This window comes from Amblyomma maculatum, chromosome 11 (genome assembly GCF_055883805.1).
Source record: "Amblyomma maculatum isolate TAMU_Amacu chromosome 11, ASM5588380v1, whole genome shotgun sequence".
Lineage (NCBI taxonomy): Eukaryota > Metazoa > Arthropoda > Arachnida > Ixodida > Ixodidae > Amblyomma > Amblyomma maculatum.
Window position 1 is genome coordinate 27,331,028 of NC_139354.1, and position 71,349 is coordinate 27,402,376.

The 71,349-nt window shown below is 46.0% G+C and overlaps 3 protein-coding genes across 3 annotated transcripts; 1 reads left to right on the forward strand and 2 right to left on the reverse strand.

Annotated features, from left to right (window-relative positions):
• Window positions 1-409: 409 nt before the first annotated feature.
• LOC146173226 (uncharacterized) lies at window positions 410-12,813 on the reverse strand. Its single transcript, XM_084585156.1, has 8 exons — window positions 12,595-12,813; window positions 10,884-11,171; window positions 10,361-10,469; window positions 9,113-9,151; window positions 6,882-7,151; window positions 4,145-4,297; window positions 2,381-2,560; window positions 410-514 (listed from the first exon to the last, which is right to left on the reverse strand). The coding sequence occupies exons 1-8, from the start codon at window positions 12,762-12,764 to the stop codon at window positions 410-412; spliced, it is 1,314 nt and encodes a 437-aa protein (XP_084441282.1). The 5' UTR covers window positions 12,765-12,813.
• Window positions 12,814-15,997: 3,184 nt separating this feature from the next.
• On the forward strand, window positions 15,998-37,316 carry LOC146173227 (transmembrane protein 62-like). Its single transcript, XM_084583515.1, has 14 exons — window positions 15,998-16,495; window positions 17,014-17,125; window positions 17,253-17,390; window positions 17,853-17,898; window positions 18,082-18,229; window positions 19,775-19,893; window positions 23,046-23,168; window positions 24,121-24,276; window positions 24,837-24,986; window positions 26,705-26,828; window positions 27,906-27,987; window positions 30,137-30,262; window positions 30,948-31,066; window positions 32,199-37,316. The coding sequence occupies exons 1-14, from the start codon at window positions 16,319-16,321 to the stop codon at window positions 32,541-32,543; spliced, it is 1,965 nt and encodes a 654-aa protein (XP_084439641.1). The 5' UTR covers window positions 15,998-16,318; the 3' UTR covers window positions 32,544-37,316.
• A 153-nt stretch (window positions 37,317-37,469) lies between these two features.
• Window positions 37,470-56,611, reverse strand: mRRF2 (mitochondrial ribosome recycling factor 2). The gene is made up of 10 exons (XM_084583514.1): window positions 56,107-56,611; window positions 55,389-55,759; window positions 52,689-52,962; window positions 51,776-52,019; window positions 48,282-48,448; window positions 47,287-47,379; window positions 46,339-46,479; window positions 41,656-41,913; window positions 39,132-39,242; window positions 37,470-38,688 (listed from the first exon to the last, which is right to left on the reverse strand). The coding sequence occupies exons 1-10, from the start codon at window positions 56,476-56,478 to the stop codon at window positions 38,530-38,532; spliced, it is 2,190 nt and encodes a 729-aa protein (XP_084439640.1). The 5' UTR covers window positions 56,479-56,611; the 3' UTR covers window positions 37,470-38,529.
• Window positions 56,612-71,349: the final 14,738 nt, after the last annotated feature.

Here is a 71,349-nt window from a genome sequence, read left to right on the forward strand (position 1 = left end):
TCCCAAAGCAACTCAGGCTATGAGAGACGCCGTAGTGGAGGACTCCGGAAGAAGTAAATGGAAAATGGAAGAAGTAAAAGCGAGTGAGCGCCACCGGCTCTTCGCGCCACATGTGCGAAGACGCGCGTCACATGGTTATGAAATATACGCCGACCAAACTGCGTAATAACGTAGCAAAGCCTTCGCTTAAAAAAAAACAACATAAAAGAGTGCTAAACTGAGCGGTTGTACAGCTTGATCATCGCGTTGAAGCCGCACTCTCTCTCAGTAGCCAGTCATGAAAACGTTTACGGGAATGGTGGCATACTATTCGGCGGGATGCATGTTAAGAGGATCAACTTTATAGTTGGATCGTGTGGCCGACGTACAGCCGGCCGCGAGAACGAGTACAGGCGACATAAATTCGTGGTCACGTTCGCGCTATGGTCCGGTTGAGGCGCTTCCTGCAGCACTTGCAGCGGAAGTAGCACAGGTCGAAGAAGTTGCACCCTTCGTCCACCCGCCACTCGGAGTCCTGCAATGAGGGCGCCGCGAACAGTTAACTTTGTCATCGCTGGAGAAATTGTTTAAATGCGATGGATCAGTAGTCCGTCGTGATGCCTTAAATAGTTTGGTTTGTGGGGTTTAACGTTCCAAAGCGACTCAGGCTATGAGAGACACCGTAGCGGAAGGCTCCGGAAATTTCCACCATCTGGGGTTCTTTAAAGTGTGCCGACATCGCACAGCGCACTAGCGCCTTACTTTTCGCCTCCATCGGAGAGTCGACAGCGGCTGCGATTCGATCCCGGGTGCTCGGCTACGTGCTGAGCCAAAGTACGCGGGTTCGATCCCGACCAAGGTGACAGAGTTTCAAATTAGATAAACACCAAAATAGCGCCAGTGTACTGTGCAATGTCGGTGCACATTAAAGATACCCGGATGATTGAATTTAATCCTGTAATACTGATAATCCATGCACATGTACCTCACAATGCAAATAAAGATGAAAGATGAAGAGTGCCAACTATAGGGCTAGACAGCGCCTCCTCCCACTGCTCATGCACACGGCTGGTGTGTCATTTCCGTTCGTGTTTTCTTTTAGGACTTTAGATCTACTGCTAGCATTCTTCAAGGTTACGTTTTTCAGCGGTGTATGCCCTTCTGGGCGGACACCTGAACCGCCCCGTAAGGGAAGGGGTGAAAGCAGGAGTTTAAGAAGTGAAAGAAGTCACATAGTGGAGGCCAAAGGCTCCCTGGGAATCTTGCAAGGAACGTGCAATAACATTCCACAGCATAAGGACACTTTTGCGATTTTCGATCTAAACGCGACCACAACGCTCTGGTTCGAATGTGTGTGCTGACGACGTGATGCCAGTGTAGGCCAAATATCTTCAGGTGATCGAAATTATTCCGAAACCCTCCACTACGGCACCTCTTTCTACTTTCACTCCCTTCTTCTTCCCTTTTGATTACGGCGCGTTGTCCACCCAAAAGTGTTTGGTTTGGTTTGTGGGGTTTAACGTCCCGAAGCGACTCCGGCTATGAGAGACGCCGTAGTGGAGAGTTCCGGTAATTTCGACCACCTGGTGTTCTATAACGTGCACTGACATCGCACAGCACACGGGCGCCTTGCTTTTCGCGTCCATCGAAAAGCGGCCATCACGGTCAGAATTCGATACGTATACTGCACCTCATCGCGGTGGCACTGCGGTTAAGATGCCCGACTACTATGCCGGAGTACTAGGGTGTGAACCCGACCGCCGGCGGCTTCGTTTCGATGGGGGCGAAACGAAGAGGCATTCGTGTGCTGTGCGATGTCAGTGCACGTTAAAAATCAATAGGTGGTCGACATTACTCCATAGCCGTTCACTACGGCAGCTGTTTCTCTCTTTCCACTTTAACTCCCACCTTCCCCTTTTGCTTTCAGTGCGGTTCAGGTGTCCAACGAAAAAGTGTGACCGATGCTGCGCCCTTCCGTTCCTATAAGCATATTTTTTTTATGCTGCGCTTTGCTTCGACAGGGCCTATGCACTGAGTGCGCTCCTGCTATTGGCTTGGTTTGGTTTGGTTTGGGGCGTTTAACGTCCCAAAGCGTCTCAAGCTATGAGAGACGCCGTAGTGGAGGACTCCGGAAATTTCGACCACCTGGGGTTCTTTAACGTGCACTGACATTGCACAGCACACGGACGCCTTGCTTTTCGCCTCCATCGAAAAGCGGCCGCCGAGGCCGGGATTCGCTCCCGCATCCTTGGGAACAGTAGTCGAGCGCCGTAAACACTGCGCCACCCCAGCCTTCAAGCACAATATGTGGTGCATTCGGAGCCGCACCACTAACACTTGCTGACAGCGAGCACACTATAATATAATTCATAGCCTGAGGGAAGGCCAGGGAGCTGGGGACCTCCACTTCGGTGTCGGCGTCCTCCCAGATGCTGCAGTAGGCCTGGTGCAGAAAGGTGACGTCAGTGATGTAACCCTCGCTGTGCGACCGCTTCACCACGGGCGGTTTGAGCAGGCTGAAGGAGACGCGCAGCTTGGTGCGGATCACATACTCCTTGCGCAGGATGAACGGAAGGTACACCTGCACGTTAAGTGGAGAGAGAAATTTAGGAAAAACTGAAGCTTCGCCTTAAGGGTTTGAACATAACAGCAGAATATGTGGCCTCGTCTAATTAAACACATACTCATTAGCGTAAAGTCGTATAAGATGTCACTTTTTGTGAAATACCACAGGACATATAAAACTTGTTCTCAAGCCGTACAACTGTGTATTGCTTGGCCCGATTCGTACTGTGAACTAGCTCGCAAGCATAACGTCCTGGGTTCAAATCCTGTGAAATCGATTTCTTTCTTTATTGAGTTAAATAGTTAAATATTTTTATTCATGCGGCGACATTTATTTTGCATGACATGTGCTTCATTCATTTTCATTCCACTCGTGGCATGATTAATTGGCTATGTTGCCTTAATGACGTAGCATAATGACTAGCCATATTAGCAAGGAATCAAAGCCATAGCCAAGAATCTCGCCTAGAATCCGCATAACAAGCCAATACCGAACCTAGTTATGATTAATTGGCTATGATGTCTTAATGATTGTGCATGACTTGCTACACTAGTGAAATCTGGAATCCAAGTCATAGCCAACAATGCAACCCAGAATCCCCATAACAAGGCAAGACCCAAGACGCCCTTGCGTGCTTTCGCATGACCACACGTAACGAGACTATGTGCACCCCTTTGTTTTTTTTTTTATTTTATACCAACGATAACCATGTCGCAGTAGTGTACGTGTGCCAGTGGAACATGCAGCAAGGCGAACATTATTTCCATGTAGAGCGCAATGATTAAACGAATTAACTGAATTAACTCACCTCAACTTTCAACCTCAACTAAACCAACGTTTTCTCTATTTAAAGAGCAACGTAAATGGCAGGTCATCGAAGCAACTTTTTAGATATTATTAACCGGCCAAGTTGTTCCAAATATCGAATGCCAAAGATACGTATTTCAAAGCTAGTTGAGTTTACTTGGCCAAACCAAAAAAAAAATGTCGTGTCCTACCGCAACCAGCGATGAGAGCCGGAAGACGTACTCGCAGGTGCAGTAACTAAACCGAAGCAAATAACGCAAAGGAAACGCAATTGACAACTCGAATCATATCAAATGCTACTGGCCTTAAAGTTTTTAGCTGACCACTATAACAGCGCCATGTCAGTTTTTAGAGTTTCGGTAACACTGTCAGCCTTGGCCCTGCTACTCAAAGAAAATAAAAATTTTGCCCACCATGTCGAAACCCGCGTGCCCGAGGAACTTGCAGAGTGCAACGCCCAAGCATGCACCATGCAGTCCACGCCACTAGGCGTCACGTGATAAGAGCAGCAGTAAGGTGCGGAGGTACAGCGTGCGCGGACGACACGAACAACGATGACGACCACAAGATTTCAATAAATGTCATCCCTCATAAAGCTATCGTTTTGGAACAGCACGAAGACAGAACAGCACAGCGCTGAACATCTCTATATGTTTCGGGATGCCTATGAGAGTCACTAGTGCATGCTTGTTGGATACGTTGTCGCATTCAGCGGGAACTGCTGATGACTATCGCATTGCTTAGTTTCCTCGCATTGACTGCACGATATAGATTGGCGGTGCGATTCTGTACCGTGTCGTCGGTCTGCAGGATGAGGCGGTTCCGCAGGAACTCTGGTGCAGCCGCCTCCTGGCGGAGGTCGGGCAGGGACCGGGTCCGTGTCAGGCGGAACTTGCGCTGGTCCATCATGGGCGCCTGGCTGGAGGACGCCACTGGTGGCTCCAGCTGAGAGACCGTCAAGTGTGTTAAACACAATCAGCGTGTATAGGTGGAGGCGGTCGCTATCCTACAGAAGTGAATAGGATTGGGCGTGTTGGTTAGACATCGTAACTCAAAAAGCATATCGCAGGAAAATAAGACGGGGACGACGACGAGACAGGACAAGCGCTAACAAGCGCCTAAACATGGATGAACTTTCAGAGTTAGCGCTTTCAGACTTTCAAAGTTGAAATTTAGCGCTTGTCTTGTTTCAACGTTGAAAGTTAGCGCTTGTCCTGTCTCGTCGTCATCCCTGTCTTATTTTCCTGCACTATGTTTTTTTAGTTACGATGACTGTAGTTAACATACCGCCCTACCAAAATAATTTTTCCGCTAAATACTTTGCAATATATATTGAAACATATTTAGTTTTTTCCTCTACAGCAAAGAAATAGGGACGCAGGACGACCTCCAGCAGATACAAGCGCCCTCTGTATATCACCCCATGCTCTGTTTGTCTGCTGTGACAGTACCTCCATCCCCCTCTTCCATAAAATAATATAAAGTGATGATGAAGGATACCGTGACGAAGGAGTCTGCTAATTCTCCTGTGCGTTGTTCTTCCTTCTTGCAAGCATGAAAGGCGGAATATATAGAGCACTTTACCCGAGTAGGTTTGCGCTAAACTAATTACCTTTACTTCGATTACGAATGCATGATTCTTCGCACGACTTTATTGTCATCGTTATCGAAATATATTGTGCGTTGGAGCTGTAATAAAGGGCTGAGCTCGGCAGATGATAAAGGTCGGGTTATACCGCATGCGCAGAAAACAGCGTGGAACCAAGCATGCTTGCTCGTAATATGTCAGCATTAATTTTAGAATTCGGCATCTAAGCCAGTGACCCATCTAAATATTTGCTGTCCACTTTCGTGTTGCACTTAGCCCCGTTTTTCTGCCGTTTTTATAAATTTGTGGTTTATCATTAAGGTTTTGTGTTTTCTTTCTACCTATCTATTAGTGCATACAATGTTTCGCGCTTTCTTCAGTTTGGTACATTTCTCAAACTATCATTCAAATTGTACTTCTGGTAGTACATTATATGCCTTTATAACTTGTTCGTCATTCAATGTTTTATTTCGCCCCTCCCCTCTATAAATTTTTTTTCCATAACTGTACTGTAAATAAATAAATAAATAAATAGTGGCCAATTATTCATCATCATCAGCCTGACTATACCCACTGCAGGGCGAAGGCTTCTCCAATATTTCTCCAATTAACCCGGTTCTGTGCTAGGTGCATCCACTTGACCCCTGCGAACTTCTTAACCTCATCCGCCCACCTAACTTTCTGCCGCCCCCTGCTACGCTTTCCTTCCCTTGGAATCCAGTTTGTTACCCTAAGTGACCATCGGTTATCCTCTATTCGCACTACATGTCCTGCCCATGTCCATTTCATTTTCTCAATTTCCACTAGGATGTCAGTAACGAGTTATTTCTCTGACCCAATCTGCAGGCTTCCGATCTCTTAATGTTACACCTACCATTTTTCGCTCCATAGCCCTCTGCGTTGTCCTCAACTTAAGTAGAACCCTCTTGGTTAGCCTCCACGTTTCAGCCCCATAGGTGAGTACAGGTAAGATGAAACTGTTGTATACTGTTGCAACTGTTGTTGTATTATTCGCCTCACCCTAAATTAGTACCGCTTGCTGACTGGGAGTAGTGTTTGCTGTCCACCGGAGATTTACGAACATTGTGTTCGATGGGGGTGCTACCGTGTCGCATTAAATTAAAGGCTGTATTGGCAATGGCGTGAAAAATGGCTAAATGCGATAAAAGTCAATCCGAAAGCATATAGCTAGAAAAGGCAAAAGCATTGCTCCAACAGACAAACTTGAAACTAGGAAATCGTGCATGGAAAAGCAATTCGAAGCGCCCATCAAAGTCCAAGTTTAAGTCAGTGCATAGTAATAGCTCACTGTTACCAAATTTTGATTATCCCGCGCTGTACTTACGAGAGCAATTAATAGCTGGCTATTACGAAGCGCTGACATATTTTCTGTCCCCAGAGCTAGCGAAAATATGGAGAAGGCGTGCGAGAAAGTGCGGCCATTGCTTCGATTTTATTCATACAAAATTAGGGTTTAGGAGAGAAGCGGCAAATACTTTTCAAAGCAGATCCTCCAGTCAAGTCGCAAGGAACAAAACCGCAGAAACAACAGGACAAAGAAGTGACGACAACACTTGGCGGTACTGAGAACAACTGTTGTGTTGTCGCCTTGCCTATCTGTCTGTCGCTTCTGCAGTTTTGTTCCTTATGATGTCCCCCCAACTGGCCTATACAACGACGCTCTATTAACCTCCAGCCAAGGACGTCGGCCTATAGACATGGCATGACCGTCAACGGCGTCAACCATATGGTACGTTCCAACCACCTGCTGTGTCCTACTATATATATATACCATGTAGTCATGACAATATTTCGAGGCCGTTGGTTCGCGGGTCTGAGAGGCGTTTGTCGCTTTGCTCTTGACTCGCATCTGACAGTAGTGTCATTGCTGTGTTTATAAATCGTACGTGGTGGTGAAGGACGAGCGAAAGTGCTTCTCACCAGGAATCCCGTTCCGACGGCAGGGGGCAGCGCGAACGGACACTCGGTCATCTCAGAGGGACTGGGCCTGGGCGGCGGCGGCGATGCGAGCAGGTCGTGGCGCGGGATGGGTGCGGGCGACGAGGTCAGGTCCAGGCTGCCCGCCAGGCGCCTCAGGTCGGCCTGCGGGGAGCGCCTACCCGCCAGCCTGGGCGGGGTGCCCTGGAAGTTGCTGGTCGGAGGCGAGCGCTGCTGCTGCGGGTTGCAGCCCCCGCCCGGCGACGGGCGGCTCTGCGACCAAGGAACGCGTGTCAATGGTTCATTCTTTTTGATGCTTTATTTTGCGGGGTGCCCTGGAAGTTGCTGGTCGGAGGCGAGCGCTGCTGCTGCGGGTTGCAGCCCCCGCCCGGCGACGGGCGGCTCTGCGACCAAGGAACGCGTGTCAATGGTTCATTCTTTTTGATGCTTTATTTTGCTTTATGAGCTTTCAGGTCGCAATGCGGTTCAGGCTATGGGGTGTCGTAGTGAATGGTTCCGGGAAATTTTGACTACCTTGGGTTCTTAACTTGCGCTGACATCGTACACTACAAATACCCCTTTAATTTCTCCTCTATTGTAAACCGACCACCATGGCCGAGAACAATCCAGGGTCCTGTGGTTGAGTGGTCGAGAGCCGCAACCGTCCACTGAGCCACAACGGATCGAGAGACTATCCTGACACCAACTTTCACAAAACGGGGACTCATATTAGTGCCTACCAACACAAAAACCGCTCAGCTTCCAAACCTCGCATTGCATTTATGATGTGCAAATTAATATTTTTGCATCTGCTTCATCCCGTGATCGACAGCTTCTGTCACATGAGACTCGCGAACTTAATTCATGCGTTCCCCTTTACTACACGCAGATTGTCTCCCGGAAATGCAGAAATATATGCAAAGGCGCCCGCCGAACTTTTTATTGAGGCGAGGGGGGGGGGGGGGGGGAGAGACAGTTGACAGCCACTAAAAAAAGCACTATCTACGTTGTGAACTGCACATTATGAAAACTTTCGGTTTCATTTAAGCACTTTGGGCCAAAATAACTATGGCGTGCTTTTAATTCTTCTGAAATGGCCCACATAATAAGAATATGCAATAGGTCTGTCTTTGATCTGCAATGCAATACACACTCGGTCTTTGTGAGCTGGGGATTCATGGGGCGAGCGTCGGTGCTTGGGAATGAGATAGTTGAAATTTCATCCAGGAGAGGAAGGTGGCAAGCGGTGGCTGCAAGGAGATGTGAGCCTACTCGGGTCCTGGATGCGTTATGCTCTCCGAAGTTATCCAATGTCAATATTTTCTGCCAAATGTAGCCGGCATGTTAGTACTCCAAATAGCAAGTTCTTGAGGAAGACTGTAAACATTCTAGAATTCAGAAAAAGAAAAAGCTAATTTGCTCAGAATCGCTGGCGCTATCGTTAGCCAGAGCAGCCAGTATGTATTTCAAAGCCGTAACATAACCGACGATTAGATTGCATATAATGCCTGAAGTGAAAAGATGCCTCGGAATATATTAGGACCTTTCCTACGTACGTGCGCGACTATGCGAGATTTGGTTTTGCTAACCAAGCTGTGCAGCTTCCTGCTAGTACATTCACACAGACGTCACTATCACCATCGTAACCACCACCGGCCACCACCATCATAAAAGCTCAAGTTTGTAACATGAGGTTTACGTAGTGGACGAATAGAGGGGGTTGGTTGCGCAGTTCTGTAGCTGTATCGCGAGAATGGAAGAATGCCCGACACGAGTGTCACAAGGCAATGTGGGGGGAGGGTATGAGAGAAAGCCGCGGTGGCGAATAACAGGAAGGTGGAACCGTAAGGTTGAAACTGGAGGAAAGAGTAAGGCAACGGCGGGGAGCGGGGTTACGCTCGATTTACGCTGTGTAATGCGTAATGTACCGCGATGAAATATGAAAGCAGTAGAGAAACATGCCCCGAGGTCGACGAGGCGCTGCGACTCCTCCTACTGCTGCGACGACTTCACGTAACTCACTGATAGACTTCGATTTTCGGAACGCGGCTATGGTCAGGCACCTGAAAAACACCTGTATCGTAATTTTCAAATCGCTCACCTCCTTCATTACTATCAAGAAGTGGAAAAGGAGTATCAGCTGAAAGATGATTACTTACGGGACACTAAGATGAGTAGTGTTTAGTGCACGCATATAGACCTTTGCAACAAGGGATCCCTGGTCGCTACCGTACCGTTCGCTGGACTGTCGTGCCCACCATGGGCTGTGGAAGCTGCAGCAGAAATGGTTTCCGACAGTCCAGACAGGACTTTCGGCAACTCTGTCACCCGATGTAAAGGTATATATGCATGCCTCTCAAATTCGTTACCTCAGCATATGGCAAAACAAAATTCCTTGAACAACACGCCGTGGTGGTGCAGCGGTTAGGGTACTCGACTACTGTGCCCAAGGATGCGGTATCGAATCCCGGCCGCGGCGGCCGCTATTCGAAGGAGGCGAAAAGCAAGGGGCCCGTGTGCTGTGCGCGCAGTGCACATTAAAAATCTCCAGGTTGCCGAAATTTCCTGAGCCCTCCACTACGCGTCGTCTCTCGTAGTCTGAGATGCTTTGGGAGATTAAACCCCCAAAGCCGAACCAAACCGAACCAAAATTCCTTGAACAGGTGCGCTCAAATTTCGCATTGCCGAGTATCGTAATCTGCCAAATCCTTTAAAGGCGCATATATATAATGTAGGAACTTGGTGCGTAGGAACTTCAGTGTCACCTGCAGTAGAATCATAAGGCGCACGCATATATAGTTGGATCTGCGAAGAATGTGCGCAAGATATCCGCCCTGAAAATATTACCCGGATGTTTACCCTCCCTGCAAAGTGAATTTCAGTGATGGCTGATGGGGCGCGAAATTCCGATGCCTGTCGGAGTATAATAGAGAGATTTAGCTTACCGTGATCCGCGATCCGCCACCGTGACTCCCTACCGCGCGTGGGCGGGGCGCTCAAGCTGATTGGTCCCGACGCGGCAGGTCTGTGGGCCGACATTCAGTATGTGGCAGCATCTATCGGCGTCAAGGGGGGTCTGGGCATGCGCAGTGGAACGCGCGGTGGCGGATCACGTTAGTGGATCGCGGATCACTGTAAGCTATAACTCTCTAATGTTTCGCAATTCTGACGTCGGCTGTTTCCGTGCCACTATACTCCTGCATTAAGCACCATGGGCAAGAGGCTGTGGCTGCTTCATGACGTCGCCGTGTTCGGACCATATTAAGTGCCATTCTGGATAACTACCGCAGATTCGTTTAATGGCATCATACGCAACGTCAATCCACTCCGGCTAGCCAGCGAGACGTGTTGGACCAGGTGCGTGTTACGCCACCAATGGCATGGATGCTGCGTTAACTACTTGTGTCTTCGGAGACGGATCAAATGGCGAAACCATGATGCCGCATTACGGGCTGTGTTGTGCCTCTCTTGGCATCACTCACCGTGGTATCTCTTCGGAATGGACTCCGCCGCTTCCAGAGCTGGTCGATGGTTTGCAGTTCCTCAGTGCCCTGTTGCCTGGCGAGGCCTGCCGCTGCTTTAGATGACTCGCTGTGCGCGCGCGATAGAACAAGGCAGTTGACAATGGGGTCAGAGAAGCTAGCTTAACGCTGAAGATACATCAAGCTTTCAGGTTAATTTCGTGTCGTGTTTCTCCATGGCTGTTGAAGGCGCGCAAGACTTTACAAACGACTGATCATGCAGTATATGCCATAACGGGCTTTAATAAATTGTTAGGCACTGTTTCCGTTTGTTTCCATGGGTACTTGAATACAACATTGTCATAGGCCATCTGCCGGAAGTATTTCTTTGGATAAAAACGGCGTGAACATTTCCATTGAAATGGCTGTGCCACAGAGTTCGCCTCGTTATACTCGAAATCCATGGATTGCGGGTTAATTATAAGCTAGGGCAGTTTATTCGCTTTAAATCAACAGGAAAGTACACTTTGCACTGTATTCTCACTTGCGTTGATCAGCACGATCGGGTGTGCGGACCGCGGGCGACGGCTGGCCGGTCTCGGCGGGCTGCCCTGAGGCTCCGCCTCCTGACTGGAGGCTCATGGTTCCCGGTGACGCGGGGTCAAGGCCCGCTGTCATGGCATGCGCTGAAGGCGACCGATGTGGCTTGCGGTTCTTGCGCTTGTGTTTGTGCCGAGGTGTCGTCGATGTTTCGGACACACCGGTGGGTGCTCGAGGCGACAGTGGCTGCGCGTCCGGTGACGGTTTGAGAGGCGAAAGTCCTTCAGATGGTCTGTAAATACGCACGGCTAAATTTTACACTTCGGTTTCAGCTTTTTTCTTTTACAGTGGAAGAAGTTATAGCCAATGGGCACCCCGAGAAACCCTGCAATGTTGTGCGGGAGTACATATTTTGCACTGCCGTGGGTTAGTATCGCAGTATCATGATACAGTCAAACACGAAAATGAAGTACAGACTGTCAAAAAGCTTAGAGCTCGGAGGGTCGGTTTCTGAGCAGTGTAGTGGCGCTGATTTAGCATTAGAGTAGGTGCTTCCGTCGGAGATGGTAGGGCAAAAAAAGTCTTACCATACACTGGAAATGCATTACAAGCAGTGTCTCAGAAGCAAACCCCCTGAACTCTACACTTTTGACAAAGACTGTACATGTGGTTAAGAGCACTTTCTGTCTCATCTGTCCGCGATAAAGAAAAATATAGTTTTTTTTTTTGCATTCAATGCATATTGCTTTAAGTCGAATCACGCGCAGTGTTGAATTCTCAAACGTATGAATTGTCGAATCTACGAAACGTACGAACACGCCTCGATCATTTATCCCCCGCAAGCTGCGTGCAACAACCAAGGCCTGACAAACTGACCGCGTGCATCGCGGCTGCCACTACGAGCAGCGTAGCGTTGCAGCGGGAATTTTGAAGTTTGTTTTTCGAAGGCATTTCACAAATTCGTTATATAGGCAGCGAAAATAGAGAGAACAGGCATTCATTACGAACATATCCGCGCATTTTCTCATCGCCTAATCTGAAGGTTGTTTAATAAAAGTGATATCACCACCACCCCTACCATTACGAATATTCGAAGCGTACGTGTTAATACATGTTGAGAAGATTGCTACCGCAGTTATTTTGGCATTTTTGTATAGATAGGGGGTTGAAAGAAATGCGAAGCTCCTTTAGAGCACTATTATGCATATAGAGATTGGGATGAGTACCGAACACATTTGCCTATGTATCCGAATAGAACGACCCCCACCGTGGTGACTCGGTGCTTAGGGCGCTTGAGCATGGATCGCGTTTCGGTACCGGTACAAAGTAAGGAGCCGGTGCGATGCTAGTGTACCTCTACGTGCATTATAGAAATTGATCCAGAGCCCTCCACTACAATATTACTCATAAATACGTTTCTTTGCAACGTTAAGCCTCTTATAACATACAGTACTATATTGTGCATACCTTACCGTACCAAACATGTCCTGCCATCCCATCCCATCCCATCCCAAACCATACCGCCTATACCATCCTATAGCATGCTGGTATGTGATGGTATGGGATGGTAACCAAACCATAGCATGCCATCTCATGACATCCTATACCATATACCATATATATCGGACTCTGCAACACCATTCGGAGCACTATTCGCAGTTAAGTAAACGTTTTGTATTCTATTCGATGTGCTCGCTTGAGAACATGGTGCCCACCTTCGCACGTCCCCTTCATCGTCGGTGTCCTCGACGGTGTGCCTTCCGCGCGGAGACTTGTGCACTCCGGGAAAATTGAGCTGGCCGACCAGAAGGAGTTCGGGCATCGATGACAGCGGCGTCGGCTGCTGGGGCGACGAAGAACGCTTGCGGCGTCCATCCTGGTCCATTTCCGGAGGAGGGCCGACAGTGACGACGGCGACCGGCGACACTCGACACTTCTTCATTGTCGCACACTGCGCGGGAAGCTCGTGCCGGCACGTGCCCTAGTGAAAAAATCCGCATGAGTCACAATAACCTCATACAGATTTCTTATACTACTCTCACACTAAACTCATACAAATATCATTCAACGTATAAGAAATATATGAAAATGTATGACATTTATATGAGTTTGTATGAGAAATATGTATGGTGCGGGCAGATTTTTTCGTAATGATGCTGGCTAAAGGGGACCTTTTCATCGATGCTGTCCTGCAGTGGTCCAGCCGCCTATCTCACATGAAGCAGTTTGTTGTTTTAATTAGCCAGGTTTATTTCCGCAGTTTTTAAAAACGCGAAATTAATGACGAGTATATGAAAGTCGTCGCTTATTTTTTGTCCTGACCAATCTTCCACATTCATCATCATCGTCAGCCGCGGTTGGCGTTGCGATCTCCCCGTTAAGAAGGATACAGCCATACATACTGTAGTGCAAATATATCTCACATACATACTTCCAATTAGCCCGGTCATGCGCTAGCTGCATTCATCTGACCCCTGAAAACTTATTGACCTCATCCGCCCACCTAACTTTCTGCCGCCCCCTGGTACGCTTTCAATCCCTTTGGAATCCAATTTTTTATCCTTAGCGACCATCGATTATCATCCCTTATAGGCACTGCCCATGCCCATTGATTTCGACTATAATATCAGTAGTTCGCGTTTATTATTTGACCCACTCTGCACGCTTGATGTCTTTTACGCACAGATAGTTTTTCTTTTCACGGCGTTCGGCGAGTGTACGCAAAAACATTTTCGTTAGCTTCCACGTTTCTTCCCTATATATAGATGAGTACCGATAACATGCAGTTATTGTATATTTCCCTCTTGAGGGATAGCGGATAAACTGCTATTCATTATCTGAGAGGGCTTGCGAAATGCGTTCTAATCTTAACCTTTATAGTTATTTCCTTTTCGTGATCCGGATCTGCGGTTAATATATACCTGTCCAAGTAGAAGCATTTCATCACCCCTTTCAATGCTTATAGCTATCCTATTGTGAACTGCTGTTACTCTCTGAGCTGTTGAACATTACTTTATTCCCCTGCATATTAACGTTTAGGCCTACCGTACTGCTATGCATGGCTAGACAATTTATCTTTCTTTTCAATTTGTCCCCTGAATTACCTAGCAAGACAATGTCGTCAGCAAATTGCAGATTACTGAAGTATTCTCAATCAGTTCTTATCCCTAACATTTTCAATTTGAGACCTTTGAATACTTCCTCTAAGCATTAACGTTGTAGAGATCGCGCCTGTTTGCCTAACACCTTTATAGGATATTTCTTTCTTTCCTTGAATACTACAGTTGTTGTGCAGCCACTAGATTTATCTTTCAGTACTTTTAAATATTATTCTTCTGCGTCTTTGATTAAGCAATGCGGGTATTGCTGCTGAGGTATCGATCGAGTCAAATGCTTTATCGTAATCTATGAATGCTATAGGTGTAGGGGTTTGTTAGATTCCGAGCATTTTCTATCGCCTAGCTGGTTCGTAGTTTGCATATGATCAAGCGTTTACAAAATCCTGCTGAATCATTTGGTTAATTGAAGTCTAAGGTAGATATAGTCCTATTAATCGGTGCCATAGTAAATTACCTTGTAGGTACCTGATAGCAGCGTGACCGGTCTGTAAGTTTTGGAACCCCTAACGTCCCCTAGCGTTCTTCGAAGATTCCGGTACTCTCAAGGTCAAGAGGCATTGCGTCTACAGGATAGCCATTTTTTCTAGCATGATCTCTCCACCCTCAAAATTAGCAGTTACCTGATCATCACCAGCTGCTTTCTCCTTTTTAATTGCTTCCAATGCTTTCTTTTCATCGTTCTTTGTTACCAACGGAACATGTGAGTGTCCATGCGTCCTGGTTCGGCTACTCTACAGATCGGTGAACTTCTCTGGTACTTATACTATCGATTCTATCCATATTGTTAATGACATTTCCCGCCTCGTCTCTTAGCGCATACATATTGTCACGTGCGTGTTAATTGAGGTTCGGAAGCGAAGAGGAGGAGAAAGAGGTGGAAGAAGTAGAAGCTGGTGAACTTTGGACTCTGTTTCCCCAACTGAGAACAAACGCTGATTTTTGCTCACATGCCCAGTTTTCTCTTGACTTCTTTCAGGCTATACCACCGTGCTGTAGAGCGCCTGGCATTTCTCATTTACCACTTTAGCACGACAGCAAGTCGGACGTACAGCAGTAAATTCTGAGCTTGATGTGGCCACTTGTTTAATTCGCGTTGACGACCTGGTTGATACAATATGTGACGATGCGGGTAAAAAAAAAAGCTCTCGATTTACCATGGGTAAGCCAAGTGGGACTCGTGCAGGTGCTCTAGTAGTACGGTTTGCTGTTCCTTGACCAAGCAGGGCGTTCAACATCAGAGTCAATGGAAGCACTAGCCTCATTTATAATTTACCTATTGCAGCACAGTACCTTAGCTCAAGTTTACGCTTTCCTCCTGCTCTTTCTCCCGACGCCACTGAACGCCGTACAGCGGGGAGGGGAACACCTCCCTAACCAACGCGTAAAACCCCTTCCCCAATAAAAATTTCCTCCTCCTCAGTTGATGATGATAAACGAAACTACAATAGGTGGTACCTCATCTCTCCATCCTGCTTTTCTCTCTTGATACGTGCTGCTCGAAGTTACGTTATCCGTGGTTCTACACATTATGCATGTTAGAATAAACGGGATATCTTCCCCAATTCCCGGAGATAAGGCTGCAACTTCCCCAATCCGGCGATGCCTCTGCTGCGCTGTTATTTGTTTATCGACTATGCATGCATGGGCAGCACGAAAAATATGCATGGAAAATACATGTTGTCTAATATGGAGGCACCCCGGCCATGCAACAGAGAGGAGGACGCAATAGAAAAGAAGCATAAGAAGCGGATTCGGAATATGTTATCCTTAAGGGAATTCTACAGTGTTGACTAGCTTGCAATAATTGGGAGTAATTACTCATTCGCACCTATAAAAGCGCTGCCATAAGGCTCATCATCAAATAAATAGCGTATACGAAACCCGAACCGAAACTAACTGTTTGCCAAATTATGACGTCAGCTAATGTATGGAAAACAAAAACAAAATAGCTGCCGTTGGTGAATGCGGCGCTTGGTTATATACTTGCTGGATTTTCTTTTTTTGCCCTCTTATTGTTGCTTCTCGTGACTTCCACGCCTGACTGCGATGCTTGACGGTGCAGAACGCAAGCAAGTTTGTCACTTGCGTCATGTGCCGCAGTTGACGCGCTGCCAGTGCTGCCCGCAGCGCGAGCCGCCGACGACGATGAGAGGCGTACGCTAGATTCGCTCGTGCGGGGCCCGGCTGGGTCCCCCAAAAAACGGTCCATTTCGAACGGCCCGACCTGCCCTTGCCGGAGGAGCAATAGGGCGGTATTCATTCAATGATTCATGCTGATTCGCTTGATAAGCCGGCGCACTAGCGACCAGAGTCGCAGAAGATGGCGTGCTTCAAGCAAGCGCTCGCAATCCTCATGTTCTTCGTCCTTGTGACGCTGTACGTGGCGAGCATCGACAACTCGGTGCAACCGGAACAACTCTGGCCTGATCAGTCTGACGACACCACCGCGGGCGTCGCACCCAACGACGAGCATCGCCACCTGATGTACTTTGTTCAGGTCGGTACTTGCAGGCTGATCGAACGTGTACCCCGGAACCGGCCCACTAGCTCTCCGTTGATAAAGCTTTATTAACGCTTGTAGAGAAATACATGGCTTCTGCTGAGAAACTAGCGTGTTGTCTTTGCCTTCCATGCATGCGCTATCTCTGTTATCTGTGCGCAGTAACGATCTGCACGTATCATATGTATTGCATAATCCCATTGGTAAATGGCATCCTGAAAAGAACTATGACAGAGGCAGTACAGGACCTTGTTGTTTTGAGCTGATCGTTGATGGAATCTATAGTGAAGAAATTTTTCCATGTCAGTACTTTTGCTGAATGTTCCGCACGTTGCTCGTCGCACTGTTGCCAATCTGAAATGATAATAAACCCAGCCCTTTAATGGGAAAGTGTTGCTTTGACTGTCGTTCTGTCATGTGCAAATTCATTATAAATTCTGATTGAGCTTCGAGATGTCATGACGGAGCCTTTGGATGCTCTCGGAATGTAATTACATAACCTCTTCTGTTTGCAGGTCAGTGACACACACCTTAGTGCTGCTGTACCAGAGCGTTCGGCACATTTCAAGGAGTTCATTTCCGAAACCATCATGAAAATCATCAAGCCACCTGTCATCGTAATGACAGGTTAGCCCACTTCAACATACTTGGCCATGCCATAAATGAATGAATAACTGCAGATTTTATGCCCTTTCATGCATTGTTAAAGTCTCGTACACTGAATTCAGGCCGACTACATGGGCTCTCTCCGCAGGTGACATTGCCGACTCCCTTGGTGCTCGATTCTTGGACTCTGGACAGATGCGTGAGGAATGGCAACAGTACTGGAGAGCTATCTACGAAACTGGCGTCACGCGGAAGCATATCTGGCTAGACATTCGGGGGAATCACGGTATGCAGTACACGCATTGCGACTCGATTATTTTACAAGTGTGCGGTTTCATCTCTTAGAAGCATGCGGTATCAAATCCCATTTGAAAGTGCTTAAATTCCTCTGATGTACACAACCTGCACTAATTGATCACATGTCACGTTCGCAGTGTATCTATATTGGCCTCTGTTCAGTTGGCCTACTTATCCGAATATGGGGGCTGTCAAATTTTTTCATTGTTGAATGTGACTTTTCGTCTTGTTCCTTCTATCTAGCTTTTGTGTGTCTGAAGCTGGAGATCATGCACTTTTTAAATTGAACATTTTATATATTTGTGGGCCATAGCTACCATAACATATTGACCAAAGTGCAGCGTGTTCCCCTTGGAGTGCTAGTTCGGAAGGTACTTACTCTTTCAATCCTCTATTAACGCTGATGTACAATATGATATTGAAGTTTGCCTGCTCGCGTCTTGTCTTTCAGATAATCTGAATCTCGCTTCTGTCGAGCATGAGCACAATTTCTACAGGTGAGTTGTCATTACACAACCGCTGCATGTTAGCAAATATGTCATGACTTCACGTTGTTGGATCTTTATTGCTGACTAGTATGCTGCAGCACTGCTGCATTTAATTGTCATTTGAAAAGTGTGGTTGCTCCTTGCATGTTTTGTTGAAGTAGTGATAGAGTGGAGGTGTCGATGTCTACGCAGAGTGTACTCTGTACAAGGACGACACCATTTGCATTCGTATTCCTACACCTATCGCGATGGTGGCGATCGCTACACATTTATCGGCATTGATACCTGCACTGATCCCGGTGTCAAGCGACCATTCAACTTTGTCGGCTCTCTGCCTAAGGTGAGGGAGCTTTTTGTCTTATCATGGAGGTTTCGGGCAGCTGGGAAACAACAGCACAGAGAACAGATGTGCGCCCGACATGAAGTTTAAGGGCCAAGAACAATTAATCCCGTTTGCAGCTTCATAACAGAGATAAGTACTAATAGAATATGGCAGCATGTAGGCTATAAAATGCATGTATAGCAACCACACATTAATAAAACGTCCTTTTCTAGTAATAGTAATTGCCATAGGACACATAAAAACAAGCACGGTACCACTGAATTGGCTGGATTACCAGTTTTAACATTGCACGTCAAAATCTTTGTGGTTCATAGTCCTTGCTGAAAAAAGGCTTTATGTCAGTATACCTTACAGGCAAGGCTGCACTACTGACTTGCATGAAAAAGCCGTAACTGTTCATGACTACTTAAACTAAGCTAGGCTGTGAGGCTGGACTAAAGCAGTGTAATTGCGCAAACTGCTTCAGTGTATTAAGAATCTTGTCAGGGAAGATTTTTGCTACTGATTGTCTGTTTACAGAGTGTGCTGCTTGCGTGTATTTTGATCATAAGGGGCAGCTTGTTGACCGCTCTGTTCAGTTGTAATTTGATGGGCTGATGATACAGCTAGCCTCATGTTTATTCTCTTACTAGGAACAAGGAAACATCTTCATGCATGACAAACTGTGTGCAGCCGACTGCATATGACAGATTGCCTGTGATATCATTTCCATTATGCATTTCTGTCTTAATGCAGTCGAAGCCATCTCTGCTCGGTGGAAAACTAAGCGAGAAAAGCAGAATGTTGAGCCCGCTTTATCATTTCTTGCTAAAGTTGGCATTGTTCCTTCATTTAATGTATCGTTTTCTTCTTAGAAAATAGTTATATCTGCCTTGAAAACTGCCAACCGAGATGAGTCTATTCAGCATATTTCTCGAAGTTTATGAATGTGGTGACTTGCATTTTTTGCGATAGACAGTTTGGGCAGTGCAATTGTGCTGAAGAGGTGAGAATGACAACAATGACTTTATTGTTGACTTTTTCTTCTTTAAATCATCTCCACTGTCTTTATTGCTTTCTTATTAGTGGTTTGAGATGGTTTCATCACTAATAGGGAACGGCATAAAAGCTTCTCTTGCCTAGAATATGCATCCGTGATGGAGCAGAACTGTAGGATTTATTCCAAACTTCTCTTTCATCTGTTAAAGGGGCACTTTGCACATCCCTTTCACACTTTCTAGAGATGGCTGAATACAATGCAAAGACTGTGAAATGATGCCTGCTTGGTGATCTGCACAAGCCGACGCAAGACGCCCCTGTGGGCTTTTGCATTACTGCACATAAGGATAACGCCTTAATAGCAATGCATAATGACTTGTGACATTAGTCATAGCCTAATCCAAGTCGTAGTCAACAGTACAATCCAGAATCCACATAACAAGCTGACGCAAGACGCCCCTGTGGGCTCTCGCATTACTGCACATAAGGAGTGCACCCCTCAAAATATTTATTCTCAAGCCCTTCACTGTGCTGTCTTCTCATAGCACTCTGGACCCTTTGCAGGCTGAGCTTAGCAGCGTGCAGCGGATTCGGGAGGAGACCCAGGGGAGCAACCTGACCATCTGGTTTGGCCACCACCCGACCCGCAGTGTGGCCTCCGATGAACTGCAGGAGCTACTCAGGTGAGGGCAGGTGAAGTGAGAGATGGTGAAAAGGGGGGCAGGAAAGTGTCAACTACCAGCTAACATCATTGAGGTGTGCGTTTGTATGTAAACCTGCCAGGCAGAATTAGAAGGAAGTAGGTGCTCATAAAGAGCAAGCGAATGAAGAAAGCAACGCGCAAGCAGGAGATGCAATAGACCCTCTTAGAAGGAGCTGTTGTGCTTAGCTGCGCTCAAGAGGGCTGTTCTATTCTTTTTTTTGCAATGATTAATTGGCTTTATCATTCATCTGCTTCATTAGTGGGACTTCCCACTCTTTTTCACATTCAGCGGTCACTATCTTTGCTTTAAGATGAGCACTGTTTAATAATAATCAGTGATGAGTTTTGCTGATCATCGAATTGCACCACAGAAGACGTACAAATATGCTTAGCCCATTTCCAGCTAATTTAATTACCATTCTGGTGACTGGCATACTCTTTTTGTTGGTGTTTGCAATGGCAATGGCTCTGAAGTGCTGCTTCCAATTGAACGCTTTGGGTTTGCGTTTGCCATTTTAGTCTGTTTCGGATAGTTCAGTAACCAGCGTAATTTTCCTTTTTCATGTGGTTGGACGGCTTTTTCATTAAAGGGGTCCTGCAACATAATTTTAGTGCATAGTTTTGCTTGCTTGTTGCAATTGTTGAGTTATGGCGATTAAGAAAAATTTATTATGTCGTGAAATGTTTAATTTACTCAAAAGTACGGCAAAACGAGTAACTCAGAAAGCACCAACAGAGGTGCTGGTTACTACTTCGCATCAAATAGCTTCAGCCAAAGTTAGGCGGGAAAGAATTCAATAACCTCGCGACCTTGCTAGTCTCTTGTTAGTCGCTCCTCACTATTGTAGGATGTGTGCAGATAGAAAGAAAGGTGCGGTCAAGGAGCAGGCTCACGAAAAGAACGCAAGAGTTGGAGGTGCATGGTGACAAAGGAATGTTCCTTTCTCTGTCTGCTCCTGGTATGTTCCTGATTTTATTTTTGCGAGGCGCCCACGCAGCTTTTAGCCATGCAAGAGAGGTCGTCAAATTTAGCAAAAACATGTTGCAGTGAACAGGAAACCATGAGAAGCCATCTTCCGCGCCGTTATAGTGACCTGCTCATGTAGGCTGTTTCAATTAGTCACGCACGTGTTGTCATTGGGCGAGTGAAATGAGAAAGGGAAAGACCAGGAAAGTAGAGTTGAGGGCAACTTTTGGTTTGCTTGTATTTTGAAAATTCATTCCTTAATAACTCTGGTTGTAGTGCACCGTTTCCTGTAATTCTTTTTGATTCGGCTTCTGTGTGACATAAATAATTCATATAAAGCATAGCGGACAAGTTGTTGCTGGGCCCCTTTAATGACTGTGCAATGTTTCAACAGGTAAATTCTGTTTCTGCTGAACTGGAGTTATTAATGATGTGAGCCTCCTCCTTCTAAAGCCATACTAGGAGCTGTCGTGAGTACTGTTGCTTAGGAAGGGTATGTTTTACTTCACCACTCTTTTTTTTTTCACCCCGCCGGGGTGGCCCAGTGGTTAGGGCGCTCGACTACTGTGCCCAAGGATGCAGGGTCGAATCTTGGCCTCGGCAGCCGCTTTTCGGTGGAGGCAGTCAGTGCACGCGATGTCAGTGCACGTGAAAGAACCCCAGGTGGTCAAAATTTCTGGAGTCCTCCACTACAGCGTCTCTCATAGCCTGAGTCACTTTGGGATGTTCAACCTCCCAAACCAAACCTAACCATGCTTCTTTTGCATTGGTCATGGCAGTTCGAATGTGGGCAATGCGTTAACTGTGCTGGTAACTGCAGTGCAACTGTAATGTGCCTTTTAAATGATAACTGCAATCTATCTCTAATGGTAATCCATGACAGAGTCCAAACAAAGCAAGCACTCACGTTAAAATGCTGGCTTGCTTACTAAAGCTCCTCCCGTAAAGTTAATTCAGTGCGATTGTCAATGGTAATGTTGATTGCAGTGGTAGCATCCACATTGCGTCCAAGTCTTGTTGTGGGTGCCTGTTTGTTGGCCCTTGTTGGTTAGTGTACTTGTTTGTGTCGACTGTTAGAGAAAGTTAGATTTAAACGGCTAGCCACATATGTATTGGCATCACTGTGTCAGGATGTAAATCAAGATACAGGCAACACATAATCATCACAGCTCTGTGTTGTCAAGAAATTGTGGATTTTTTGTTGAGTATATGGGTTCGTACCGACTTGGACAGTGTGACAGGATGGAGCTGTCTCATCACTTCACTGTAGCTCGTCCTGTAGTGGTAAAATATGCTTGAGTTAAGAGGGAACAGGGCTCTCGGAACATTTTTTTTTACTTTGACTAAATGCAGTAAATTCACTATCTTAATCAGTTGTTTATGCTGGTTTCAAATATGTAATCACTTTTCTGATATGTCAGTTTTCAACATACTCCATCGTTTACAGAAACAATAGAGAAAAAAAAAACGCTAATCAGAAAACTATTAACATGTGACTAGATAGTATACAGTATACTGAATACAATGTAGGATTTACTTTTTTGATTAAAACAATATTAGTCATTTTGCAAATTGTTGAATTTCAATCTAGGGACAAGTGATTTATGAGCAATCTAAATTAGAGTTTGCGAAAAATTACCGAGCATAAAATGAGAAATTTGTTGCCATCATTGTATAGTTTAATCACCTAGGAGATTGCTGCCATAAATATTATGCCTTTATCTGCTCTAGATGTGAAGGCATCCTTCTTGTAAATTATGAAGCCATCGAAGATTTGTGTTTTGAGAAGACGAGAAAAAAAAATGAACTGAGATGGGATTTATTCGGCTCGTTTGTAGCTTACAAAGTGCAATGAATGACTCAGGGAATGAATAAATTTGTAGATGTGTAGAATATTGGCCTGTAGGTTTCCACTATGCCATTTTCAAGAAGTTTCAAAATGGCTCATCGACAACAATAAGAGCAGGAGCCTTCTCCAGTTCCTTGCGGAAAATAATTTACACAGGTTTTTATAATATGCCTTTGGCAAGCTTGCGTAATTAAAGAAAGAAAAGTTTTTACGATTTTTGGCTCTTCAAGAGCCCTGTGACTGCTGCTACTGTGATGCTAGGTCGACACCATTGCAGTGCTTTCCGTACCTGCTCAGACGGGGCTTGTGCGTGCAGGTATGGAGGTCCTTACCTGTGCGGCCACTACCACAGCCTGCTGGGCTTCTTCCGTGGCATGTACGTGCTGCAGCCGACGGGCTTCCTCGAACTCGAGCTGGCCGATTGGAAGACTGGACGCCTGTGAGTGTCATGCCTTCTTCTTCTCCCAGGTGAACCTGTTGTAGTGCTCCACTTCACTTTTTCATTTTTCTTGAAAATCCCCATGTGACAATTATGCAGGAAGAATGAAAATCAGATTTTTCTCGCTAATACCCGCTTTGGAAGAAGTGCAGATATGCTCTTGGTGTGAATCTAGGCCTCTTGCAATTATGCTTGGTTCGATGACTCAGCGCTTTATCCTAAAATCCTTATATTCTTGTTAGTCAGAACCCTGGTGTTAGGACTTTAGAGAGGCACCAACAACATCTAACTTCTTGGTAAAGATTAGTTCTGTGACTCTGTCTGTCTTTGTCGAAGTTCGTCTTGAAGTAAAGCTAAGAATTGGATTGAAGTAAAGAAATTGGATTGGCGTAAAAATTGCAAATGAGTCTGTGACCACTGTTTGGAAGTGAATGGCAGCATTGTCAAACCTGTGAGATCCACGCAGAGGAAATTTTGCCGATGCGTTGCAGTTTGTGAAAATGGCTAGGCGGGAGACGGGGGACAAGAATAGACAAGAAGGAGAAAACCCTACTTTGTAGAAGGATGTTGTAGTTCTCTATTACGAGCTGACAGCGCACAGTGCATATGTCCACTTGTCACCACTTGGCTATAGCTCTGCTAAAAAATCTTATAGTAGTTGTAGTTCACATCATAGTGTGACACTAGAAAATCGTATCTTCTTGCTCTTCACCAGTTACGTGCAGTTATTCAGATATCTGAATGTGCTCGCAGCTGCTCATTATTCTTCAATGCTCACCTGCCTGTTGACCATGCTCTAGCATGATTGATGTGGCGACCAAAAGTTTTTGTAATGATAGCTGGTCACAGAGACCCTTGAAGCCCTCGGTGAGGAAAGCGCTTTAACTGTGAAGAGCAGTGGCTCCTAAGACAGACCCCTGTAAGAGAAGCACCCCTCTTTGTCTTTGTTCAGGTTCCGGGTGGCCGCTGTGGACCATGGTCTGTTCAGCTTTGTGGACGTGCGCTTTCACGAGTGGCCCATCATCCTGGTGACCAACCCCAAGAGCGCCGTCATGGCCATGCCCGGCGTCGAGCCCCTGCGTCGCATATCCCACTCTACACACATTAGGTTGGCCGCATATTCATGTTCAAGTTGCTTGCTGGAGAATGTGTGGGGGAAAAAAATTGTTAGATTGTTGATGGACTAGAAAACTAAACGGAAAAAGGAAGCCAATTTCATTAGCTTTAATGTTAAAGGTAAAAAAAAAATCAGTTGAATAATGAAAGAATGAGAAAAAATGACTGCTCGTTGTCGTACCTGTGTGGTTTACAATGAAAATTATGCTAGTTGGCATAACACGCAGTGGCGTCCTCTATGTGCAGGTGCACAAACTATGCAGCAGTTAGTTTCATTGCTGTGCACAGAGGACGCAGCTCCTGTTTTCTCGCTTGTCCACTGTGTTGCGTCAAGGTTAAGGCCACCACCGAAGCACAACTTAAGGCCTTTAACAGCTTTTGCTGTAAAAGTTAGCTTTATCGTACACGTATGAATAGCAAAAAGGATAAGAGTTCACTGAGTGTTGATGGTAGCGCGTGAGCTAAAGCATGAGTTTTCTTAAAGAACAAAGATTCTATTTAATGTTCTGTCTGTAGAGTGAGCAGCAACTTACTTTTCGCTTGTTTGTGTAGAGTCCTGGTGTTCTCGCCGGTCCCAGTGTTGGAGGTGCGATGCAGTGTGGACGACGGCTACTGGCGGCCTCTGAAGAAGGTCGCTGACGGCCCCCTGTGGGTTGCCCCCTGGAATACCCAGCAGATTTCGCCTGGCACACACACCCTCCTGTGAGACCATCCTTTTCTCAGGGCACACACTAGTGGCCGACAGCTTATTGTCAGACTGCTTTTTCTACTGACTTGCATCGATAAAAAGAAATTAACTCGAGTTAATGACATTTTATCAGAAATCAAGAAGAAATGGGCATGGGCAGACAGGTAGTGCGTAAGAGGATAATCAATGGTCGCTAAGGGTAACAGATTCGATTCCAAGGGAAGAAAAGTGTAGCAGGGGGTGGGTGGATGAGGTTAAAAAGTTCGCAGAGGTTAAGTGGATGTATCCGGCTTAACTTTCTATGCTCAGTGTTGTCCAAGTAATTTGAGGCATTTGGAACCGGCTGCACTTTCCCTAGAGGTATAATAAATTATGCTGACGATGGGGGAAAAAACAAAATTTGTGCGCAGTATTGTTCCTTCTTTTCATAGCTGTGTTTTATGGGGAGCCATTCGTTTATAGTTGGAGCTGCATCATCTTATGTTTGAAATTATTCAAACATGTTCATTTCAGTGTGCAACCAGTTTCTTTAACTTGTATCCACTTCGCTACCGAAAATTTGATATTTGCGCACCTCTAGAAACTGTACTACAGCAGTTCTACTTTTTTTATATGTGGACACATTTTTGCCTCTTCTCTTGTTCACAATATGCTCTCCTTTGTGAACAAGTGTGTATAAATACAAAAATCTAACTATCGTATGAGCACTGTGCCACTGGGTAATCAGGTTTTAGGGCTTGTTCGAAAACCCCCCAATGTACTCAAGGTTGATACACAGTTTACGCCTTATACAGTGCCATTTTGGGACATTTGCTGTTCATTCACACTACAGAAAATTCCTGGGGACAAGGTGGAAGTGTGGCAAGACATAGAATGCAGTAATGAATAATAATAATAATAATAGTATGTGGTTTACAGGAAAGGAAAGAAGCAGTCTCTCACACTTTTTCCATGGACACCTGAACCGTGCAGTAAGTGAAAGGGAGGAAGGTGGGAGTGAAAGTGGCAAAAGAGAAAGAGGAGTCATAGTGGAAGGCTACTGAGTAATTTCGACCACCTGGGGATCTTTAACGTGCACTGACATCACACAGCACAATGACGTCTCTCCGTTTTGTCTCCATCGAAACGCAGTCGCTGGCGGTCTGGTTCAGACCCGAGTACTTTGGTACAGTAGTTAGAATAATGACTTACGTGGGTTGAGGATGGCACTGTTGAAAGCATCAATTTCTTTACGTTGAATAGCGCTCTCATTCATTATCGTAAAATCACTCCTATTTGTATCCAGAAGGCACTCATTACCGGAAGCTGTGAGTCTGTACTGTTGAGAGGACAGAATAATGCGATACAGCTTTGAGACGTTTCAACGCTGTATACAATGCCACGCCACATCATGCCATACTATACCAATACTGGACCATAAACTGGCTATCCCATTTTTCAGCCTCTCGTGGTACAGTGGTTAGGGCGCTCGACTACTGTGCCAAAGGATGTGGGGTCAAATCCCGGCTGCGGTGACCACTTTTTGGTGGAGGCGAAAAGAGAGGCGCCGGTGTGCTGTGCGATGTCGGTGCACGTTAAGAACCCCAGGTGGTCGAAATCTCCAGAGCCCTCCACTATGGCATCTCTCATAGCCTGAATTACTTTGAAACATTAAACGCCATAAACCAAATCACTTGGAATTTGCATTAAGGTCGAACTGGCATCTTAGCCGAGTGTTGTCCCATCTGTGCAGGGTGCAGGCCATGGACACGGAGGGCCTGTGGTCGGAGGCTCACATAGTGACCTTCTCCGTGGATGGCACCATTCCTTCGCACAATCTGGCCATGCGCATCCTCCTCCAGGGAGGCATCAGAGCGGTAAAGAATAGCTGCCTCTGCCACCACTGCTCGCTTTGAACACCCTTTCAGTTAGCTCTTGCAAGAAAATTAACCAGAGTTGTGTTTGGCGATTGGAATAGTAGCATCTCCATTGTAGCCTTGTGACTTGCATATCTTCCAGTTAGGCACGTCTAGCTATTATTATTCTTGGTTTTGAAGCATTGTTCATTTCCAGCTGATTATTTTGTTAGCTTGGATCGTGCTTTCTAAATGGACCATAAGCTATCTGTTGCTTGCTGCTTTAGTTCTGTGTTCGCTCTATCTGGCAAGTGTTATAATTGGTCGTTATTTTTCTTTTCTCTTTTTTTTTTTTTTTTTTGCTAGTGTGCCACGCCAGCATGCTTGTTCTGTTAATGCTTTGCTTTACCTAATCTCCTTGATGGCAGTAGCAGTATTGTCAAGTGTGTATGCCCGCCTTGCCATGTAGGCACCATGTAATGGCCTCCTGGGGCCACGAGAACCTATAAATAATTGTAATTTTTATTGATTTTTATCGAAATGAATTACCTCGAGGGTTATAGTAAATGCACAGCGCCAGTGGGGAGCTGCTCTGCTCCATCAAAAATCTGGACACCGACTCAGTATTTTGAAATATGCGATGTTAAGTTGACAAAACCTTACTGTACTACTCTCGCCGTTCGCTTTTGCTTAACACTTCCTATAAAATCACCACAAATCACCTCACGAACGCGTGTAGCAAAATATATCTGCACAGGAAGATTTCGGGAATGTGCGATATCATTTGCGCCAGTGTAAGACAAAAACATTGATGCAACGAAGTTTGGATGTAACAACAAAGCTTTTTCCGGAAAGTAAAACTTTGTTATGTTGAAATTCAACTGTATTGCCTTTTTTTTTCCCTGCTTCATGTGACTTCCATGCACATCACAGCCATCATTCGGTTATCAGTTACGTACCAGTCCTAGCCACATATGCCATGTGGCAATGTATGTCTTGGCATGTCTGATGAATGAACGTGCTTTCGTCCACATTTGCCCGAGAGAGCGGACGTTACCTATGCATGTTACGGCTCAGAACGACCTTGCTCACTTGCAGCTGCGGATCCTGTTCATCCTAATCGTGCTGGCTTGTGTGCTGCCCATGTGCTGGGTCAGGGCAGTCCAGACATCAACATGGTGTAAGCATTCCTTTTTTTTGGACGCTGTAATGTGAGAATTATACATGTTACATCAACCTTATCATGAAATGTGTGCAATGCCTACTTTATTAATGTAACCAATTGAGGTTTTAAAGAAAGATTTTTGTCTCCTGTCATAGTGCAACTGATGGATGGTTTAGAGTTGCACTTCTTGATTTGCAGTATTTTTTTTTGTTTGCAAAAGTTGATTAGTAAAAACTTGTAGCTAACCCTTTTCATTACTGGCTTGAGGAACAAAGTGTCAAACGAGGAGCTATAGATTGTCTTCAAAGCAGCTAGCTGCAATGCTTGCACCGAGATACCATTTGCGCAGTTTTATTGATGGACCTTAAAAGAAATTTCTCTCGTCATTAGCTAGCGGTACTTGTCTCGCCCAGTGCATGTGGAAAGCCCCATGTTGATTTTGTCATCAGAAACTCTCCTTGGTATGGTGAACTTGCATCGCTGTTACATAGAAGCTCTTTTATTGTGCGGGTTATTTATGGGGGAATTTGAAGCTAAAATAACTATTTTCATACACACAAAAAAAAAATCATTTAAATTCTTGTTGTTTTGGATTATGGTTGTATAAAAAAAAAGTCTCACTAAATGTTCTTAGCATCTGCACTGTAGTAAAACTAAAATTAATTTGTTTTGCAAGATGGGGTGCACTCACCACCTGTAGTGCTTAAGAATGCTGATTTCAAGACTCAGCTGCATAGCGGACAAGAAACTGAACACTGAGTGAATCAATGCTCGTTTTTCGCGCCCTCTAGCAAAAAAAGGACCTGCTACCGGGAGAACGGCAGGTAGCTAGAAAGAAAAGTAGGAATAAAAGGTAAATAGGGCCGTGCAGCAGCGGACTGGCTGATGAACCGAAATAGAAGGTCGGATTACTAAAACGCAGCATGTAACCTTCGAACATTATTTTGAAGCAATCACCACAGAGCAGTGTCATGTTCAAAGGAGCATGCAGCAGAGCAGAGCAGAGATTTATTTAGACCCTAAATTTGAATAGCATGTTCTGAAATCTCTGAATTAATTTCTCTCAGTTTGCACTTTCTGCAAGAACACAGCTGTTGAGAAAACTACCATTTTCAAACTCTTTTGCCAGAGACTACTTTCAAGGTTGTTTCTGACTAAAATTATGTTGGGAACAACATAAGGTACTTTTTAGATTCCTAATTATTCTCCGAGAAAAAAAAAATCAAGTATGTGACGTATATATGTGAAGAGAAAAAAATGTTTGTTTTTAAACTTTTCCGATATTTACAAAAATTTTATTAAGAACTCGCACTCAGCCTGTACAATGAATTATCTAAGCACAAGCGGTTCATACATCTTCGTGATTTTTCAGATAATCGTTTTCTTAAGCTGACACAATTATTCATTATTACAGCTACAACTTTTTTCTATTTGTGCTAAGGCGATAAAACTAGAAATATGTTCTGAAAAGAGGAAGATAAACCATCCCTGAAAATTGTATTGAAATTGGGGCAAAAAGTTGACCCTATAGCTCCACATCCCCAAGAAGGCCAGTAAAAACAAACAAAAAAAAAAACCCACTCTACTTCACATGAACAGCAGCTCGGCGCATATATTCAACCATCTGTTCTTAAAGACTGACTGCAATTTATAAATTGACACTTTCTTTTGCAGTCATCACTAACTGCAGAGTTATCTAATTGGTCCTAATGAACTTTGGAGACAGGAAAAGATACTGTATACTAGACCATGGCACTCCCAGCAACCCTGAGTAGGCTTCACTGGGCTAGAGCACTTCATATTTTTCGAAAGCTTGGTTACATTTAGCTGAGATACCCCATCATATGCGTTGTAATGGGGATACCATAAGCAGCGTGGCACCAGGAACATTTATAGTTCCTAGAGTGACTTGCAGGTGTGATGCTGATTAATGTTGCATCAACCACAACATGAACTATGTGCACCATTTAGCTTATGCATAGTGAATGGGCTACCGTATGGTCCATAACACCAGAAGTTATTTGGAGTTTCAAGTGTTACTTTTGCGTGCTTATGTGACGTCATATGTGACGCTGTATATGTCTTACACGTGGTTGATCGGGGTTACCAGATAATGGTAGCGTCCAAAATGAGGCTTGCCGCTGCAATAAAGCGTGTGTTGCAGTGGGTCCTCCCGACCTGAGTGCGGACCGACTCTGCTGCGGTTGCTTGAAGAGGCGCCTCCACCTGCTGGTCTCGGTGGATGTGCTGTTCTGGCCCCTCCTCTCCATACCCCTCTACATGGCCATAGGTACTGCTCCCGATCACTTCGCTGGCATTGTACACTAGTGCCTTATGTACACTAGGGGATGAGTTACGCTCCAATCATGTCACAGAATTGTCACGAACTTCGCGACAGGTCTGCCGGTAATTAACCAATAGGAGCATGGCTAGCTGATTGGTTTGTGACAGGTTTGTGAACGTTTTTGTGATGTGATTGGAGCATTATCGGACCATTATGTACACCAGTGCACTATGCACTCGTGTACCTGAGAAATCAAGCATTTCTCCCTTCAAAACTGAACTGGCCAATGTGATGTTCACGTTGAACTTATTCCTTGAATAAGAATCTTGACTATTCTTTCTATGGTTATGCTAAGCATTTTGAAAACAAAAGAAATATTTTTCGTTGGCTTATGGTTTTAAAGGTGAAAGGTAACGGTCTTTACTTTGTTCATATGAAAGCTCAGAGCACACTAGAGCATTGTCAAGCACATTTCGTTGCTTGTTCGCTCGCCTGACATTTGTTGTAATAGCTGCCACCTGTGAGTCGTCATTCTCAGCTGTTTGGGAAAGCAGCAATTTATGTCCGTTGGCTTGACTTCTGGATTGGTCTTGAGAGCTATAACAAGGTTTAGACATTGTGCGGTACCTTTGGCTGGCCAGAGTATGTTTGCTTACGGTTTGCCTGTGGCGTTTACTTGTTCATTTCCCAGGGCCCTGGTTTGTGGGCGAGATGGTAGAGGGCCACCTCGGTGCCTGCTTCGTTTGGGGCATCTTAGTCTATGGCACGTTCCTGCCCGGCGGACTCTCCTACTTCTACGGCATGCTCTTTGTGAGTGCTCCTTTTGAGGTGTTTCATGGCAAGGCACGGCACCGACCAGCAAAGGAGAGACAAATGCTTCTTCTAGTATATAAGAGGAAAATATATAACAGTTGCATCTTACCTGCACTTACCTATGGGGCTGGAATGTGGAGGCTAACGAAGAGGGTTCTACTTGAATTGAGGATAACGCAGAGAGCTATGAAGTGGAAAATGGCAGGTGCAACGTTAAGAGATAGGAAGTGTGCAGAGTGGATCAGAGAAATAACTCCAAATTAGTGACATTCTAGTGGAAATCGAGAAGAAGAAATGGGCATGGGCAGGGCATGTAGTGCTAAGAGGATAACCTGTGGTTGCTAAGGTTAACAAATTGGATTCCAAGAGAAGGAAAGCGTAGCAGGGGGCGGAAGAAAGTTAGGTAGGCGGATGAGGTTAAGGAGTTCACAGAGATCAAGTAGATGCAGCTAGCACTGGACAGGGAGGAATATGAGAGAGGCCTTCATCCTGCAGTGGTGATGATGATAATGTGTCTTTTGTCATTTTGCATGCAGAACTTGTGTGCATGTACTTTACACAGTTTTTGTGTTCTCCACTTGCCCTTGCCACTTTATCTGCTGGAAGCAGCTTCCCGAGCCATGTCAGCCTGCATATTCCTATCCTGTATTACTTTGAACAGTGCACATGGGAACAGCTAATTGGCTGGTAGCTGTGGAACTGGATCACGCCTTTGCACGTCTGCAAAAACCACAGGCTCATGCAGCTCACACTAGACGCATTTTTATCAAATGGCCTAGCGCAGTTGCACGTCGGCTGCGATGTTTCCCAGCTGCCTCTTCGTGTTTAGCGAACCTAAGGAATCTTGCTGCTTTTCCACAAAATTTCAGCTGCTAGCAGCAAGACGTGTGTTAGCCCTGCTCTGCTAGCCTTTTATACTCTTTCTGTGCCACCTGAAGTGAGAATAATTCCAGTCAGGCTAACGCACTTCATGTCAAACAACCCGCCGCATTGGCTGGGATCAAATCCTGGCAGCAGCTGCGTTTCGATAGAGGCAGGATGTCAAAAGACATGCATGCAATGGCAAAACCCCAAATATATGTACCACGTAGTACAGTACTGTATGCAATTTTTGGGTCAAATCTTGCAGATTGTGATGTGCTATGTGCCAATGGTGTGCTGCTTGAGCTGCACACTGTGGCGACGGCGCGAGGCCCTGCGTGCGGGCGCGGTCAACCCCGCTGTGACCGCGCTGCCGCTGGCGGTGGTGCTCGTCCTTCAGTGCTTCTGGGCGGCCATCTTTGTGCTGGCCTACGGCTACCTGGCGTTGCTGATGGGCTTCTTGCTCGTGGGCACACCTGTCATCTCTGTCGTCTGCTGGCAGCGAGCGCGTACGCTGCCCTACCACCGCCTGGAGAAGTTTGAGCGGTTCATGGGCGGCGTTGCGTCCAACGATGGCTCGCGTCTGGCCAACAGCAAGGCCGGCTCCAGCTGACGGGCGCCTTCCGCTTCTTCCGTTCCTTCGCCGTAGCTTCCCTTCGAGTCTCCCCTAGTCGCGGAGCCACCGAGGAACCCTTTCCTAATTAGAGCGGTCTCGCATTTTGGAGGCTTCATTCTGCGGTGCAGCCTCTTTATGAACACTCTTTCTGCACTGTATTTTTGTTTAGTGTAAAAAGGAAAACGAGTCAGGGATGTGCAGGGAGTTGTGGCTTCTGCACGCGGACCGAAGGAAAGGGAGTACTGGGGAAAGGGCCAGAATAAGGCGCTAGATATATTGCAGCAGCCTAGATTTGAAAAGCTCCGGCCTATTTCTTTTATATTGACGGTTGGGCCTGTTGTCCCGAGATACCTAACTTACCTCACGTGACTTCGGAGAATAAACACGGCGAAATGGAAGGAAGCGGATTTCGACGTCAGCTAATGCCTCGAACAGTACCAGACTGGACTGCAACAGGAGTACAGGAAACGTTACATGTTAAGCACGTTTCCATCCATAGTTGTTGGGTGTGTATTGTAAAGTTAATGTACACCAGCCAAGCCTGTGCAGCACATCGCACAAAATTTGGCACAATAACTACTTGGCATGACTAGACTTGAATGATTCCTTCTAGCTTAGTTTAGTTGTGAGAGAAATTGAAAATGATTATTGGATGATGATGATGGTGGTGCATGATGGAAGGCGCACTAGTTGTGAATAACTTGTCGATACGTAAGAGCACATTGCATTGAACAGTGCGCAAAGGTGTAGATGTGCACTGGTTTTGCAGTCTTGCACTCAACGTTATTGGGCATTCGTAAACAATGGCGTATTATGAGATGGTCTCAACAGTTGAAACGAACTGCACATTTTACAGCGGTAATAATGAATGACTGTATTGTGCACACTTTCCGAGAGCCACCAATTTTTTGCATTTGTGTGATATTTAAAGGGGTTGACGAATGCATCAGAATAAATTTTCGGAGCGCCTGTTACCTAATGTTTGAGGCAGCACTGTGTATCTATTTTTTGAGAGATCACATATGTTTTACCAAAGAAATCCCCTTAGGTTCATAGATCCAGAAATTTTACGACAAGTTTTGAATGTATACTCCACTGTTTTAGAAATTGTAGTATTTTGTAAAGCAGAGAATTTAGCTGTCTGTATAGTTTTTTGATGACCGAACCAACTCATTTTTGTCCAGTATTTGGCGATGTTAAATATCTGCACGATATATAGCACACAAAAGAACCTGTTGCATTTAAAATGTCTGTCTGCCCGTCACTAGTATGGTCTGTTTAAACGCTGCCAACATCCCCACCATGAGCTTTTCGAGAAGGCTGTGATGACAATTGCACAAAGTGCATTGTACCTACCATACATCTATTTCCATTCACTGGCATTGTTATTGTTGGTGCGTCAGTCTAGGACTCCAAGGAATGCTGCTTAGGTAGAAACCTTCCTGGCACGGCTCACGTAAGAAACTGCCTATATGTAGCTTATTTGTAACATTTACTAGAGTTGGCTACGACTCTAAGCATGCCATTGAAATGCAGCAACAGCAACGAGGGTATGTTGCCTAGTCATTCAGACGGCAAACCAAGCATGATATTCACGGGGGTAAAGCGCGGCGAGGAGGTTGTACTAGACTCTTGTAGCACCATGATTGTACTCCTATTGTTTTTGCTTTACTCGCACAAAGAACTCTAAAATGTAATCTTTGAGGAATTAAAGTTGATAAAAATTTTTTCACACTTACTTTTTTTACAGTTGTAAACAAGTGATATAAAGGCTGATAAAAGCGTACTTGCGATAGTTTTGTATCATTCCATCTGCTGTACCTAGAACTAGATGGCACTGGCCGTGCAGCTGTAGCATGCAAGAAGTACCATTGTGGCTGCGAACACGATTAGCTAAGGAATGGAGAGGGTTTACATGGGAGTGCCGCCGTTGCTTTCGCTCTAGTTTTAGTAGTATTAACTTTATGGTGATATCTAAGTATTCATTTTCAAAATGGTTGCACTGAACTATGTCTGCCGTACTAGCACGACAGTTGTATTATTGCGAGTCTTTCAAGATGCACTGGCATTAAACTTTAATTAGTTTTATGCAATGTCGGTGCACGTTAAGCATCCTCAGGTGGTGGGAATTATCTGGAGGCCTCCACTGTAGCATCTCTTGTAGCCCGAGTCGCTTTGGGACGTTAAACACCGTCTTCTTTGTAAATATGTGTATATTGATCACTATATGATGTATTCATATGACCAGGAAATAATTATTATTGGATTTCGTCTTGGGGTTCTTCAGTCTCAATAGTGGAACAGTGGCTGTGACGAAGCTCAGTGTATGTGACGAATAATATAACTGCGGTGTAATTGTTGGCTCTTAAGTCATTGTCAGTCGGACTCTGGAGGCAGGCCAGCTCAGGTGTTGTAGTTAACTAAAACTAAGGAGTGGCAATTATTGCGAAATCTACCATTTTCAGCCCTTCGCGTAGCCACGGTCGGTAGGCACGTTTGACCTTTAATGACCCCAGATGGCTGTGACGTCATACCAGCTGCGAGAGATGGGCTACCAAGTCGAGTCGTCGGGTGGCGGCGGTCGGTAGGCACGGCGCGCCGCAGATGAGATGATGTCACTGTGATGTCATACCAGCTGCGAGAGATGGGCAACCAAGTCGAGTCGTCGGGTGGCAGCGGTCGGTAGGCACGGTGCGCTGCAACTGGCACCGCGGTGCTGTCACCTCTTCTCTCGCAGTTGAGAGGAGGAGGAAAACGATGGGTATATAATAAATGCTCGCACTTGCTTAGCTGAGGCACTCGCTATGCATCTTGATAAACAGAAAAGTCACACCGTCTCGAAGCCAGGAAACGACAGCGGTCTACAGAGACAGATGAAGAACGGGAACAGCGTCTCGCTCGACGGCGTGCTCAAGATGCAGCTAGACGAGCGTGTCGCACTTCTCTTGAATTGTCTTCAGCCAGTGACAACTCCGAATGGAATGTAATGGACACTTTGAACAGTGAAGACTCTTTGTCAACATGTTCACTCAGCAGTCAAGAACGTAGGAATGCAACTAGGCGGCAACAACGCGTTCAGGAAACAGAACGGTGACGACGGCTTGAAAAGGAGCGTGTTGGTCGTGCTGCTCGACAAGTAAAGTAATTGTACGGTCAACATGGTACACCACAATTGGCTACACTACGAGCTGAACTACAGTGTAGCCATGCTATTATTGCTTTCGCAACCTACCGGGCTTAACTAAAGCTAAGCCCCAGCTAATATTTTTTTTTACAGTTGTTTGAGGCGCCACATGACCTATGCTGAACTTTGGCGTCACAACTATTGTTCAGCACTTAAACCTGTGCATAGACTAATAATACAGTGTGGTCTGTGCATAGTGATGTCTTATATATCGTTACAAAGAACGAAACAAAATATTTGTTGTTCATTCACCTTTGAAAGACATGTTTCAGATGAACCAGTCGTTCCCATTACTGTTCCAGCCGACCACAGTAACAACTGCTTGCATCTTATTCAAGTTGTGGCATCATTGCTGTCTCAGCTGCTTTTCAGAAACCATCAGTTTTTTTCCGTTAAACAGCTATTGCTGTTTGACTGGTGTCATTCATCATTTGAACAGTCATTGCTTATTGAAGCCCCTCAGTATTATTGGTTCTGATACTAATTGAGGCTGCTGTTGATGCTGCCAGCTAAGCCTCTTTCCTGGAAAACTTCCACTTTATTGTTCAGCAATGCTGTTGGCGTGCTATGGCGCTGAAGCTTTTTTACTGTCATGTGTTGGTGGTAGTGAACATTTTGTAGCCGAGGCTCCCTTTACGAAACGGGTTCTTAAAGGATTGTGACCGGAAAGAGATTTACACAGTGGGCTTTGCTAAAGGACATTAGCTTGGAGGATAATGGCAAGACTGAGTTTCTTGTACAGTTCTCAGTTTGTCTTTGACTGCTGTGTGTTGTCTTCTGTGAAGTGCTTCATTGCATTTGTGATGCAGTTTGCCAATAGTTACACCTACCTTGGGTAATATGATATTGTGCTGTTGCCATGAGTTTACGAAATTACCTTGGGCCTGTCAGAACTAGGCATTTCTAAATTGACTGAAAGTCACTGTAGTTCTTTATGTGAAGCATATATTGGAGATCTTCCTCGCTAACGATCTGGGGTTTAGTCGAGTTAGTCATATCAATGGTATTAGGAAAGTTTCCTTTTCCTGCATAATTTATGTACAGCAAGTCACTCTATTGACTTTGATGAACTTTTAACAATATGAAAAGCTGTCTCTCGTGTTACAATTGAATCTCATCCTGAGGCACCTGGCAGTTCGAAGTGCAGATCCAAAAATGATTTAAAATCCTCGCCTTGACCTATTTGGGATATGACGTCCCGAATGTATCTCTATGTGCTACCGTCGAACATAAAAAGCACTCGTGAGTGCTGGCGCTCTTTGTACCCTCTGCTAACCCTGGCCTTGTGGACTGTTTAAGATCTAGGAGACCATTCTTATCAGCAGCCGAAGGCTTTGGTTAATGAATTGTGCAATTTAGTTAGCACTTTAGTAATACGAGCTCTACAAAGTTGCAGACTGATTTGTGCCATGTGCTGCGTACATAAAGTGTAAACAGTGCAAGACAGATGTATGCCAAAATTGTCCATGACTCGAGATTTCAGTTTGCCACGGCATCACTTTATTGAGAGAGTCTTTTACCTGCATATAAGTTACCACAAAGTGCGGTGTGATAACGGACATTCCTTGGCTGTCCACTGCCAGAGTTAAGATAGGATAAAAGGAAGTGAACAGAATTCTTAATAAGGGGAATTTGCCTTTTTAACTAGCAGCTGTGGGGCTTTATCAGTACAGTATCTCTGTTGTCACTTTCACTATGTGGTAAACACAAGTCATTCCTTGTGTATTCAAGTATCGTACCTAGTTTATTACCTAGCACATCTCATGAGATATCAATGACAAATTCTAGTGTATGCTTCGCTTCTTTGTTTTCCTCACAAAGGTCTCCCGGTAATTTCCCAATGCCTCGAGGAAGGTCCTTGTAATTTACGGAAAGATGCTACTCAATCTGTGTATATATTGTCATTCTTCAGAACATACAGCAGAGAGTTTACTCAAGTATGAAGAACTTCCAGGCCTTGGAACGCCTATGAACGTCGTATTCGTGCACTATGCGAGCTGTGTTTAGTGCACATGACAGAGGTTGCACTTGAATTATTTCAAGAAGAGCCTATGCAAAGTTTTTGTTGTGACATCATTCTGCGACGTACTCTCATTTATTCGCACTATGCAGTGCCGTGTGACCATGTTGCATTGCAGCTTTTGCCTGCATCTATCTGTGATGCTAGTCACTGTCATAGTAGTAGTTTTGAATTAACCATTAACTACTGCATGGTGCCTCGCCTCGTGTCCAATAATAATAAATGTTTCTGGTTGTCTACACCTTTGTCTCTCATTTCACTTACACAGTCATATACAAATTTGCGCAGTACTAACTGATCTGCGCATCTTGCAACATTCTGTTCTTGTGTCAATGTCTTCCCAAGCGCAACTGGAATTGCTGCTTACATTATTTGTCCATTTTTCATCAGACATGCATTCTCTGTGAAGGTACATATTTTTTTGGATAAAGTATGCACCTCTTGTTTTGGGCCCCAATATGTTCACTCAAATAAGCCACTAATGAATATCTTGCAAATTTTAATGGGAGAAACGAGTGCATTTATTATGACAGTAAATATGACAGCCTCGTCATATTCAATTTTTTGTTTGCATATGGATTGAAAGAAGCGAGCAGATATCGCCCTTCATGCCCATGAGCCGTGAAGGCATTTGAAAAATAAATTAACAAACTGGACATCATATAAATTCAAATTTAAGCACCAGTTTCCAAACTGAGCTGCCCAAGCATGGGTGGTGCTTGGAATTGGAAGTCTTTCATCAATTCTCTTCAATCCTAGCCTAGCTTAACTTTCTGAGCTCAGCCATCGTCTGTAAACCCAGATAGCCGCCTGAGTGCTTCTGCTGTGTCTCGAGCCCCCATGGGTTGGTAGTCCGCCAGTTGCATGGTGAAGCTTGCCCGGCCTGAAGACAATGTCCGCACCACATCCGCGTAGTCGTTCAGCTCTGCGAGGGGAACCTGCAGGAGTTTGACATACTCTTAACAAAAGCTCGGGAAGGGGTTCCATGGTGTCCCCTTCTCAAGGAATCACCGTTGCGATAATGCATATCAATCATCACAGTCATTACAACTGTGAAAAGCAGGAACTGCAAATCTGGATAGATGGGATAAATAATTGGCAACTAATCCTTTACGATAAGTACACAGTGAGGTGGCTGAGGTGGCCTGGCACAGCAATCTGTCAATTTGTGTTAAAAACATGCGATGGCCTTTCTCTTAGCTTTTCAGGTTCAATAATGGTTTGCTTATCGAAAGGGTCTCGTGCCCTAAAAAGTACTTAACCTTGCTTCCGATGCGTGCACAGCAGAAAAAAGTAATTTTGCGGAGAATTCCTAAGCTTCAAGAAAACGCGACTTGCAGCAACCCTGAGAAGTAGTGAGGAAAGGGGGAGAATGACATACCAGCGCGTCCACAACACGCATGTCTTGCCGCTGCCCAATCTCGCCGATGGTGGCCCTTCTTTGAGACAAGTCGCTTAGGAGCCGACCAAGGTAACTCTCCGGTATGGACACCTGCATCGTATCGTGCGAAATGAGGCTAACACAGTCACTCGCATCACAGGCGTCTTTGTAAAGCTTGCGTATTGTGAGATCTAAATGCCCTCTTGTGCCGACATGACTGCGCTGTGCACTAGTAGTTGCTGCCAGGAAGAACGATCCCATAAGGTTTCGTAAGGCGTAGAGCATTTTGGCAAATGCTCTATGCCTAATCTCCATCAGCTGGACACATATTACTTCTTCAGCCTTTTTTGTCGCTTTTTGTCGGAGGCTATAACTTTCAATCAACAGAATAGCAAGCTGGCGGAGTTGGAGGCTGTTCATGATGTATTTGCTGGTTAAAAAGATTACAAAGATGCAGTCAAAAAGATATACCACATGAACCGGTTTACTGGGAAGGGAACGGACACTTGTAGATGATGCAACACTGGTGAGCATCCTGAGTGTTCCTACTTCGGCTTCGTAAAGTTACGGTCACAAGTACATTGCAAGGCTAAAACGTCTCTGCGTTTGGCTCGTGTAGAGCTAAGCTTCGCACAGGAAAGCTGAGAGCCTTTCAGGGTGCCTATCAGTATAGTATGCATAAGAGTCAACATATATGCATTAGTAAAGGCCGTACCATGGGCATCGGGTTATGGAAGGCAAATTTTGAAGTTAGTGGAAACTGCAGTGAATTTACACAGAGCCAATGCAAGCTAGCATTTGCATGTCAATGGGCCTCCAAAACACGATACATTCTTTGTTTTTGGAAAATGACATACGAGGCTAGAACACCTAATTTTACTAAAAAGTTAATGGGTGATCATACAATATGATGCAACAAAACCTGGCGTTAGCATTGCAATAGTTGTGTAGTGAAAATCCTCATTGGTTGACAGGGTCATGACATCGCTGCAATACGAACACACATGGAAATATCAAACACCCTACAATGTACAGAATGAAAGTCATTAAAACATGACACATAATGCAAACTAAAGATCGCCGTATTCCTCAAATGTGTTCCTTTATAACGCTTCGTCCTGTAGCATTTCTGCATAGAACCTTTCGTTCAGGATCCTGCAGTTTCTTCTATGGAGACACTGAAAAATAAACTTCAAACTTGAGAGAAGCCATCCTTACACATGATAGTTACTGCACTCATGCTTACATTGCGTACTGCCAGGTTCAGCCCACTTTCGTTTTAGCGCATCCTATCTTGACCGCGGAACATATTGTACGATTAAAATGTGACAATATTACGAATGCTTTATCTGCGAAATCATATATTGCGGACGTGTATAAAGGGAGAAAAAAACAATGCAGCTCTGTGGGGCGTTTTTACTGTTCCCAATTTTGAGCATACAGAGCGGGAAACTACAAATTAGAAAGGTTCTACTCTACAATACCTAGCCCGCCTTGACAGGGACATGCGGAGGCTTGTTAGGATATTGTTACAAACAGTGTGAAGATGTGAGCACTGAAGAGGGTCTCTTTATCAAGATTCGTATTTTCACAAGTACACTTCATGCTTCTTTGTCTTCGTCTTCTCCTTGTCCAAACAAAACAAGGCTAATGTCTCCAGCAGTACAGCAAGCGTCAAAATGTACGTGTGGAACACTTTATACAGTTAAAACTCAATTTAATAAAGTCGAGGGGAACCGCGAATAATTTCGTTGAAACGAGAACTTCGTCAAACTGAGCGGCATTCTTCAGTCATTTAATTCTGCACATTCGATAATATGGTTTAGCGGAAGCGAGCAAACTACCGCAGCATCATGTCGGCAAAGCGTAGTTGCACCTAAAATTAAATTGGAGCATGTGGAAAGGACTAACAGCACTAGTGCGTATGAAAGGAAACAAATTATTAATTCAACAAGAGCTACAAGGGGCTACTAATTTACCTCCCAGCAAAGAGGTCGGTGATCTTGGATTGCGTGCGCCTTGTAAGCAACGACTTCATGAATTCCTCTTAAGTTCGAAGTGCAGCATATCTTTTGTCTCTTCGTGTGTTCCGGCAAATTGCTGCAGCAGATAAAGGGCATGGACTACTTCACCTGTCATCTGGTGAACTGAATTTAAAATTATAAATCACATTTTGCATGATGCAGTTTGGCAAAAGTGAGGTGAAGGTACTCTGTGATGTCGCTGTTGCTCGCTATAAATAAAAATTTATTGATAGTAAAAATTTACTCATTCTCTATAAAACATAACTTAATGCTTTTTCACCTAAATTTTTCGAAAAAAAAGAAAGTTTGTTAAATCGGGATAGTCACGAAATTGGTTTCATTATTTCAAGTTAAAGTACTGGACACTACAAGAGCCTGAGGGAGAATCGAGATACCTTTGTTAAATCATGTTTCATTAAATTGAGTTTTGACTGCACTAGCTTTTGGATATACGCAACCTCTTATATCAGAACTTTGCGCATATCATACACGGCACGAACCTGGACTGCCATGATGGGCTCCATGAGCACGGTAGCGCCGTTGGCTAGGCACTGTGTAACGCACTGCGACGCGGCCGCAGTCACCATGGCCAGGGAGGTGCCCCTGCCCACCTGGCACCACAGCAGCTCCACAGCTGCGTTGGTCACAGGAAAGCCCCGCAGGGGTCCGTGCGACAAGGCCAACGAGGCGCCAGTCTCCAGGGCGCGCCGATGTTGTGACCACAGCTTACCAAGGTTGTTATCGTCGGTCACTATTATCTGCGTGGAAGGGCTCTATAAGCAATTCTGTTCTCAGTGCTAAACATGATTATGTGCCTGTCCCTGACCACCGTGGTGTTCATCAGGCAGCAGAAGCTGTACTGATTGCCGAGAAAAATTGCATTTAAATGTAGCACTTTTTTTTTTCTCATCACACCTTTCTTTCAGTAGCCAACCAAATGATCCCCATGAGAAAAAAAAATTGTAGAAAATGGCACAATTGGCTGCAATATTTGATTGCAAGCCCAAGGCCATAGAATCAGATCCAAGATAAGGCAGGCGGTCACGTTTCAATAACGGAAAAACGCACACGAACAAAAATATTTGTTTTCCCACGATGCCAATGCATGCTAACGAATCTTATGAGATTGAAATTCACATGGAGCCTCCCAATACAACCACTTTCATTGGCTGCGTGAAGGTTATCAAAAATGGTAGGTGCAATGTTAAGAGACAAGAAGAGTGCAGAGTGGGCACAGGGACTATAGTCATGAGTCTATAACATTCTAGCCAGAATCTACAAGTAGACATGGGAGAACATTTCCAATAAACTTTCATTAATTCAAACTTCACGGAACTGGAAAAAAATGTCCGAATTACTAAATGACCCTAAAAGCTGTCAAAAACTGCCTGCATCGCTACAAATTTTGTTTGCTGAAAGAGTTGGGGAATGGTTGCTCTATTCTGAGATGAGCGCCTATGTCGTCGTTCTTTATGTGTTCTTTTCTCTGTCCGTGTGGCTGAGCGCTGTCAATCATTGATCTCTGTTGTCATGTTTGAGACTTGACGCATTTCAGAATTTCTACCACAGAACACACCATATCTATTCGAATAACCTGCAGACTGTATAAACATCGCTTGAGCATATACTTTCCTGCAGAGCCTATTAATCTAAGAAATAACAGCGCACACAACATCCTCTCTCAAAACTCGAAATGCACACTCATGAAAAGTAAATTTCTCACGTTATCAAGGAGTTCTAGAATAGGGGGATAATTTTGGGGTGACAACACGCACACGAGGAACTCTGCGACGAATGGGCGAGGGGTAAGGAAATCACTCTGAGCATGCGCACTCGCGCTCCGCTATTGCTCTATTCCCCGAACCGTAAGGGTCCCCATATTATAAAACTCCCTATTTTCTTGGATAATTCGATAATGCAGGATGATCGGCTGCGCGTGTGCACAGAGGAAGTAGAGATGGGTCTTGCTCACAGGCTGTTCAGAAATGCTTAGCGTACACTACCAATTATCTTAGAGTTCTGTGAATTCGTCCAGCAAGACGAATTAAAGCGCGCCTAAGGCAGTGTTTCTACAGAAACTGCGATATGATGTTCCATATGCTGACTTAAAGTACCGCAAATAATCTTTATTACACTAAACGCTGTCAAAATACAGATAGCTAAATATTTTCAAAAAGTTGGCGGCTGTAGTAAATGGCATTGTTACTGAAGTGAGACAAAATTACAGTTTTAACGTGCTCAAATAATCAGTATTAAACATTTAAATATTATACAGATTGTATACATTTAAAAAGACAATACTTCTATATTTTGAACATAATTTGCACTTTTAAAACAAAAGGAAATACTTTTGCGTGTATCATGCACTTTTTCTGCTTTCAATTGACAGAATAAATTTGCATTTTATGGGATAGAGTATGCAGCTTGTTCCCACAGAGAAGCTGGCGCTGCCGTAGAAGGTGGTCGGAAAAAATAGGGTGGGCACTGAAAATAAGGTTCACTCTTAAGCTTCGCCTTTGAGTGTATTATATATAAGACAGTGTTAATGGTACCTATTTGCTGGCTCCTCATGTGGAGTCTCGTTCACGCATATTCACTAAGTAAGATGAACACTTAAGCCATGCTATCGCGTCAACAAGCCAAAGCTTATGCATCCACCAAATTTTTACAGAAACGTTGCATGTTTACACGATTAAGAAAATATAAATATTTCACAGGAATGTAACCTTTAATTGGGGTGTGTATTCGTATAAGATGCCCGTTTTTTTTTGTGTGTTTTTTTTCTTCCACTTTAAGCAAGTGAATAAAGGTGTTTACATTTCTATAAGCGTTTTTGAGTGTTTTGCTGTGAGAGTTCCTTGACAAGATCTTCAATGTTGACCAGCCGATAATCTCGCGTCTCTAATAACAGCAGCGACAAATTACTGAGGCAGCTGTCAGCTACAGGCAGTCATAACCTCCGCCTAACACTCTATTGCTTTCGACACAGCGTTCACTGCTAACACTCAGTTTATCAAAACACACAACAGACTTCAACAGCAGTAATGACAGAGGTCAGTCGATTTACCAGCAAGTATGAGGCGAGTCTGAAACTGAAAGCCTGCTAAAACCCGTTTAGTCCACTTGACCACCCACTGAAACCCACCGAGTTCCAGCTGGTAGGCATCCGGAACCAGTTAAAGCCAACTGAGTACCAGCTGGGACCAGCTGAAACCAAGTGAAACCAGTTAGAAAGAGCTAAAATTATTTAGGAATTTTTTTCATCCATTTGGACAAGTACAAAGTTTTGTATTTTGACTCGCAAAATATGAGGCTGGCTTTGGAATCATAAGCGTACGGGATAAACAGCTTTTGCAATATTCGACATTGCAATACACAAGCTCTAATTTGATCTAATCAGGAGAAACCAGCAAGAAAATGATTTGACTATTTTCGGACAAAACCTTAAAATCAGCCATTTTTCTCCAGCTCTGGGAGGGCCTCTGAGAATGGAGGGCACAGTTAATTTGCACCTTTTGAACCCTGGATAACCCGGCTGTTTTGACCCACTGAGGGAAGGAGCTGATGGAACCACGCGAAAGGAAGCAAGGAAAACGTAGAGGCAACACCGCAGCAACGAGAAACAAAAAAGGGGGGGGGGCGACACCAGAGCCATGCAACAGCGCTCCGCAAGCAACAATGCTCAGTCAGCTGGATTAGCTTGATTGGCTAATACCAGCTAGCAGTAGCGCCACCCTCGTTGTAGCATGGTAGTAAGCTCAGAAAAGCAAAAGCAAAATAATGAGTTGGAACAGTTGTAGGAAACCGTTTATCGTCACACCTGACATCAGCAGCGTGCCACAAGCATGCAGCGACCCTACTGTGCTGAGCCCAGGAGAGTTGGGCCATAATGCAGTATCGTTAAAAATCCCGCTCTCCAGAGGCGACAGTGCCGTTGCCACCTTGGCAAGCGGTAGATCACATGACCACACACAGATTGGTCGGCGGGCTGCGTTACGTCACGAGAACATGTGACAGGGCTGAATTGGCAGCAGCTGCAAACTCGGGCAGCTCCTGTTAGGTAGGAGGGTGAGACGAGAATCGAACTCGGGACCCTGGGATCCCGAGTGAAGACACCCTGCTCTTATGCCATGCATACATACAGCTTAATTGGCTTAAACGGGGTTTAATATCTATGTCAAATGGTCTTTCACATAATGCGGTAATTTACAACTGCATCCTAATGAGTATACTATTTGACATGATAAAAGTGTAAATTAAGGCGTTAGCAATTGAACTAATAGGAACGCGCATGTACGCGAGCGAGGCCCCACAAGGGGAGCCACAGGCAGGAGCTATCGACGCTGTCACATCATACCATTGAAAGTGGAGTGAAATTTTTTGTAAATGTTTTTGATGACTCTTTGTCATGCTGGTCACATGCCATATGGCCTTCCGAGAGGGCTCGCCCATTCAAATTGTTGCGAGACCCACAGTGTCCGAAAAAGCGAGCGTCCAACGCCGGATTCCCGAATTAATAGGGCTGAATAAACAAACTTTAACAGTAGTGCATAGGCAAGATATCCGATGTTTCCTTAAGGTAACGGAGCGGATTTCATGAGAAGGCAAGCATAGTAGTGGATGGCAGAGTCGGGTGGGCAGAGCTGGCACAGGAAGGCGTTAATAGACGGAACATCAGATAACCGCATCGGTTGTGATGATGATTATGACTGACGAAAAAATCAGGCATAATAACATTCACCGAGCTGAAATAACACTAATACTGTATTTACTCTTGTAATGAACCCACTCCCGCACTTCTTGGAATGCATGACACCACTGGAATGCATGACACCAGCAAACAACTTTTGAAGCAACGATGCTGCGGCCGACGTGCTTTCGTTAATGATTGATGGGTGGAAAAATGGACGACTCTCGCAAAAAAAATTAAGAATCTGTTTTTTTCTCACGTATTTAAACCCTACCTCCAAACTCCTGTCAATTTAAAAAAATTATTAAAAGTGGGTCCAATGTGCAAATAAATACGGCACATTAAAGACAACACTGGCTACCTATCTAATTTTGTGTATGAAAAGCAATGCAGTGCTCTTCACTGTCTCAGGATTCGAATGATAAATGCATGAAGAAAATTAGACATTGTAATGTACTAGTGTGTGCACTTAGCGCACTGGTCGAATATTCACCTTCAACGCTTTAAACTGCGTCTCTGATGGCACCACTCGCATCTCAACTTCGACCTTGTGATGTGTGCCACCTGCAGTGCGGTCCAACATGTGCCGCACTGGCTTGGCGGCAGGGTCAGTTGGTGCTTCTCTGTAAGCCACCTGCAAAGTGGTGAATGCAATGCCGACTTTTGCAGTTTATATACATCAAGGACTCAGTAGTGCTCAAGAAGTACTTTGCTTTGGGCTAGTTGGTTCATGGTTGAAGTGGATTATGAAGACGGCGCGAAAGGGACGAGAACAAGGAAGGAACGCCTGTCCTGTTATTTTGGTGTTCCTTCCTTGTCCTCGTCCCTTTCGCGCCGTCTTCATAATCCACTTCAATCAGTAGTGCTGCTTGCCACAGTTACCACAGACTGATTAAGAATTTCATAAAGAATGCAACCACTCAAGAGGATAGGAGGTGAAAAGATCACTTTAAGCACAAAGATGGACATAAAAGGGAGATGGACACTGTAAATGCTCGCAGTATTCATTCCTATCATATCAATTCTATGTCTATCATATCATTAACTGAAATGCTTCACGGAACCTGCCATAAACTTACTCATTGCGGTGTTTAATAGGCCAAAGTATTTTTTGTGATCACCCTTGAGTACTAACCGGGATCCACTTCACGTAGAATGCTGAGGATACACAACAGCACTTGTCGTCGTTATGCCATGACTAGCAGTTGAATATCAAACCAGATATCTGCTTCACGAGCATGTAAGTCTGGTTGGCTGGTTTGTGGGGTTTAACGTCCCAAAGCAACTCAGGCTATGAGAGACGCCGAGCATGTAAGTCTATTAGATTATAAAGACAGATGAATTTGCTGCTCATTGACTTATTTACATCTCTTTGCGGACTCAAATTCAACTTGATGATCTGAGCGCAGTAGAAATGACATAGTTTGCAGGCACGGCTTACCTGCAAAGGTCCCAAGCTGGCATCCACTTTATGCTCTTGCAAGATGCGATCTCTCGTTACTTCCAGATGAAGTCGTCCAAGGCCACCTAATACCTGCAGCCAAGCAGAGGCACCGGACAAAGCCAAAGAGCAGACAAAACGAGTCACTGTGAGCTTGGACAACCCGCTTTTTTTGCATCATCAATAGTAATCTAGATGCACTCATATGTAAGCTCACAAGAGCTCTAAACCAGTCCGTGACAATATATGGGTTTGCAGGAAGGAACTACTATATGACCATTGTGCCTTTTCTAATGGAATCATTTGCACACATGCCCCTGTCCAATAGTAGTTTAGTAGTTACATCATACTGAGTGTTGTTTAGGCTCTACAAACTTTGTCCCCATATGCGTACCAAAGGTGAAATTGCACTTGAGGTCAAAAACTTTGTTCAGTCACAAGTTTTGCTAAGGTGAGGTTCTTGACAAATACCTAAAGGATTACTTTCTTCGCTAGCAGGCATTTAAATGACGCCCCGTAAGGAACTGCAGCAGTATGTACGTAATTAAAAATGCAGCCATTGTTTTGCTGCTTGCAGCCGCCATCATGTGGCGCCACGGTTATCTCCACCGTGTCTCAGCATTGCTAGACCATCTGCAGTTAACAGTCAAATGCTGCGTTAGGCTGAGGTAGCCCGTCAGCACAAGAATGAAGATTCTACAGCAGCAGGACAGATAACACAGCAGTAGAAGTATTAAAAAAAAAGACTATGGGAGAAAGACACCATGTATAGGGGGCTACCATAACCCTAGCTACCTAATATTTTGCATTCTTCTTCCACACATTTGCCGAGTTCAGCGGCTGCTGTGCTTATGTCTGAATTAAGTGTGCAAAGAGATGTGCATTGATGTTTGCTGTCATCGATGTTTGCAAAGCACATACTTTTTGTGCCAAAAAATTGTTGAGCCATCCTGTTATCATTTTTGCAATCGCAATACTCGTTGACAATCGCTCACCATCTGTCCGGTGTCTGGGCAGTGGCTGAGCCTCAGAGCAGGGTCCTCGCGTAGCATACAAGCCAGGGCTGCATCGAGTGCATTCTGTAGACGCATGGACGGTGCTTCAATGCTGCACAGCAGCACGGGCTCGGGAACCTGCATTGCCGCCCTCTGACCAGCTGGCCCTGCATGGTATGCAAATAATTGGTTCATAGGAAGGGAAAGGCGCAGTATCTGTCACACTTATTTCTGTGGGCACCTGAACTGCCCCCTAAGGGAAGGGAGGAAGGTGGGAGTGAAAGTGGAGAGAAAGAGGAGCCATAGTGGAGGGCTACGGAGTAATTTCGACCACCTGGGGATCTTTAACGTGCGCTGACGTGGTGAAGGGTGGCTGTTCCTGGCCCTACGGAGCTCGCACAACACGCGGATGCCTTTTCTGACACCTCTTCGTTTTGCCTCCATCGAAACGAAGCCGGCGGTGGTTGGGATCGAACCCGGGTACTCCGGCACAGTAGTCGGGCGTCTTACACTGCACTGCCGTGGCAACAGTGATGAAAGTTCTGGCAGTCACTCAGAAGCGCAGAGATGTAAACACAGGGCTCTTTAATATTAGGAGTTTCAAGGCTTACAGTAGGGCCCAAGCATGAAAAATGGCGGTGCAAAAGCTGTCAAACATTAGCGTGTTTACAGAGTGTGGTGATGCCAGTGGTCACTAAAGTAAACTGTGCCCATGTTACAAACCTTGAGATCACTGATAAAGGTACTATTGCCTGTTAAACAGATGTTAAAAGGATGTGAAAGAGAAAGAGAAATCAGTTAAAAAGATACATTATCAATAGTGCATAGACATAACATTCCAAAAAATAAATTGAGAGTAAAAAAAGTTAAAAAGATCACTTTTCAGAAGGTGATGGCAACAATGGGCCATAGTGCTGCTTATAGACAGTACCACCATCCGCAGGCATCCAACATATGGCTACTGAAACTAGTGACCTTTCTTTTTAAGGTGGAGTTTCCTCACTGGTATTAACTCTGATGCAAACACAAAAACACTGATATCCTTTCAAATGCTATATAATTAAAAAAAAATGAGATGGCACACTGACAAGGCAATAGAATGACTGTCACCAGCCTTCTAAACTTATCTGTATTATAGGAAACTATATACTTGTCGAAGCCAAAGATACGAGGTCAAATGCTGAGGTAGCTGAAATATTCAATTAGTTTGCAAGAATGAATTGTCACCAATTCTGCACTGAAGTTAAAACTGCCTTAACAGCATTATTCATCCAGAAAAAAAAAAAAAAAAAAGGATTTCAGAAAAAAAAAGTTTTTAACTTGTAATTATAGTACAATCACTGGCACAGTAGCAGATAATGCGTTTGACTTTATATCACAGCTGCCTGTGCACAAATAAAGACAGGATTAGCAGATAAACATAAGAATATATTCCTACCAATGTTTTTCAGACATGCTCTCAGTACTCTCATTTTAACATTTCTGTGTCTTGCCCAGCGCCTGCTTTATTTTCACAATGCCTGCCAAATATGGCCGATCTGACCATCCACGGCCTTCTCCTGTCCTCCTTTCTTATTTACCTCCAGTGGCTAGCTTTCACACCCAGTTTATTTTTGTGGGGGAGAGATACCAGCTGAGTGCTACCACACGGCAAAATGTGGGAAAAGCAATTTTTCGTAACATTCTTTCTTTCTTAATGGGGCAGCGCTCTACATCCCTCATGGTCATTAGGATACCTGTCATGTATTGACGAGTCATAGAGCGTGCCGTTCGTGATGCTGGTTATCGCTGAGCTGCTGCAAGAACAGGTTTGAAACAGAGGCACAGATAGTGGGGCACACAATGGCATGAAAGGCTGTGGTGGCTTGCTGGAATCATTTATGTCCTTTAGCTACAAGCTGGAACATTTCGGCAGTGGCACTGAAGTATGAAGTTTAGATATTTCGGTTTCCAGTACAGGCAACTTTAGTAACAAAAATCGAAGAATGACATGAGGCAGGGCAAATCTTCTCTGAGAAGACATTTTTTGAAATTACCAGGTATCAAGAGCTTTCAAGTCGCAGCTCTACTTTTGTCAGGACAAGCTGTGTACATTACGACGACAAAGATTTTTCTCTGTCCGCAGTAGCTTACCACGAAAATTGTTTCAAGAAGCAGAAAGTGAACTCCATTCTCGAATGCATGACGCTGCACCTCATGCCAAGTCACTTACTGGCTGCCTTGGCATGAGGTGCAACGTCATGCATTCGAGAATGATACTTACTGGCTGGCACCTCGCCAGGCTGGCGCAGTGGTTACGGCGCTCGACTACTGTTCCCAAGGGTGCGGGATCGAATCCCTGCCTCAGCGGCCGCCTTTCGATGGAGGCGAAAAGCAAGGCGCCTGTGTGCTGTGCGATGTCAGTGCACGTTAAAGAATCCCAGGTGGTCGAAATTTCCGGAGCTCTCCACTACAGCATCTCTCATAGCCTGAGTCGCTTTGGGACGTTAAACCCCACAAACCAAACCAAACTTACTGGCTGCCAACTAAGTTATTGGCTTGGCATCTCTTTTACGACTGCTGCACTTAGAGAATTCATTTGTTGTCAGGTCAGGCTAGTTGGATCATGATAGACGCAAAGGAAGAACTGTGCGAGCAAAGTGCTTTTTCGGGTGAAACAAATGAACGTAGCAACATAAAACTGTTTATTCATCTCGCAAGGAACAGCAATAAGCAAGAACTTAAAAACAACGCCTCAAGTATACCAGCCCCGATGCTCAAGTGATAAACGGAGCAAACGCTGCAGCCGCCTCTGCAAGCAATGAACAAAACTGCCACTCCAGAAGAATGGCGTTTAAGCGCCATGCCACAGATGAAGCGAGAGCTACACCAGAAGGGGCATGAAGCAAGATCTCACAGAGGCGTGGTGTATGAGCAATAACCAGAATGCCAGCCCTACTTGCCCGGACGCAGGCATGACACAAGCAGTCCAACTCTAACGGTAATGTCACATGTGGTAACTCATCGAAGTGAGGTGTACCGACAGCTCCCATTACAAAACAGGCAGATCGGCTGGCATTGTAAAAATAGAAGAAGAAGAAAAGCATGCCTGGTAAGACACCAGACATGGTTTTCTTGATAATGATACTATCACATGTGACATGGTTGTAAGGGCCCAGGCATTAAATCCACACAAATAAATGCTGTGATTCCTACTGCCCTCATAAGACCAGTGCTCATTAGAGATATAGATTTGCAGCTTAAGAGAGTGCAACATGTAAACTTTTGTTTGCAGAATAAAATTTGAATTTGGAACATGGCAAAATGGAGCAGATGGTCATATCGATTGATATTCTGCAGTCAATACTGGTAATAGCGCAGATTTTCAGCTCCATGCAGCTAGCCTCTTTACTGCAATGATACACAGAGCAAAGAATGCTACTCTGCATAAATATTTGAAAGCATGTAGCTCGCGCATTGCACAGAAATGCCAAAGCGAAAGTCACTGTTTTCACCTTGGAGTGCTGACTGGGCCATAGAAGCACCTGAAACCAGCAGGTCACCCGTGACGCTGTGCTGGAGCCCACCAACGGCCAAAATGTCCCCCGCCACAGCCTCACGTACTGTCCGGTACTCGTCAGCGGTCACCTCCACCAGCTCAACCACTTTCTCAGACACATCTCGCGTGGCATTGTATAGACGCTGGCCCACAGTGAGGCGCCCGCCATAAAGCCGCACAAACGTCAGTGGACCCTTGAACTGCATGAGTGAAATATGCCACATGCCGCTTGTCAGCCAGACAGGCTAATGATAACACAAAGAAAGAATGCAGCGTTGACACAAAAAGGAGCCTAGCAACGATGCTGTAGCATAAGGTAGCTTAACATGAAGGGAACACTGAGGAATAATTAAAGATGGTCTGCATCCATAAGTTACTGCATTCTAATGACTGACACTCACTAAAATTAATGACGTATTATTAGCTAGAAAAGGCAGCAAAAATGACACTAGGTGTCGCCACTGTCGACCATTTTTGCAATCAAGCCATAATGACACCAATACAATTTTTTTCTTTCAGTATCACTGAGGCTTTTTTAAAATACTGCCATTCACTCCCAAGTGATGATTGCCGAGTCTCTTCCAGCCCTGATGTCATGAGTTTAAATCAATCAACGGGAAAAGTATGTTTCCATTTTAAGCCTAGTTTCTTTTGTGTGATCGGTCGCATCGAACAGCGCGAGAAAACATGGGGACTAAAAATAGGTCGCCACAGGACTAGTGTCAGTGATGAGTGCCAGTAATCAGTGTGATGTTTACTGCAAAATTATCGCACACTCACTAAAATCAAAGCAACTGAAATTTCACAAAAACCACAAATTTCACGAGGCTGTTCTTGTCCTTTCAATTGCAAGGCTCTGGAGGCGGTACCTTTGTATGAACCACTTTGAAAGCAAGTGCGGCTAGCTGCCCACTGCCGTCGGAGACAACGGGCTCAGGCAGGAAGTCGATGACAGCATCCAACAGGGGCTGCACAGCCAAATTGCGGTATGCACTGCCACACAGCACGGGCGTGCCCTTCCCAGCAACGGTAATCCTCCGCAGCACTGCCAATAGGTCGGCTGCTGACACAGGTTGATCTCGTAGCACGAATTCATCTGCAAACTGCTCATCCAGTTCTGCTGCTGCCTCAATTAGCTCCTGCCTGCAATCAACCAGCATATAAATATGCTACAGCCATGGAAATAATAAGTGATAAACTTGGGTTCAATTCTCAAGAACTGTTTGCTGTCTCCTCTGCACTACGTTCTCAAAGCAGGTGCTGGTTTACAGCTTTACTACCAGCACAGGTCGGCGGACTCACTCATGAGTCGATTCACTCGGGCTCACATTCAGATTATGATCTGAGTCTTGCCGAGTTCGACCTAGAAATTTCCTATGAAATCAAATGAATTCTTGCTCAGAGGTTGAAAAATCATGATCTGAAATGATTGAGTGAGTAATGGGCACAAGTAGCTAATTAGATCCTAATGGACTCGAATTACCTGTGTAATTCTAATAATGAATAAACTTCTTGGTGAGCTGATGATGTAGAGCAATTTCGTTGTTTTTTTGTTACGCAATTATTTTGACTGTGGCGATTAATACAGGTTAATCGAACATTTGTTCTCGCTGGCGTGTTGTATTGCAGCGGCTATATAGTTCTTCCTTTGCTGTTTATTTACTTCAGAATATCTCGCAAATGATTTCACGGGTTAGCTGCTCATTGGTGCACAGCGATGCGAACGAGCCAGGCTAGCCGTGCATAGCTAATAATATCAGTAAGTTCAAAGAGACCATTGCGTAACCACAATTTTAATTTTCTTTCTTATTGCGAAAGAAGTCACAGGCTCACCACCACAGACCAAGAATCTCGTCCGATATTTCTTTTTGTGGGCCATTGCTCTAATTGGGTAGGCTGTTTGAGGAGGTCACAAATACATGGCTACGTACGTGGGTAATTTAAATGCATTCCGGTATAGCTGAAATTTAGCTTCGGTCGATTTGGTCCAAAACCTGTCCAACATAATTCGCCTATGGCAACCATGATGGTGACCTCCAGGGCCGCCTTATATTTGCCACCCACCGCCGAAATTTGACCTCGACTGACTTGGGCAAAAATCTGTTCAATTTAATATGACTAGGGCGAACAAGATGGTGACCTCCAAATTTGACCGGGCCCGCCCTCAAATTTGGTCCCTTGACCTCAGTAGATTGACCTGAGCCGATTTCGGAACAAAATGAATGGAGAACATAATTCGATTACGGCAAACACGATGGTGACCTCCAAATTTTGGCTTGGGTTACACACGGTTTACCAACCCTCAAAATTTGATTTTGGCCAATTTACATCAAAAGCGATCAGTTCCCAATTGCATTGACCATCCACGACACTATGGTTACCTATAAAATTGGGCATGAGCATTTCCTGAATTTGGTCCAAGCCGTCTTCGAAGTTTCACCTTTATAATTGGTATCCAACCATTATTGACTGTGTCCTACAAGACGGCAACCACCAAATCGGCCATAGTCATACCAAAAATTTGGCCCGTAGCTAAAAAGACCAAGCTTTCGTACTATAATCAGCTTAAAAGAGATAATCCCTACCATATTTTTCCTTTTCCTGTAACCTTTCAACTCATTCATTACCAAAGAAAACAGTCTAATTATGTAATGTTACACATTTTTTTCTATTTCCCGCGTTTTTCTCTACCACCTTCTGCCTACTTATACAAGCTTTAGGAACGGCAATCGTTGCTTGTCGAGAGTGGAAATGAGTAAGTCTATAATGAGTGAGTCACGATGAGTAGAAATGAGTGAGCTCAAATGGGTCGAGAGTTGAAATGAGTGAGTCCAGATGAGTCTGAGTTCAGATGAGTCATGAGTCGAAGTGAGTGAGCGCAGATGAGTCGTGAGTTGAAATGAGTGAATCCATGATGAGTCCGAGTTCAGATGAGTCGTGAGTCAAAGTGAGTGAGTGCAGATGAGTCGCGAGTCAAAAATGAGTGAGTCGAGATGAGTGAGTGAGCCCGAGTGAATCGTCACTATGCGTGAGTTTGAGTTCATGAGTCTGAGCGAGCCTAAGTGAGTCGCCAGCTTGCGTGAGTTTGAGTTTATGAGTGTGAGTGAGTCCGGGCCTTGTGAGTCTTAGTGAGAATGAGCCCGCAGATGGACCAAATTTTTCGAGTGAGCCTAAGTGAGCACACGTGATTTTGCCGACCTATGACTATCAGCACAAAGTGGTAGCAATAACAACCAAAAATGGTAGCAATTGTAGTTCACAGATAGTAACTGTAACATAGCTTTCACATCTTAATCTGGTTACCGGTCCCTGATAAAGCATGTTTTGTGTCTTTAAAATTTTTCACAAAATTTCTGCTGTCTCCATTGGCAGGTGAAGCAGCCAGTCACTCGTGATCCCAATGGGAAATGCATGAAAACTTATTGACGTGTGTGCTGAAGCAACCACAAATGCAAGCGAATTCCGTTTCAGATGTGCCCAAGCAGTCATTTGCTGTGAATTATAAGGCTGTGATTAAAAAAGAAATCATGCGCATTTGCTGCGAAAAGGCGATGCACAGGAAGGCTCACCTTTTCTTTGCGGCCTTATCATAGTGTGTGGTTCCTGACTGAAGTGGTGTGCGTGTGAAGACACGGCCTTGGTGAGAGTCACCTGGCCACACCACAGCTTCCATAGACACAAGGTCGACAACACCGACTATTCTGTCCGCAGATTTTATAGGAACCTGCACCACCAGAGGAAAGGCCGCGAGCTTCGTGCGCACGTCTGATATGCACGAATCGAAATTTGCGGCAGATTTGTCCATTTTGTTCACGAAGATGAGACGGGGCAGGTTGTGGCGGCAGGCCTGCTCCCATACTGTGATGGTTTGCGCCTGGACTCCTTCTGATCCATCCAGGAGTGTGACGGCGCCGTCCATAACTCGAAGAGAGCGCTCGACCTGCCAGCAAGAAAAGAATCCAGGCAGTGACGTGACATCAAATGACGCAACTGCTGTTACTGCGAGCTGAAGAATTTGATGACTGCCCCACGCTCGACCAGCATGTACTACTTAATTCCACAAGCTATCAAGCAGCAGTAACAGCTGCTGTGTGATATAGAAGATGCCGCAAGCACACACCTTCCAGTACGACTTCACCAAAACAGAATCGCGGACGGCGAGCAACTGTACTGAACGAGGATCAGATGACACCGGAATTACGCGTCACCTCTATTAACAGCCACCGAATCTCCAAATGGGCCACACAAGCTGTAGCTACACGCAGAGTTGATGCAAAAATCACGCACCTCCATGCTGAAATCAACGTGCCCCGGTGTATCGATGAGATTTATGCGATGATCTCGCCACGGAAAGGAAACCGTGGCAGCGGTAATGCTGATGCCCCGTTCGCGCTCCTGGGGCAGGCAGTCAGTCACCGTGTCGCCGTCGTGAACCTCGCCCATGGCGCGAGTCAATCCACTGTAGAACAGAATCCTCTCCGTAATGGTTGTTTTACCGGCATCGACGTGGGCCACAATGCCGATGTTGCGCACTTTACGCTGTTTGGTCTTCGCCGGCGCTGAGCGGTCATGCTGTGAACCAGCGGCGGTGCACAGGCACCGGCAAAGCGGCGTAGCAGTCCTAATCAACGGACTTGGTAGCACCCGTGTGATAAACATACTTGCTTTACTCCAACAGCTTCGGTTAGCCCTTAAGCACAGGCAAAATTCCTCCTGAGATCATTTGACGGTCACTGGTATTTCGTTTGTTCCTGTACCACTGGGCGCAGCCATAATTGCCTTCTTGACTAGACTTGACTCTAGCCGGTTCTCTACGTAGGCTGTGATGGGCCTTGGGCTACTTCGTATTTGCAGTTTCGTTTTTATAATGCTGCATAGTACCAGGTCGTGTAGTAGCAATAAAAAACGCGGCAGAACAAAAATTAAGAAAAAAATGTGATAATCAGACATCTGACGCGAGAATTGTGCGAAGTCGTTTGATTGTCTTCCGACGATTTCAGTTTTTACTTGAAACTACAGTGTGCTCGCGGAAATTTGAAATGCTACTAACCCTCTTTTTTTCAGCAATGAAACGAAAAATAAAACTGTTTGCGTTTTTTAGATTCACATTTCACAATTTCACATTAGATTCACAAAAGCCGCCGCGTTTGCAGACGTATCTCAAGCAGGCAGGTAGCAGACGACAAACTTGAGCTGCCTGAGTCGCGTCTGCAACCTCCTTGTTTGAGACACGTTGTTTTGGCTGTAGGAAGAAGGAAAAGAAAATGCACGGGCCTGCTACTGGCTCTGTCGCTGATTACTGATTCATTTATAGGAAGGTAAAGGCGCGGTAACAGTCTCACTTGATTTCTGTGGACACCTCAACCGCGCCGTAAGGGAAGGGAGGAAGGTGGGAGTGAAAGTGGAAAGAGAGAAAAAGGCGCCGTAGGGGAGGACTAGGGAGCAATTTCGACCACCTGGGGATCTTTAACGTGCGCTGTCATAGCACAGCACACGGACGCCTCTTCGTTTCACCTCCATCGAAACGCAGCCGCCGAGGTCGGGTTCGAACCCGTGTGCTCCGGCACAGTAGTCGGGCGTCTTACCACTGCACCACCCCGGCGGGGCTCTGTCGCTGAGCCACCTTTTTTTTTTATTTACAGGAAGGGAAAGGCGCGGTAACTGTCTCACTTGTTTTCTGTAGACACCTCAACCGCCGTAAGGGAAGGGAGGAAGGTGGGAGTGAAAGTGGAAAGAGAGAAAGAGGAGCCGTAGTGGAGGGCTAAGGAGTAATTTCGACCACCTGGGGATCTTTAACGTGCGCTGACATCGCACAGCACAAGGACGCCTCTTCGCTTCGCCTCCATCGTTTCGATGGAGGCGAAACGAAGAGGCGTCCGTGTGCTGTGCGATGTCAGCGCACGTTCCGCTGCCTCGTGCGGACAGAATAGAGAGAAGCGAAGAAAGAAAAAGAAGAGGGAGAGAAAGACGCGCGCCGCAACAGCCCTCGTCCACCACCTAAGTGGTGGCGGGTGCAATGACGGCCTACAACAGATAAAAAAATTGCCCACGATTACGTTACTTCCTAATGCGAAATTTGAGCGCAGCTCATCAGCTGTTTCATCTTTTCAATAGATTGAGGCAAGGATTTCGAGCAAGACACATATGTGCAATTACAGACTAGTTTTTTTTTTTTATTTTTCACACGTATTCCTTCAAGAAACACTCCACTAACAGTTCGTGGCTGTCATCAAAGAAGCTTTGTGGTCGGAGAAATGAAGAGAGCAATTGAGTTATCGGAAGGTTGCGGGAGGCAGTGGGTGGGCCCATATGAACGTTGCGCGACGAACAGATAGCAGCGACTGACTAATGCCGCTGACGAGGCTAGCGAGTGAGAACGGGATGCACACACCGTGATCCGCTGATAGCGAGCCGGCGTTTCGGCAACCGGAGAGCACCCTCGCCGCCATGCAGGAAGATGAGGGGGACCCCCTCCTCCTCTTTCTGCATGGCAGCGACACGTTGTCTTGACTCGCTAGCGGCGTCAGCGGCATCAGTCAGTCGCTGCTAGCGCTGCCTCCGGCGATCCCCCCCCCCCCTCCTTTCCTCGTGTTCTCCGGTTGCTGCGCGCGCTCCTGCCCCCATGGTTCGCCGCTGGGTGTACCCCCCTTCCTCCCTCGTCCTGCGAGGCTCCGTTTGCCGAAGCGCCAGCTCGCCCCGCCGGGGTGGTGCAGTGGTAAGACGCCCGACTACTGTGCCGGAGTTCCGGGTTCGAACCCGACCACGGCGGCTGCGTTTCGATGGAGGCGAAACGAAGCGGCGTCCGTGTGCTGTGCGATTTCAGCGCACGTTAAAGATCCCCAGGTGGTAGAAATTACTCCGCAGCCCTCCACTACGGCTCCCCTTTCTCTCTATCCACTTTCATTCCAACCTTCATCCCTTCCCTTACGGCGCGGTTCAGGTGTCCACAGAGCAAGTGTGACAGATACTGCGCTTTCCTTTCCTATGAACCAACCAACCGAAGCGCCAGCTCGAACTGGGTGGCTGAAAGGGGGTGGAGCTGATTACGACGCCGACGCGGCCGATGCCGACGCGAAACCCAGGAACGGGCGCTAAATTTAGAGCAGCGCTCTAAAATTTAGTGGCTGGCTGCCTGCGCCGCAAGCGGCGTTGACCTACCGTCGCAGCCCCGCAGGGCCAGGAACATCCACCCTTCACCACCTGCCCCTTCCTTTTAGACACGTCAGTAGACGCGGTTATGGCATTATGGTGCCTAGATGAAGTGCAGCGTTCTTGTTTTTTTTTAGACATGGCAGCAGACGCGGCTATGGCGTTATGGTGCCTAGATGAAGTGCGTTTCAAAAACTATAACATGTAACAGCAGCAGCGCTTCCTCCATGCAAAAACAACGAACGCATGAGAAAAGACGCTTCTGCAAATAATTATGACAAAGCAAAATTTCATTTTCATTTAATTCCTCCAGAAAAAATTACCGACGATTACGTTACTTCCTAATGCGAAATTTGAACACAGCTCATCTGCTGTTTCAGCCCTTCGATACATTGAGGTATGCGTTTCGGCAAGGGCGGTGCACATATCGAGATCCGCCGCCACCGATCCGGCGATCTGATTACCGCCGCACAGGGGTGATATTGAGGAGGAGCGAAGAGAGCAATTATTATCGGGAGGTCGCGGGAGTCAGCGCGTGGGCCCATAGGAACGTTGCGTGGCGAAGAGATAGCAGCGACTAACTGATGCCGCTGACGCTGCTAGCGAGTCATGTCAATGTTGCACTGCGTTTCGGCTTGGGATGCACGCACCGTGATCCGCTGATGCCGAACCGGCGCTTCGGCAACCGGAGAAAAACAACAATAATAATAATAATAATAATAATAATAATAATAATAATAATAATAATAATAATAATAATAATAATAATAATAATAATAATTGGTTCATAGGAAGGGAAAGGCGCAGTAACTGTCACACTTTGTTTCTGTGGACACTTGAACCGCGCCATAAGGGGTGGGAGGTTAAGTGGAAAGAGAGAAAGAGAAGTCGTAGTGGAGGGCTTCGGAGTAATTTCGACCACCTGGGGATCTTTAACGTGCGCTGACATCGCACAGCACACGGACGCCTCTTCGTTTCGTCTCCATCGAAACGCAGCCGCGAACACCGTCGCCGCCACGCAGGAAGAGGGGGGGGAGAGGGTACACGCAGCGGCGAACAGATTGATTTATAGGAAGGGAAAGGCGCGGTAACTGTCTCACTTGTTATATGTGGACACCTCAACCGCGCCGTAAGGGAAGGGAGGAAGGTGGAAGTGAAAGTGGAAAAGGAGAAATAGGAGCAATAGTGGATTAATTTCGACCACCTGGGGATCTTTAACGTGCGCTGACATCGCACAGCACATGGACGCCTCTTCGTTTCGCCTCCATGGAAACGCAGCTGCCGAGGTCGGGTTCGAACCCAGGCACACCGGCACAGAAGTCGGGCGTCTTACCACTGCACCCCCAGGTGGTCGAAATTACTCCGTAGCCCTCCACTACGGCTCCTCTTTCTCTCTTTCCACTTTCACTCCCATCTTCCTCCCTTCCCTTACGGCGCGGTTGCGGTGTCCACAGAAAACAAGTGAGACAGTTACCGCGCCTTTCCATTCCTATAAATAAATCAGTTAAATCTCTTCTGTCTGTACGAGGCAGCGGAGGTGGCTCAGCTATACAGAGCCAGTAGCAGGCCCGTGCATTTTCTTTTCCTTCTTCCTACAGCCACAACAACAACCCCGGCGGGGCGCAGCGGCGAACAGTGGTGGCAGGAGCACGCGCAGCAATCGGAGAACAGGCGCGGTTGCCGCCACGGAGGAAGAGAGAAAGAGGGGGGGAGGGTACACGTAGCTGCGATCGGTGGTGGCAGGAGCGCGCACTGCCCCAGCTGCGGAACTGGTTACGAGGGGCAACGCCGACGCGAAACGCTGGAACGGGTGCCAAAGAGCTGCACTCTAAAAAAGGGTAAAGGTATTATGCCCTTTTTGTAAAATCGTGTGCCTTTCAAAGTCTTATCGCATTGCTTGCGAGCGCAGATAAAATAACCAGTGATATTCGGGGCAAAACTAATGACGGAACAAACGTTTTACACGACCTCATCCCATCGCTGTGCGTGTTGCGTCGTCTTCATCGGCAATACCCTGGTTTCCGCCGTGGGAAGTGTTATCAAGTGTTGTGTGGTGTTTCTTCTGAACGTCCCCTCCTTCCCTAGTTTTGGAGGGATGTTGAAGCCATGTTGTGTTCTTTCTAGCTTTAGACCTGGTAGCTTTGGATCTGCAGCTTGTATATCATTGTTTGATGTAGTGTTGGACAGAGTGTAGAATAATGTCACGTGCCTAGCACCGCGCGGACGCCGTGCTTGGTGCCGACGACGACGAAGCGGTTGTTGGCTCGAGAGGCGCGCTGGTGCTAGGCACGTAACAATATTATATACTGTCCAACACTACATCAAACAATGATATATATGTGTATATGTATATGTGTATATGAGCATGTATCCTCAGTTTTTGGAGTTGCAATTGCTGGATAGCAACCCCCCCCCCCCCCAACCCTTATGGTGCGGGAGGCCTTGCCTGGGGTAGCCGTAGTATGATGATGGTCGCATGTTCAGATCTCTACCCTCACAGGAGAATCGTACCTAGTGCATCCTTCCTTCCATCTGACAAGGCAAGCTCGAGACCTGAACTGCAGCGCCGCTCAAAGTCTTCAGTCGCTTTGGAAGTTGAAGTAGTGGTGAGCTAATTAGACAGCTGATGAAACGTGACGTCATGAGTTGTACATTGTGGAGGTTGCTCACTGGGTTTAAGCACTAGGTTTGTATTACTAGAAGGACGAGGAGGATGAAAGGCAGGCAGGTTAACCGAGGTTAACCTTTGAGGGAGGTTTAAGCTTAAACTTATGATACGGGAAAAGCTGTGAGAGTAGCCACGGTAATCCCTGTAGCCACCGCTTCAGTCCGCGATGTTTGGAGCAATGCCTCACTTCTCGCATGCTGAGCTGAAGGTCAACTGACGCTTGTAATTATAAATGGCATACGACACAGTACAGGGCCACGTATTATGGCCCGCTGGCGTCAGTATACAGAGAAAATTATTACGTGCCCCCACTGTACGACAACTCGCGGCGTATCTCATCTACTCTGGGATTGCCCTGCTTTTTCTTTAGGACGCTCCGAGATCAAACCCTACCGCCTGAACTACCGTTCCCTTCTAGAAACTGATGCTAACACACAGATGATATTTGCCAAGTATGGCTCGCTTAAATGGCCTGATTAGAGCAATGTGATTTGAGTGACGACCTAAACAATGAAGATTCTGTCCACTCCCATTTATCCCCATCCATGGCCATGAGCATTTCCATTCAAAAAAGGACATTCAATCAATCAACAGAGTACAGGTGTCCACGATAAAGTGTGACAGATATTTTACCATTCCTCAGAAGTCATTTGAAGTACAAATCAGGCATGGAAATGACCCCGACGTAGAGGTTTAGGTATCCACTCAGAAAGTGTGAGAGATATTACGCCTTCCCTTCCTATAAAACATTCCGCTAAAGGTTTTTACACTTCTCGCATGCATTTTGAAGCAACGTCTCTCAGAACGTTGATTACAACGGAAAACAACGCCGACATCGGCTTTTCTGCGACATGGGGCCCTTACGCTCTGGCGTAAAAAAATGGAAAACATCCTCGGTGTGTGTGTGTGGAACGCTATTGAGTAATGGTAGAGTCCCCCCGTCGTTGCATCGAACGCAAACAGCGCATGTTCCGTTTGGGACGTATCAAGTTTTAAGAAGCGGCGTTCGAGCTTACCGCTGACGTCATCGCTCGGCAGACCATGCATAATGTATAAAAATAAAGATAAAAACTGAGAAAATTGCTTTAGTGTGTGTGAAATGCTATTGCGTCTAACCCTTAATGGCGGAGCTTAAGTGTGCCCTGATGTTTTGTGTTCAGCATCGACGTACATGCATGGCAATCGTGTCGGCGATGCTTCAGGTGTTCTGAAAGTCTGTTCATCTGCTGGTGGTATGAACGCTGTTACGTTGATGGTTTGTTGTTGTTGCTGTGGCTGTAGGAAGAAGGAAGAGAAAATGCACGGGCCTGCTACTGGCTCTGTAGCTGAGCCACCTCCGCTGCCTCGTGCGGACAGGAGGGAATGTAGAGAAGAAAAAAAAAAGAAGAGGGAGAGAAAGACGCGCGCCGCAATGACAGCCGTCGTCCACCACCGAAGCGGTGGCGGGTACAATGACGGCCTACAACAGATAAAAATTCGGTGGCTGGCTAGTCCCCGCGCAAGCGGCGGTGACCTACCGTCCCAGCCCCGTAGGGCCAGGACCCTTCATGACTATAGGTCAAGGTGGATTGCTTCAACTCTGCTATAAATGCTCTTCCCTTGTCCGTGATATGCACTTCTGAGGCCGTGTCGGATGAGAGTTTTTCGACGAAAAACTTGACGACTTCTGCTGCGGAATTATTGGCATGGACTTTCGCTTCGGCGTAGCGGGTCATGTAATCGGTGGCCACCATGATCCCCTTGTTGCCCGTTAATGAAGTTGGGAAAGGGCCGAGGAGGTTCAGTAGCCCAGCAGGTCTTATCAGGGTGTCTTGCGCCGTTGATAGTCACGGCACGTTTTAATGAACAACGTCGGCAGGTAACCGGAGCCAGTAATACCTCTTCTGGATTCGGTTCAACGTGCGCCCAACCCAGAGACGCCCTGCTGTCGGCTCATCGTACAACGCCCGCAGAATTTTCTGTCTGAGGTACGCGGTCCTGTTGGGTGCATAGTTCTTCACGAGGACATCATTGCTTAAGGTGAACGACGACAATGATGCTTGAATACTGCGGGAGGGAAAGCGGTCTCGCCTTTCATGTAATCGATTAGGTCTTTCAACTCAGGGTCCGAGCGCAGCTGCCGCGCAAAACTGGTGGTGCTTACCCGATGTTGTTTTTGATGGCCTGTTGAAAATTGGCACGCACCCACCACGGTGGATCGGTCAAGGTGTAGTGTCGTAGACAAAGTCGATTACAGGCAAGATTCGCACAAAGAGAGAACGTAAAGAAGTGTCTTGGAAGAAGGCAGCAGAACAGGTAACAGCACAAAGCGTAAGAAGCACACACACGCACACAAGGATAACGCTGCACTGACACAAGAAACCGCACATCTTGTTGTTGTTCTCCTCTAATTTGGTGGCACATACCCACACATCTCCCTTCACTTCACGTCTTCAGGCAACTTCTTCCTTGTCTTTAACATCCTGCCGGTTTGCGCAAAGATTCTAATTCCTTCAACAAAACCACTGATGCCATACTGACACATTGGTCTCCCAAGTCACAGATAGCATATGCTTCATAAATTTCCCTTGCTAACTTGTCCTTCATTCGTTTCATAACCTTAGCATTGTGAAGGTCAGCCGGACATTTTTGGTCTCTACAACCAACGCAGTCTTTGCAGTGCACAGCGAAATTAGTGCCAGACTTGTCCGATATTGTCATAGCGTGCTCTCTAATCCTATCGAGACATCTTCCTGTCTGTTCAATATATTTCTTTCCACAATGCAAGGGAATCTCATAAACAACCCCTTGAATACACTTAGAGTACCTAGTCCGGTGCGAAGTTTTGCATCCAGAGTTGAAGTCCTGGTTGTTAACCTGCACACACATTCCTTTAGCTCTGTTTGGTGCCGTTGGTATTACCCGGATGCCGTGTCTTTGACCAATCTTCATTAGATTATAGGTGAAGCCATGATTGTACCTCTGACCGCTTGTTTCCTTGAGTAAGGTTTTCTTTTCGAATCCTCCGCTTGATCGGCAGAACAATGCTTTCTATTATGCTACACAGCAAATACTCAGGATACCCTGCCTCCAGAAGCCTCTCAGTCTGGCTTAGAAGAATTGTAACAGTGCAAATATAAAAATTCTGGTTAGAATTTAATAACAATCATAATAATCTTGGCGAAAAAACCTGGAAGAGTTTCTCGCAGGGTTAACAAGTCAACCTATACCATGCAGTTGCTATAATGTAGTCGTTGATAATCCCACAAATGGTGTCCAACGCAAATTCCTTGGCACTGGCACCGAACGATAGTAAAACTGGCAGTAACAAGGGGAGTCCTATAGAGAAGGTCCCCCATGTATGTCCTTCTCTCAAGTGTGAACCGCCGAAAAAAGAGGAGAAAATGCTCTATGGATGCTACATCGCCGCATGTTGCACCGAGGTTCGTCGGCACCCACCCACATCAGTATGGATATAAATTCAAGCTCGGAATTGTGCACCGCAACTAAGCGTCATTGATGCCTCACACATGGTTTTACGTGAATAGACATTCCAATTATAGGATAGGATAAGCGCCGTTGTTGTTGTTGTTGCCCTCAGATAATGGCAGATGTCGTCGGTCCCAAGAATGCGTCTGCGTCCTCTTCTTTTGGCGGCACGTCAACCATGGGCTCTCGACAAGCAATCTGCATCGGAGTATAGTTGCGGCCATGCTTGCAGAGAACTGTAACGACGAATTCTTTCCTTCATCCAGCAAAGCGGCCGGAGGTGTCTTTCAAATTGGCCAGCCAGCAGAGCGCGTGGTGATCGCTTACCACCTTGAACGGTCGGTCGCATAAATACGGACGGAACTTTGAAGTCGTCCAGATGATCGCGAGGTACTCCTTTTCGGTCTTCGAGTAACTGGATTCGGCTTTTGCGAGGAACTTGCTAACGTAAGCAATAGCTTTCCTACTCTGGCACTCCTCTGTACAAGGACGGCGCCTATAGGCACGCGCTGCTTGCGTCGGTATTATTAACAGTCAAATTGATATTGTCACACTCTTTTGGGGGAAGGTAGAACGAGACGAAGATGGTTACTTTAAGTTGGACGTTTTCATCAAAATGACCTAGGACAGGAACAGATTGTACACGCGGCGTCTAAGTTCCTCCAAGGCTTCCACTTGAGATGCAAAGGTTCGGCGATGCGCGAAAAGTTATTGACAAATCATCGGTATTAGTATACGCGCACAGTTCAAGAAATCTGCGCGCAACTTTCTTCTCACCAGGTTGTGGAAACAGTGTAATCGCAGCTATTTTCGGCGGGTCGGGTGAACTCCCTCCTTGTTTACTATATAACCCAAAAACAAAAGTTCCTCGTATAGGCGAAGTGACACTTCTTTGCTTTCAGCGTTCCCTAACGACTTGATTGCGTCGAGCACAATCTAGCGCTGTTGCGACGTTGTTGGCTCCTAATCGTACCCACTCCATTGAGATCCGGCCGACACTCTTCGTGTACTAATTTTTAGGAGAAACTGGCCTAGATTCCCGCCTATGACACCTCCGTGCTCTGTGCTGTGCGTCGAGTACACGTTTACAGTGCGTACCACACATGCATGCCCGCTCGTTCCGGAATACTGCATTGAACTTTTTCTGGTACAGTGCGCCATGTACCTGTTTAGCCGTTTTTGCTCGCAATGAGAGCGCAGGCTCTCTTCTGAAACTGTGTGTGTGCGTGTGTGTGTGTGTGTGTGTGTGTGTGTGTGTGTGTGTGTGTGTGTGTGTGTGTGCGTGCGCGCGTGTGTGTGTGTGTGTGTGTGTGTGTGTGTGTGTGTGTGTGTGTGTGTGTGTGTGTGTGTGTGTGTGTGTGTGTGTGTGTGTGTGTGTGTGTGTGTGTGTGTGTGTGTGTGTGTGTTGCATGTTGGCCGAGGCGAGTGTCACCAAGTGTACGCGTGGTAACTCGGACCACCACAAGTGATTTCCCTGGCTTCGTCGCCCTCCCTTCGCAACCTAATTCTCCTTTACTTCAATTCCCCCTTTCCCAGTGTGGAGGGGCAGTAAGGATCTCCTTACCACCAGGCGACATCTTTACCTTTCCTTCCGCTAAATTACTTTTAACATGACGGTGTTAAAGGTCTCGCTACTCAGGAGACAAGGCATCGGTGTTGGCGTTCGCATTCTGAGTGAAGAAAAATGACTGGCATGACAGTGGCAGGTGATAACTGACAACTGGCATGGAGGGGCACTAATATTTAGATGGTTTTGCGGTTTAACGAGAACACATTATGTCAGAAAGTTGGAAGGAGCTGACAACTAAGGTTGCTCATTGAGATGGGACGGTGGAACAAGATTAAACCACCCCGCAGGGGTGACGCAGTGGTTACGGCGCTCGACTATATACTGTTCCCAAGGATGCGGGATCGAATCCCGGCCTCGGCGGCCGCTTTTCGATGGAGGCGAAAAGCAAGGCTCCCGTGTACTGTGCGATGTCAGTGCACGTTAAAGAACCCAGATGGTCGAAATTTCCGGAGCCCTCCACTACGGCGTCTCTCACAGCCTGAGTTTGGGACGTTAAACCCCACAAACCAAACCAAGGTTAAACCTTCCAGTGTTGTTCGATGTCGAGCCAGGCAGGTTCACATTGCTGGGTTAAAACTTGGTTTTTATGTCGGGTGGTCGCATAAGCTATCGCGTCATATACTTTTAAAGGCGAAGCTTAAGTGTCCCGCTTGTTTTTTTTTCTTGTTTTTTCCCCCACTTTCTTTCAAACTTCACTGCTATGTGTTGCTGCTTTGCGGGTATGCCCAACAACATTCACAGTCAGCCGTTTTCACGTCCCGCTTTTCCACGCGCGGTTATGGCCGGTAATGTATGCATGTCTGGCTCAGCTCACTTACAACTATCTGCATGAAGCGATGCACTCTCATGGCTGGTAGCATTAAGATCAATTTTTTTTTTTTTGGCAAGACAAGTGGTTGCACGCCATGGTATCATCTAGATCTGCAATAACATTGTACATGACAAAATAACCGGTCGTCATTCTGCATCTAAGGTATTATATGCACAAATCACACGGCGATACTGAGAAATAGATTTGTCATGCACTCAACAAACCGCTCATGATTCATTTGTAACAACAAGAGCTGGACGGTCAGGTGAATAAAAAATTCTATGGGGCACTTACGTCCCTTACAGCAATGCGAAAGCATTGCTGTAATGTACCCCGCACAATACACAAATAAATGGCCATGGTGCTTAGAGACACCCACGCTATATAATACGACATGGGAATGTCAGGGAATTCCAGTAGCGCCTATCATAATAAACCCGAGTGTGGAGCAGTGGGAGGGAATGCTCTCCAGCGACCGGCGGGAAGACCAGGAAGGTCTGACCCGACGGGCCCACCTGGCGGCGGCATCCTGGGGGCCCTGGAATAAGGGCGGACGACCACCGCTACGAAAGATGGTATACATCTAACCACCACTAACTCTATAGATGAAATAAATGTTTATTTTCTCTCTCTCTCTATCGTGTCGTTGGCCTGGTCGTGTTTTTGCACCGTAAGTGATCCGGGACTCGATTGTAGTTGCCAGAACAAAAAGCATCCGTTAGAAACTTGAGTAAATTTTGGACGGGAAAGCAAATTAGTGTGTTCAAGATTTGAACTTCAGTCCCCGACGTTTCGAGCCAGAGTCGATCTCTTCTTCACAGCTACCCAATGATGTACGACCAGAGGCGGAAAAATTAAATGACTATTCCTTCTTGCTCTCAATTTCTAGAGTAATATGCCACATAACACTCTGGTGTGCAGAAAGCTAAATGCTGGATAACGACCGTTGTATTCTCTTGAAATTAAAAAAAAAAAAAAGTGTAATAAGCATGCATTAGCTCACAGTCGGTCTCCCTCGTCATGCCATGAACTAAATTGTTTTCTAATTTATGAAATATTGTCTAAATTATCAACCGAGCCATTTTCTTGCCTCTCTATGTCTCTCTACTCGAGCCCTATATCGACCGCGGAAAAACGACGTCTCCTGGAGGGTCTTTGATATTTGCCCGCATACGTTAGGCAATTAAACGTTTTCCGGCTTGAGTGTCGCGAACATCGCGGACCCATACCTTCTAAACAGCGTCCCTTAAAATTTGCTGAATGTGTAAAATCAATCAACCAATCAATCAATCAACCAATAAATCAATCGATCGATCAATCGATCGATCTGCAAGATGTCATACTATATCCCACATTGTTCGGGTCAAATTTGCATTTAAGTTTGCAGAGTTAAGCTTGAGGCTATATCTGAAATTCCCCCAAACCATTTCTGTTCCTCTGTGAAGATCAATAATAAAGCCCGTCCATCCTTGCCCTCTTTTATAGAGTGCTTTCTGATTCAGGACTCTTCCTCTGGCGTCAAGTTTAAATGCTTTTCTTCAACTGAGGAATACAATTTCGTGCATCCTCATTTCATTCTTTTTGTGGTGCATTTTTTTTTTTTTTTTTTTTCACAGCGACTTGGACAGCGCTTACCTCGAATCTCGTCGAGGGCTTCAGTCTGGGCGACGTTCTGAAGGAGTCGAGTCATGTCTTCACCTGCAAATCCTTCTCCCGGTGGGTCGATACGGGAAAAGAGGTCCGACGGGAGCCTGCAGCTTTCTCCTTCCGCTTGCATATTCAATAAACGACAGTGCCATCGGGATGCGAGTGCTTACGCATTCCCATATGCAAATTCGCGCACTATTTCACCGCGTGTTTCCCAAGAAAAGCCGATTCCTCAAAAGTGCACCAGCGAGCTCTGCGCTAAGTCCTTGCGCCGCGCATGGGGCGCCGTAATGTGCCTCGTGGGCAGAAGATGCAGAAGCTATACAGAATGAGGCGGAAATAAAAGCTGATTTACAGCAATTTCTGGCATCAAGCCCTTCCCTTCACATAGGCCCTTTTATATTTATCTCTCTCTCCCTACCGGTTTGTTCATGTATCTTTTATCTCCGCACACAAAATACGCAGCCCCGTGCATACATATCGTGCCGAAAGCAGTGAGGAAAACTCTGCGCAGTGTGCCGTACATGTAGAGAGCCGTCGAAGAACAGGCAAAGAGGAAAGAAAGGAAGAGCCGGAACATTCAGTGCAGACAAGATCGCTGGTGGCGAGCCGGGGAAAATGAACAAAGAAAAGAAACAGGAGAGAGGCGCCGCGCCGTCATATACAGCATCCGCCGACTTCCCACCGCGCACGGGGCGGCAAAAACCGTTTTTCCACTCAGCTCGCATTAGGCGCCCCCGAGCGGATGGAGGAAGAAGACGCCCCGCGAATATCTGCATACACGACGCCCGCTCTCGCTGTGACGACGTGGTGCAGCAACGCGGTAGAGGAGGGAAAGGGCGCGGGAAAAGGGGAATCGAGGCCCAAAGGAAGCAAGGATTGCACAGAAGAGGAGGTGCGCCGATTAGATTGAAGGGGGGCGTTCGAGTGGTGCCCGCCCCCCGCCCCGGGAAGCGCGTATTGTGCGTCGTCTGCGAGCGCCCATGTGTGTGCGGCTTGGCTTGGCTTGGCGAGCGCCTTTTGCCCTCTTATCGGCGCCAACAATCTCGGCGGCCGCGGGCGCTGAAGAGCCGCGTTTTCACGCTCGGTTGGGCCGATTTCCGGCAGCAACCTTTTTTTTTTACTCTATTTACAGCGATGAAGCCCTGGCAGTCCGTTCTCTTCGTGACTGTGGCGGGCCTCGTTCGTGCTGCAGCCTACCTGTGATGTGAAGGAGATGGATAAAATGTCGCGGAGGCCGAGGAGGAATTCTCGAAAGTTTCGCGTTCTAATGAATGCCAATCAATCTCGCAAGCATAACATTCAGCGAAAATAGCTGGACAGCGATAAATGTTGTCAGCTTCTTCGTTGTATAAACTTTCGACATGTAAATCGCGGGCTTCCATGCCAAAAGTAAAATCAAATGTGTAAAATGAGCCATCTTTGTTAATTACAACGTCGACACCAATGAGCCCAGGAGTAATGCAAATTAAAAAAAAAATTCTACCCATCACTGAAATAACGTCGCGATTTTTTGGGAGTAAAATCTGCACAATATTTATATGCTCTCTGCGTATGCGAAAGAAGGTTCACCCCGCCGGGGTGGCGCAGTGGTTACGGCGCTCGACTACTGTTCCCAGGGACGCGGGATCGAATCCCGGCCTCAGCGGCAGCTTTTCGATGGAGGCGACTACTGTTCCCAAGGACGCGGGATCGAATCCCGGCCTCGGCGGCAGCTTTTCGATGGAGGCGAAAAGCAAGGCGCCCGTGTGCTGTGCGATGTCAGTGCACGTTAAAGAACCCCAGGTGGTCGAAATTTCCGGAGTCCTCCACTACGGCGTCTCTCATAGCCTAAGTTGCTTTGGGACGTTAAACCCCACAAACCAACCAACCAAAGAAGGTTCAATCCAGTAGCAGCAGCCGATACGTAGACGGAGACAAAGTGCAATAGATATATGCTTTAAAGTTCCTCGGCACATTGTCGAAACTACTCCGAAGTCCCCCTACTGTACGGTATCGCCTCATCTCCCCCTCCCACCCCCATTTTTTATCTATCTTTCATCTCTTTATTCAAGCTGCATTTCGGGTGTCCATCGACAACTGAAGCAGTCACTGAGAGGCCCCTTTCCTTGTAGCCAATGTAATTATTTAGCATTATTGTACCGGCACTTCGTGCACTGTTGTTGCATGTTGAAAGTGATTATCGACCAAATATACAGTCTCTCCTTTCTGGCCTGA

Coding starts and splice junctions, on each gene's coding strand:
- mRRF2 (XM_084583514.1), bottom strand. CDS start 56,478: ATGTTTATCACACGGGTGCTACCAAGTCCGTTGATTAGGACTGCTACG. Junction 46,480..47,286: donor CCAGCTTGGGACCTTTGCAG/GTAAGCCGTGCC, acceptor ACCACTTTGCAG/GTGGCTTACAGAGAAGCACC. Junction 38,689..39,131: donor TGCGTGTTGTGGACGCGCTG/GTATGTCATTCT, acceptor AAACTCCTGCAG/GTTCCCCTCGCAGAGCTGAA.
- LOC146173227 (XM_084583515.1), top strand. CDS start 16,319: ATGGCGTGCTTCAAGCAAGCGCTCGCAATCCTCATGTTCTTCGTCCTT. Junction 18,230..19,774: donor TTGTCGGCTCTCTGCCTAAG/GTGAGGGAGCTT, acceptor GACCCTTTGCAG/GCTGAGCTTAGCAGCGTGCA. Junction 26,829..27,905: donor TCCAGGGAGGCATCAGAGCG/GTAAAGAATAGC, acceptor GCTCACTTGCAG/CTGCGGATCCTGTTCATCCT.
- LOC146173226 (XM_084585156.1), bottom strand. CDS start 12,764: ATGGACCAGGATGGACGCCGCAAGCGTTCTTCGTCGCCCCAGCAGCCG. Junction 9,152..10,360: donor CATTCCGAAGAGATACCACG/GTGAGTGATGCC, acceptor TTTCTGCTGCAG/CTTCCACAGCCCATGGTGGG. Junction 2,561..4,144: donor TCCTGCAGACCGACGACACG/GTACAGAATCGC, acceptor CTTAACGTGCAG/GTGTACCTTCCGTTCATCCT.